The sequence below is a fragment of the Corylus avellana genome, chromosome 11 (genome assembly GCF_965113065.1).
Source record: "Corylus avellana chromosome 11, dhCorAvel1.hap1.2, whole genome shotgun sequence".
Lineage (NCBI taxonomy): Eukaryota > Viridiplantae > Streptophyta > Magnoliopsida > Fagales > Betulaceae > Corylus > Corylus avellana.
Genome location: NC_142500.1, coordinates 7828319 through 7900407, shown reverse-complemented (window position 1 = coordinate 7900407; position 72089 = coordinate 7828319). Strand labels below are relative to the sequence as shown.

At 37.0% G+C, this 72089-nt stretch overlaps 2 protein-coding genes and 3 pseudogenes across 2 annotated transcripts; 1 reads left to right on the top strand and 4 right to left on the bottom strand.

Moving 5' to 3' along the window:
* The first annotated feature begins 15529 nt into the window (after positions 1-15529).
* Positions 15530-24106, top strand: LOC132166165 (aspartic proteinase nepenthesin-1). Its single transcript, XM_088511521.1, is given in 4 exon segments — positions 15530-15803; positions 22283-22380; positions 22382-22430; positions 22659-24106. Coding segments are annotated over 4 exon segments (1698 nt in total). The 3' UTR covers positions 23936-24106.
* A 24700-nt stretch (positions 24107-48806) lies between these two features.
* LOC148583056 (uncharacterized) lies at positions 48807-51135 on the bottom strand (annotated as a pseudogene).
* A 7588-nt stretch (positions 51136-58723) lies between these two features.
* Positions 58724-61076, bottom strand: LOC132166422 (L-type lectin-domain containing receptor kinase S.4 pseudogene; annotated as a pseudogene).
* A 3475-nt stretch (positions 61077-64551) lies between these two features.
* Positions 64552-64956, bottom strand: LOC148583055 (L-type lectin-domain containing receptor kinase S.4 pseudogene; annotated as a pseudogene).
* A 10-nt stretch (positions 64957-64966) lies between these two features.
* Positions 64967-65560, bottom strand: LOC148583054 (L-type lectin-domain containing receptor kinase V.9-like). The gene has a single exon (XM_088511520.1). The coding sequence runs from the start codon at positions 65558-65560 to the stop codon at positions 64967-64969; it is 594 nt and encodes a 197-aa protein (XP_088367646.1).
* Positions 65561-72089: the final 6529 nt, after the last annotated feature.

Here is a 72089-nt window from a genome sequence, read left to right as displayed (position 1 = left end):
TTTTTTTTTAAATGTAGGTGTGCTCGGTGGTTGCACAGTCTATTTGCTAGTATGAACATGATTGAAATCAGTTAGAGAGATGCATGACAGGATCGTATCCATTGTGTGCGGGTGGGAGATGTAGAAAGAATTTGGGCGCACATCAATTTGCAAGCCCAACCGTTGCATTTGGTAACGTTTGGCATGTAACTGTCAATAGTTACATGCTGGAAAAGTGTGTGCATATAAACACACAACACCAATGCTGCAAAAGGATGGAGAAAAATATAGAAAATGTTTGTGTGGGAAAACCATTTTCGCAACGTCTGTGTCTGCAACCTATATCTCTCACTTCTTGTTTTCTGGACAATGTGAGGCTCTTACACTGTGGAAGACGTGTGTTTTGCTCTTGTAGTAAGAACACCACGAGTAAGAAATGGTTTGAACGTGAAAGAGCAAAAGAATGGAGACCAACATAAAACAACCAGTAAAAAGATCTTTAGAAGTATGTTTCTAAGTTTTTCTAACAATTTATTTATTTATTTTTTAAGGCAATGTCCAGTAGACGATGACTGTTGTGCAAAAATCTACCTAAATTAATATGTAAATAATTGTACGTTTTACCTGCAAGTGCACAAGGTCAACATGGTAGCATAAGGTGCAAGTACAGGATCATTCCCATGAGGATTGCTGAATTTATGTTTAAAAATAGATTCCTTAAGCAAAAGCAAAATAAAATTGATTGTTGATGTGATGATAACAAAGGGTAGGGCTTCGATATCCACCACTAATTATATTAAACTAGTATATCAATATGTCAATGCTTTGATCAAGTTATGCATATTTAATGTTTGCCAACCTAAGGGCATGGGTGTATACTCCTTAAGCTATTGATTTCCCTAAGCAACGAGTTAGGCATGGGTGTATACTCTAACTCTTTTATTTTCTAAAGGATTTAGCATGGTATATACTAAGTTGTTTTTTAGAAAATCATATGTTCTATGGAAATCGACAAACACACATGGCCTAGGGCATAGGTGTATACTCCCGGTTCCCCATGTTGATTAACCCAAGAATCGCGGTGTGGATTCTTTTGTTAGTTAAATTAAACCCAGGACTCGGTCATCCAAATTGATTTAACTAACAAGTCCATACCACATGCACATGTTGACCAGGCATAGACATATGAGGAATTCATGCAAGCAGATATTAATCAAGTTAAATAGCACAACATGATCATCATAAGGTGCCAATATTGAAATATTAATTTAAGATAACTAGGGCTTCAATTTAGCCCTACTAAGTAAATTAGCTACACATAGAGTTGATGTTAAACATCTTCATAAAATAAAAGAAAAGAAAGGAAAGAATAAACCCGAGACTTGACTTGAGAGCTCCTATTCTTTTCCCTTCTCCAAGCCTGCTTATTCTAAAGGCTTAGGAGTCTATTTATAGGCTTTAGAAGTCCTTGGAAAAGTAGTAAACCCTAGGGATTTCGAAGGGTTTCAATCCTATTACAATTTGGAGTTTGAAAAACCCTAATATGGAAATAGGGACATTATAGCCGCCACTTGGAATGCCTCCTGCGCACGGGTGCGCTCGATCGCAGCCTGTGTGCGCTTGATCGTAGGTCTGCGATCGATCCTTCTTGGCCTGGGCTCGATAGGTCTGCGATCGATCCTTTCTAGCCTGCGCTCGATCGCTTCTGGCCTGGCTCGTGCAGCATCTTCTTTGGTATTGTGCTCGATCGCAGGTACCCTGCGATTGATTGCAGTACTAGGGAGCTCCAATTTTTCCATCTTTTCTTTTTGAGCCTAAATCACTCAGTTTTACTTCACTTTCTTCCAAAAGCTTGTAAAAACATCAAAAACACAAAAAGGAATTAAAATGGCCTAATTAACTACAACCAAGGGATTAAAACATGTAAGATAAGGGTTAAAAATATGAATATTTTAGCGCTTATCACACCCCCAAACTTACATATTGCTAGTCCCTTAGCAATACAAAATTAAAAACTAAATGGAAACTGAAAACAAAAAGATAAATCCATCTTTCGTGGGATGTACAATTGCATTTAGCGTATGCAACAAGCCTTTTAAACCTCTAGGAATTCCCTAGTGGACGAGTGAAGTCTCGTGAGGGTTTTCCAGAAATGTTACCCACAAACATCATGCAAGAGTTTATGCTATCCGAAAATTAAAGCATCACTCAGAACCATGATTCTTATTCATTAGCAAGCTTAAAAAGATAAACTCCATCTTGACAATGAATTGGAATTTTAAAATTTAATTACTTACAAAAGACATGCTAAGACATCACAACTTTGAAAATAGGGTAAAGTGAACCAGCACATAAATATGAAGCTTCCAATTGTTTCTAATGTGCAATGTCTCAATATCTCAAAGTTTACTAAAATCCCTATTAGAATGAACAACAATGACATATTTTTCTCTCTCTTCTTCTTTTTTCTTTTTTCTTTTTTATTTTTCCCCCCGTCAGGTTGTGCAGTGCTTGATTCCCTTAAGATTTCTAATTGACCCATGTAACGAGTGTTAAGTCAATGACTCTCAAACTAGATGGTTTTAGGGCATTAGGTGTAGAGACACCCATAGGACTTACTAACTTGAGTCAAAAAGGCTACGAAACCAAACTAACCATGACATTAACCAAATCAAAATTCTTCACCTTTTGATGTGAACATTCAATGCTTTAAGGCAAGAAGTCTAGTTACTCAGTGAAAAGTTTATCAATGATCATATTTTTTTTGTTTTTTTTGTTTTTTTCATATGTATATATATGCCAAGGTATCCATCTAATAAATCATCCAGTTTCACTTAAGACATAGAAACACACACATTAAACTTTCATGTCATACCCCACAAATTATGTGCTAATGTGCTTGTGTAAGATTAGATCAAACATGTGAATTCTCAACTGTCCTAAGCAAATAACCAAACTAAAAAACTCAATTATCAGATCATGTGTTCAAAGTTTTAAGCTCATCAATGAAATCAAATCACAATTTTTAAGATCAACCAAAATTTTAAGACAAACATGAACATGCATATATATATATATATATATATATATATATATATATATATATATATATATATATATTTCTTTTTGATTTTTTTTTTTCAAATAAAATAAAACTGGGACAAAGAACTGGGACAAAGTGTGTGTAAAGTGTCTTCCATACCCCCAAACTTAAATGACACATTGTCCCCAATGTGTCTAAATAAAGGAAAGAGTGTACCCGGGATATGGTGGATATAGCCTTGGAAAGCATGGCTCGTAGCACACCCCCAAACTTGAATTGAAGTACACTTGTCCCTGCAAAATAATAAAACACATAAACAAGTAAAAAGGAACAAAACTAAAACGAATTAATTTTTTTTTTTTTTTTTTTTTAACAAAAGAAAAGTAAAGGTCAAAACATCAGAGATAATCAAGACATGTTTGAAGGAAAGAAAGTAAGATGAAAAGACAAGATAGAAATGTTACCGTCCTCTTAGTGGCATCAGTACCACTATTGTGAGTAGATGCGCTTGAGGTTCTTGCCTACTCAACGCATCTACTGGTGACTATAGGACTCCTAGTGTGAAGAGCTGCACTTGAGCTCTTCAGAATTAGGCTCAAGTGCTCTTGTAGGAGTGAGACCTCTTTGAACTGTGACTGCCTTCAGCTGCTGGTGATTGCTTGGGTTAGGTACTATTTGAGCTGGGAATTCCCTCTACTTCCTCTCACTCAGCTCCTTTGCCATCTGACCCATTTGCACTTCCAGCTTTTGTATGGCTTGCTCAATCTTTGTATTGACATGTTTTTGATCAGCCATGAATTGTTGTTGGGAAGTCACCAGGTTATGTATCATATTCTCCAGTTGGTTCATCTTTGGCTCTTGAGCTGGTTGACTTTCTTGTTGGGGCCCTTTCTGCTGTCCTTGATTATTACTCCAAGAGAAATTGGGATGGTTATGCCATCCTGGATTGTAAGTATTGGAGTATGGGTTGTTCTTGTGGGGATAATTGTTTTGTCCCACAAAGTTCACCTCTTCTTGTTCTGCAAAAGGACACTTCTCAATGGTGTAATCTACATGGGAACAAATAGCACATACCTGGAATTGTGTGTCCTGTTGCAGAGGTGAAGTTTTCTGAACAGTCATGGCCTTGACAAGCATATCCAATTTCTTCTCTACTGCAGCCAACTAATTAGTTGATCCTCCACTGAGATTCACCTCATACATGCCCTTGCTCTTGACTTCTCTCCTTCCTCTTGAACAGAATTGTTGTGAGTGCTCACTTAATGTCTCAAAAATTTCCACAGCTTCCTCACTACTCCTTTCCGTAAGTGTTCCTCCGCAAGCTAAATCAACCATCCCTTTGTGAGTATTATCTAATCCTTCATAGAAAATTTGTACCTGCTCATCTTGAGGGATGTTGTGATGTGGACATTTTAGAAGTAAGGAATTGAAGTGATCCCATGCTTCAAAGAACAAATCTCCGACTCGTTGTTGGAACATTTGGAGTTCCCTTTTAAGTTGCTTTGTCTTTTGAGCAGGAAAAAACCTCTTTAGAAATTTGGTGGTCAATTCTTCCCAAGTATGAATGGACTCTGCAGGCAAGGAATTGTACCATAGTTTAACATTATCTTTCAAGGAAAAAGAAAAGAGAACTAACTTAAGTCTCTCTTGAGTTAGGCCTTGAACATTCTGCAACTTGCATAAGTCAAAGAATTCCTTAAGATGCAAGTTGGGATCCTCAATAGCTGTGCCTCTGAAGTGAGTCAATGCATTGAGGATTTGGGGAGAGATATAATAACTATCATCCACCTCTGGTTGATATGCTATGCATGAGGGTTGATGGAGGTTTGTTGGCACGTATGCTTGCTTCATTGGTCTCCTCACTCGTGGTGGATTTGCTTCTAGGGGTCTTGGCCCGATTGGATTTTCTTGCAAGTCTTCCATTTCAACTTCTTCTTCTCCTTCTTTGTCTCTAGGTCGTTGTCGAATTGTCCACTCAATTTCAGGATCGAGGGGAAAAACGGTTGCGGCTTGAGATCGACAACCTTGCATGAACTTGGCAGCTTCAGCACTGCCTGGTTCGGATGCTCTCTTGAACTATGCTCGATCGCAAGTTGGTGCGTTTGATCACAGTGTGCTCGATCGCACTTGGCTGACGATTGATTGCAATCATAGAATGCCAATCCGCAACCTGCAACAGAAAATAGAAAAGTGAAGGGAAACAAGAAATTCTTATTGATTTTTTGCTAATACTAAATTAAAAATTGAAAATAACAAAACTAAAGGAAGATAAATTTAAACAAAATTCGCCGCAATCCCCGGCAATGGCGCCAAAAACTTGTTGTGCAAAAATTTACCTAAATTAATAAGTAAATAATTGTACGTTTTACCTGGAAGTGCACAAGGTCAACATGGTAGTATAAGGTGTAAGTACAGGATCATTCCCACGAGGATTGCTGAATTTATGTTTAAAAATAGATTCCTTAAGCAAAAGCAAAATAAAATTGATTGTTGATGTGATGATAACAAAGGGTAGGGCTTCGATATCCACCACTAATTATATTAAACTAGTATATCAATATGCCAATGCTTTGATCAAGTTATGCATATTTAATGTTTGCCAACCTAAGAGCATGGGTGTATACTCCTTAAGCTATTGATTTCCCTAAGCAACGAGTTAGGCATGGGTGTATACTCTAACTCTTTTCTTTTCTAAAGGATTTAACATGGTATATACTAAGTTGTTCTTTAGAAAAGCATATGTTCTATGGAAATCGACAAACACACAGGGCCTAGGGCATGGGTGTATACTCCCGGTTCCCCATGTTGATTAACCCAAGAATCGCGGTGTGGATTCTTTTGTTACTTAAGTTAAACCTATGACTCAATCATCCAAATTGATTTAACTAACAAGTCCATACCACATGCACATGTTGATCAGGCATACACATATGAGGAATTTAGGCAAGCAGGTATTAATCAAGTTAAATAGCACAACATGATCATCACAAGGCGCCAATATTGAAATATTAATTTAACATAACTAGGGCTTCAATCTAGCCCTACTAAGTAAATTAGCTACATATAGAGTTGATGTTAAACATCTTCATAAAATAAAAGAAAAGAAAGGAAAGAATGAACCCGAGACTTGACTTGAGAGCTCCTATTCTTCTCCTTCTCCAAGCCTGCTTATTCTAAAGGCTTAGGAGTCTATTTATAGGCTTTAGAAGTCCTTGGAAAAGTAGTAAACCCTAAGGATTTCGAAGGGTTTCAATCCTATTACAATTTGGAGTTTGAAAAACCCTAATATGGAAATAGGGACATTATAGCCGCCACTTGGAATGCCTCCTGCGCACGGGTGCGCTTGATCGCAGGTCTGCGATCGATCCTTCCTGGCCTGCGCTCGATCGCTCCTGTCCTGGCTCGTGCAGCATCTTTTCTGGTATTGTGCTCGATCGCAGGTACCTTGCGATTGATCGCTGTACTAAGGAGCTCCAATTTTTCCATCTTCTCTTTTTGAGCCTAAATCACCTAGTTTTACTTCACTTTCTTCCAGAAGCCTAGAAAAACATAAAAAAACACAAAAATGAATTAAAATTGCCTAATTAACTACAACCAAGGGATTAAAACATATAAGATAAGGGTTGAAAATATGAATATTTTAGCGCTTATCAATGACTAGAGTCCTAGACCAAGAATACCAAATGAGCCAGATGCAAAATAACAACCGGCCGACAATCGATTACAAAACGGAAGGAAGAGGGGACGTTAAGGGTATGATGGGCCTTTCACCAAAAAATAAAAGGGAAGTGCTAGCTAGAGAGCCAAACAAATGAATCCAGAAAAAATAAAATTTTTTGGCTCCCTAACACTTCTCAAAATAAAATAAACACGAGAAAGAAAAACAATATATATATATATATATATATATATATATATATATTAGATTCCACATGACCCAATAAGGATGAACCATGAACAAAATAAGAATCAAATAAAATAAATGCAGTTCGGTCTATGAAATTAAAGAGATTTAAAGCATGTTTGAGATTGTATTTGTAAATAAAACTTTTAAAATCAAAACAAGCTTTTTAGTAAAAATTTTACTTTTAAACTTTTGTCGAAAGTGCGTTTTGACAATTTTAAGGTAAAAAGTCAAATAAGTATTTTTGAAATATTTTACCAAACATGCCAACTTTTTGTTTAAGCTCCCTAACCCAATCTCAAACAGGTTTTTAGTAATAATCAGTAATATTAGTGAAAACTTAAATTATTTTTATCATCTTATGTATATATTGTTCGTATGGAAAATGTACGAAACGCTGTTTGGCTCTTCGATCGATCTTTGGACTTGGAGTGTATGTAGACAACGACTAAACTGCACTAGTTTCTTTCCTCTAGAAGCCCTACACCTTCGCTCTTTCTTTTCTATGAAGAAATTTTGTATGAACAAATAAAATGAAGACAACCTTTTTTTTTTTTTTTTTTTTTTTTTTAACCAGCACGTAGCTAAAGAATTATATTATGGCCTTAAAACTTGAACCTTTCCCGTGTTGTGCCTGTAAACCAGGCCTAATTAAGGCAAAATATTAGGGCAATAGTTCGGACCAACCTCTAACGTGAAATAGGCACAAGAAAAGAGCAATTAATGGTTTGGACCATGCAATTACCTACATTTTAGGCAAAATAGGCACAAGAAAAGAGCAATGATTTAGACCATAAAATTACCTACAAATGAAAGTCAACCCCTTAGGCGAAATAGGCACAAGAAAGAGCCATAAAGCAATAGTTCGGTTACAAATGAAAATCAACCCCATAGGTGAAAAATAGGCACAATAAAAGAGCAATAGTTGGGATCAACCTACAAATGAAAACTACCCCTTAAACGAAATAGGCACAAGAAAAGAGCATTGGTTTCGGACCATGCAATTACCTACAAATGAAAACAAGGACCAGGCTTCCATGCGGTTCAAAAAAGAACCGCATATCTGCGGTAAAAACTTCAATGGTCCAGATTTAACAGCAATTTATTGAAACGTGAAACACAAAGACAACTGTTAGAAGGAAACACACGCTGTTTCATGGGAAGGAAAAAACACCTCCATCTCAATATTCCGTTCTTGATTGCATAACTATGAAGTTGCCTTCCATGGATCAAACTTCTAATAGCACAACACCCCTGCAACACGTAATCACTACATTGGGTTCAAACTCTACCCTCACTTCCTGGCGCAAATAATACTTCCAAGAAACCAAATCTTTGTGCGACATCTTATCAAACAGGTTACGGGCATAAGTTATAAACAACATTTCACAGAAACTTCAATCATCGTATAGCAAAAATGTACATCAAATCCAAAACCCATTCTTATTGAGACAGAACACTCGATCTCCCCAATTATTACATTCCTGATCCCTCTGAAGCATTGAAACAACTTGATTTACCATTGGAAAAGTAAAACTATCATGGGAAACACTCAATCCTCTCAAGATTGAACGACGCCTTGAAGATCGTTAAACTGTGTTAACATAGCTCATGAGCTTTCAAGCAACGGAGATGGGTCCTAACTCTTTTGATACTATGAGAGACGTATGGAGTTTAAGAAGTATGATGCTCCTTGCTGAATCCAATAGCCACGAAGAAAGAAGAAGAAGAAGATACGGGGAGGTGTTTTCCTCGTCGCTGAATCCAAAAACCATGAAGAAAGAAGAAGGAAGATACGGGGAGGTATTTTCCCCTTCCCCTTTAATGTTTCCTGGAATATTTTAATTCCCATTTATTCCTTAAAATGGGGGTGTTTAACGGCGTATGTTTCTTTCTAACGTTGTCTTTGGGTTTCACGTTTCAATAAATTGCTGTTAAATCTGGACCATTGAAGTTTTTACCGCAGATATGCGGTTCTTTTTTGAACCGCATGGAAGCCTGGTCCTGAAAACAAACCCTTTAGGCCAAATAGACACAAGAAAAGAGCAATACAGCAATACCTCGAACCAAGTTACAAATGAAAATCAACCCCTTAGGTGAAATAGGCACAAGGAAAAAAGAAAAAAGAAAAATAGTTAGGACCAACCTACACGTGAAAACTACTCATAGTTAACAAATCAAATAAAACTAGTTAGAAATTGATATATCAAGTCTAACATTCCAATTATCGATTAGGATTCCAAAACAACTCATCATTATTATTATTATTATTATTATTATTATTATTTAAGAGATCACTAACACTGGGAAAAAGAAACCTGTTTATGGAGTACGGATGTGCTTTATACAACATATCATTCAATGAATCTCAAGGAGTCGAAAAGTAATAAAAATAGGTAAGAAAAAAGATAATAAGACAAATAAAATCATATACACACAAAGCTTACGGAGAACTCGAAAATTAAGAACTTGAATTAGATAAAAATTTAAGATTATTTTAGTCTTTTTTCTAGTTTTAAGGAAGATATTGACAATTTTTTAGTAATTTGAAACAATACTTGGACTTTTCCCCAAAAAAACGACATGTACTTTTCTATATTTTTCAGGCAGCCATTTCAACTGCATATCAAGAAGCACAAGGTCGATATGAGATCGACCACTCAAACTTTAAATATTTCTACAGCGTGATCGAGGGTTGTCCTTTGGGCTGCTAAGAAATTTGTTTATGATGACGGCGGCAATAAAAAGTTGGTTGGAATTTGGAAGCTTACGTTTGCCTAGGCACTACGTCGTCGTCGTATGGCTTAAAAATTTTCACTTTAAATCTAAACCATTGTTATTTCATTTTCTTTTACGGTATAGAACCCGGATCGTTTTTCTAGAAGGAAACGCAAATGTAAACTTACAAATTAAATGCCAGTGGATGGACACCAAAATCACTAGCGGAACATCAAGAGAACAAGAATGCATAGGGACCTCTTATTGAATTATGAAATTAAATAGAACGAAGCTGCATTAACACAAAATATATAGGGAAACGTCTATATACCTCCCTCAACTTACTACTCAATTGATAATGTCTTCTCTAAATTACTAAAAAAATTGACAATGTTCCCCATAAGGCTAACAAAAAGACAAAAATGACCCTAAAAAAACAAATTTTTAAAAAATAAAATTTATACTCCCATTTTTAATTTTTCTTTTAAAAATTTTAGTTTTTGTTTTTGCTTTTTTTTTTTTTTTAAGGTATTTTGGTCATTAGGGGGGATATTGACAATTTTTTATAGGGACATTGTTATAATTGAAAGTTTAGGGGGACATTGTTAATTTTTTTTTTTTTTTTTTTTTTTTTTTTTTTTTTTGACATGTTCACACAAGGGAAGGGGGAGGGGGATTCGAACTAGTGACCTTTGCTTCATGAAGCATGATTCATAGCCAATTGAGCTACCCATTGGGAACATGAGGCATTGTTAATTGAGTGGTAGTTTGAAAGGAGTATGTAGACTTTCCTCTATATTTAATTCAGCCAGAATATCCAACCCCTCTGTTTGTTTGTTTTTTTTTTTTTGTTTTTTTTTTAAAAAAATATATTATTATTAACTTTTACTAATTATATTTAATTTTTATTATGAGTGACGCGTGTCACAATATGCCTTGGGGGTGGCCGAACCACCTCTATAGGCCTTGGGGGTGGTTGGCCACCCCCAAACTGGCCATGGAGATGGCTCCAGCTACCCCTTTTTTTTTTAGTCTTTACGTTATTAGTATTTTTTTATTTATCCCCCACCCCCCCCCCCCCCCCTCCCTCTCCTTTCTCCTCCCTTCTTCCTTCCTCCCCCTCCCCTTCTTGCCTCTTTGGAGGTCTTTCTATCCGCCTCTTTTTAGGCCCTACTTTGCGTCATCGGAAGCGTTATTCGCCTCTTTTGAGGCCCTATCCCACAAATCAAATCTCTCACCACAGTCAACACCGGTTTTCCACCATCTTTATTGTGTCTCTCGTCGAATCTGTCAAGTTTCGCAGCTTGAGATCTTTCAAAGATAGATCTATTTTCCTATGCCAGACACAACATGACACACGCCTCCCCACCAGCCACCACATGCCTTGCCGTCTGCCGATGTTTTCTATTCTGTGGGTTTTGTTTCTGTTTTATTTTCTCATGTATTTTTTTTTTCTCTTTCTTTGTGTTTCATTTTTTTGGTTTGTTTGACTTCTCTCTAGATTTGATTTCATTAGCGATCTATGCGGTGAAGGTTTAGTTATTTTCTACGGTTTTGTTTATACGAATCCTTAAGAGTAACGGTATTGGGTTTTTTATCTGTCTTTTGTTTTCTTCTAGTTCTTTTCTAGGAGTAAATCATTGATCAATGCGGAAGAGTTTTTAGGCATATAGAAGAATTGTCACTATGGTAGAGATAGTAAAGGGGATTGCATTTGGAAATGCACTTGAAGCGGAGATGAAAACGCCTAAAAATCAATGACCGGGCATCAATTAGAGACGTGATTCGCCGAAATTTGTTGCAGATCTAGAACTGATGGGGACAGATATTCAAAGATATTTTTTTCTTGTAATAGTTCGAGAGGCTATTGTGTGTCTCAGATAGTGTTTACATTGTGGAGGTTCCAAATTGTATCTTTGGCACTATACTGAGGGAGCATTTTTCCCTATTTGATTGTTATATCAATGAAGAGATATTGTTCAAAAAAGTTATTAATTCTTTTATATTTTTTAAATTTTTAATATTACTCATTGCCACATGCCAGTTTATTATTTGGTTGACGTGGACTTTTGTCAATTTTTTTAACAGAAGTTGGACGGGAGTACTAACTTTATTTTAATCAATAAGCAAAATACTATATGTGATATAAAATAAAACCTAGGTAGGAAAATATAAAGTAGTTAAACCACATGAGTTAAAGGGTGTTTAACCCTAAGTTAAATCACATTTTTTGAATAACTAGAGTAAGTCTAAGAAATTATAACATAGATAAATCTCCAAATGTCGAATTAAAAAACGAGTCATCAAAATAAATTACGAGATAACAAACCAAATCTTACTGTCTCAAAATATTATCAAAGCCTACCCTTAACAAGATAAAGTATGTAAATAATCTTAATCATGCCTTGGCAAGTAGCTTCGTCAGCATCCCACATGTACTTGATCCACATTGGGTCTAATTCCTAAAAAATGATTAGATCAAGTCCTTCAAAATAATCGAATGCTTTTCGGGATCAATCTTCAGCTACCTATAATCAATACATGTTCATAAGTGTAAGTCCACGACTTAGTGAGTATCAATGTAAATGAAGTACACGTTATTACTTGGTGAACTCAGTTATTTATAGATTACATGCAACAATATGAGGTTACAATTTTTTTTTTTTTTTTTTTTTGAGAAAATGAGATCACAATTTTTCATAATATTGTCATGAGTGCAAAATTGATATAATACATGTTGTAATAAGAGAATCATGTCATAGTTCAACTCTATATGGTTTATTCAAGCCCTTAACCCCTTCTTGGTAGGGTTGGCGTTGTTCCGAAGAACCTGTAATTTAATACCAGTGCCCCAAATACCATACGCATATCATCTACTCACGAGCAGCTCGACTGAGTACGACCTTGGTGGCCCATGCTACTAATGACGCCTGCATATAGTAACCACCACTCAAACATGGTTGCTCCGATTACAAAACAACTATTGGATCCAAGGCCAAACAAAAACAATAAACATATTTTGACCATAGGGCTAACTATTATAATTTTAGTAGGGTATAATGTTTTGCAAGTGCGAGGTCGAATCCACAGGGAATTGTGTTTTTGAAAAAGCAATTTATATCTAAACTAATTAAATCCCAACCTAGTTCTAAAAGGTTTTTGAATTTTGAGTTTTGAAAATTAAAAGATGAAACGTAAACTAATTCAAATAAACTAAGAGATAAAATACTAAGATTTGGGAATTCACACTCACCAAATCATAACAACATACTTCCATGTTTATCAATATTAATATGAAATTCTCACAATTAAAATCTTAGATATGTTTTACTATGCTTTAAATAATTAATCAAAACCATTCATGTATCCATTCATTGAACAAATCACAAGAGGAATTCAATATCAATTAAATCATCAAATGTATCAGTAAATCACAAAAGATATCCAAGAATTATTTCAAATCATCAAGTGTATCCTTAAAGCACAAAAGATATCCAAGAATCATTCAATCCAATTGAAAAGAAGTAAAACATTTGAAATATAAAACTCAATAAAATCGGATAAATAAAGACTTACATAAAAGTGATGTCGTTCTTCATCGGTGAGGCTTCATCCCCAACCTTCGTTGGGAATTTAGCGTTACATAAAAATAAAATCTAAACTAAAGAGAAAAACTGTAGAATTTTGCTCTCTTGACTTGTGTGTCTTTTCTTGAATGCAAAGAGGTCTATTTATAGGCTTAGGGAAGTCCTAGAAGCCCTATTAAGCATAGATAATTTGGAGCTCGGTCTCCCAGTCAAAATAGAAGTCTGAAATTGGAATAGGATTCGTCCAAATTTGTGTTCTTTTATTGCGGGGCGATTTTGGCATAGTAACTGTTCGAATTAAGAAAATTCTATTTCACAATGAACTGTATTATTTTGACTTAGCTTTCCAATGCTTCTTGAATCATTTCAATCCGATACTTTAGCAAAAAGTTATGATAAAAATACTGATATATGTGTAGAATTTGAAGTTGAATCAAATCCAAAATTTTATCAAATCTGAAATTTAATCCAATTTAACCTTTTCTTGGATTTGGTTAAACTTAACCACATCATCTAGGTCTTCTCAAAGTGTACTTTCTTCCAAACTTTGCATTTTTTTCCTTTAAAGATAGAGTTTTTCTTTAACAACCTACAAAACACTAAAAACACAAAACTAACACATTAAATAACGACACAGGTAAATGATTATCTAATGTAAATAAAGGAGGTCCAAATATGCAATATTTGACACTTATCATATATATCTTACAAATCCCTGAGTCAACGCGCCAAAACAGAAAACTCTGTGAACTTTTTTTTTTTTTTTCGAATTTTTACTTTCTGGTCAATCCAAGAGGCAAATTAACCCTAACGTTACATTTTTCCCCAAATGTTTAATGCCCGTTAGTCCCAACTAAACGCACCGTTTTGCCACGTTAGCATGTTAATTTTTTATTAATTTAATGTAAAAAATAAATGAAAAAAAGAAAAAGAAAAACCCCATAAGTGTTAGGGGTGACTTTCCGGCCACCCTTAACCCCATTGGGGCCGGCCGCAAGCCATAGGGGTGGCTTTTTTTTTTTTTTAGATTTAATTTTTAAATTAAATAATAAAAAGTTATTATGCTGACGTGGCAAAATGGTGCGTCCAGTTTGGGAATGATAGGTGTTAACCATATGGGGGAAAATCTAACTGTAGAGGTTAATTTGCCTTTTCGATTCATATAGGGAGTAAAAATTGAAAGAAAAAAAAAAATTGAGAGTTTTCTGCTTTGGCGCGTTGACTTAGTTATTTATAAGATATATACCCATTTTAGTATGCACATTGCCGTTATCCCGTATGTACTGATGTACCATGTCATATGATGCAATTTCATTCTTTCCGTGTTTTACATGGATGCTTTTACAAATCTCATAATTTCCATTAACTTGTTTAATTAGCATAAATTTTCACAATAATTGAAAATGTATTTCATGAGAGTTGTAAACATGCACGTTTGATATATAAAATAATCAATGCTATGTAGAAAGATAGTAATAACAAGCATCCATGTAAGTTTTTACTCCCTTTGGTCGTATGGGGCTTCCTGAAAATCCTCTTGAGGCTCCACAAACTCGAAATCTTAGAGAAAACCTATCATCAATTAATCCCAAGCTAAAACAATCCCTAAATCCTAATACGCTCAAAATAGACTATCTGCTTGACCTTCAAATGTTCGGACTAGGGGTATCGAGCATTCAGCCACGATATCAAACGTTCAATCAGGGAAGGTCAAACGTTTGGTGCTGGGCAAAAGACCCATTTCGAATCTACAACCAACAAAAAACCACTTCTAGCTAAGTCCTTAAGTCTTAACAAGATCACTAACAGAGTCCTAAGCCAAAATAACATTTATATGCAGAAAGGACTACTTCTAACATTATTAACATACTAAACTGTTAGGACGTATTTGGCCTTATCCAATGAGCAAAACCTGTGTTTGTAATTTCCATTCCTTTCCCATATGTCAAGGTAGAGATTGGAGGTGTTTTAAGTTTTGTCATTAAATGGTCAAAGGGGAAGATTGTTAGGTTTAGTTTGGCCTCATTGAATGATCAAAATATTTGTTTGTATTTTCCCATTTTTTCCCAAGTGTCGAGGTGAAGATTGGATGTTTGTTAAGAGTTCTTTGCCTTCCCCGTTGAATGGGGCATCAGAACGAGCTCGTGATAGCACTAAAGGACTGCTCTCTGGTTTCCCGTCAGGAACCCCGGCCAAACGGGATGTGTAATGGGAAGTTTCTGTTTTCTCTTCAGAAGTCATGTCAGAACAGGACACATTACGGGAGGCTATTGGTTCCTCGTCAGGAACCTCGTTAGAATGGGACAAGTGACGAGAGCATTTCTAGTCAGGAAGTTCATCAAAACGGGACAAGTGACGAGAGCATTTCTTGTCAGGAAGCTTGTTAGAATGGGACAAGTGACGAGAGCATTTCTCATCAAGAAGCTCGTCAGAACGGGACAAGTGACTACAGCAAAATTGAAGCCTCTTTTTTCTCTCGTCAGGAACCCCATTAGGACGGGACATGTAATGGGACCAAAGTTCGACTCCCTGGTTTCCCATCAGCTGATGCGTTATGACGAGCTCATGATGGGTATCTAGATATACTTTTTAACTCTTTGCGTCCTAACGAGGATTAACACCCATTATGACGGGAATGGCTCAAAATATTAGATTTTGGCCTTCCCGTCCTAACAGAAGAAAATCCCCGTTAAGATGGAAAGAAGTAAAGATGTAGATCTATAAATACCTATCTTAACTTGTAGCAAACTGGGGAACCGCCCCTCTAAGTATAATTAGAGTTAATGAATAAAAAGTGAAATAAATCTAAGAAATCTGATAATCATAAAAGAAGCATATATTATCCTCGAAACATAGACACGGAGCAACTAATAGAAAAAATAACCTCATCAAACCTGGTATCAACACAAAGTTTCTGTCTTAAACAAATCCATAGTGGCAACCTCGTCACTCTCCTCTTCCTAAAAGAGGTTTCCTACTAGATGCAATAATCGCGTAAGTCTAAAACTTAGTAAGTAAATCTCACAGTTGAGTACAACATGAACCAATTACTATTGAGTAAAAATAAACATTCAGTTTGATAAGGATGTGAAAGAAGTGTTATCTTTGTTAATACACCATGAAAATATCGTTTGGTAGAAAGAAATGGGTGTACTTCGAGCGGCAACCACCTTAGTGTTTTAATGCAAAAAAACTAATGCTTTAATACGTCAAAACTATCATATATATTCTACCAAAGATATTAACCCTTCTCAGCACGGTTTGTAACACCTCTAAAACTGGCCTTGACCAATCTGGCAAGGTTACTGGCAATTACCCCAGTTGAACCAATTGATGGCTAAATGGGAAACCGCCCATCTGAGGATTATAATAGTTAATGCATAGGAAGGTGAAATAAATCTAAGAAGTCTATTAATCATTACAGGGACAAGTATAATCCTCAAATTAAAGACACAGAGGAACTAACAATAATATAACCTAATAACAACATGAAGATCTTTCTTAAGCAAGGTCTATAGTGACAACCGTACCACTCTTGGGTTCTAGAAACAGGCTCCCTACGAGGTTCCATCTAACGAAAAGGGTTGCTAAAAACCTTCGTACAACATATTTGGGCTAAGGGGCATGTGTCTTGCTTTCTAGGTGAGCACTCGCTCCCTAGGGCAAGCGTTTGGCCAAAGAGTTAAGGCTCGGTCCAAAACTCGCAAAATGTGTTTTAGGCTTCTATCTAAAGCTATGGGTTGGTACATCTCTTTCTAAGCCCTAAATAGACACATCCAAGTGCAAAACATACTATCTTGCAACTTCGAAGGAATCAAGGGTGGGATGAAAGGTTTTCGAAATCATTCTTGATTTTGTAAGAAAATGGGTGCAAGAACTTGTCAAGGCATTTAAAACTTTTTATACTAGGAAAGCAGTAACAACAATAAAAAGGCATAAAGGAAGGGTCAAGAAATCATCTTAGGAGATAGCAAGGGCACCAAACTCTCTTCCTTCTTTCTCCAAGTCTCTCCTCACATTAGGGTTAGGTTTCCTAAGGTTGAAGGTGGTTGAGGGTCAAAGGGAAAGGCTTATATAGAGGGTGGAGGTGTAGTTTGGGTCTGAAAAGTGGAGAATGGGTTAAAATTGATTTTCATAAATGGCAGTGAGCGCTCAGGTACTGTTGAGCAAGCGCTTGGGTACTATTTACACAATAGGTAAAGAAGTTCAGGCGTACATTTGGGTTTTGCCCAATGGATTGAAGACTGGTCAGCGAGCACTCGTGTGGTTCCCGGGTAAGCACTCACACCTAGGCCAAGAGCGCTCATGTGGTCCCCTAGCATGCGCTCGGCCAGTGAGGTGGTTTTGGGGTTTTTGCTTCAAAAAATCTCAAGGGTTTGGTTTATTTGGAGAAGATTTAGGTCTCTTGGTTTAAGGCTCTGTTTTAAGGAAACATTAACCACTTAAGTAAGAAATCATTAACTTTGAAAACAGATGTTTTGTCGAGGTATTACAGGGTTGGCGTTGTCCCAAGGGACCTGTAATGCAATGCCGGTGCTTTGACCATTATATGTTACCATCCATAACACTAGCAGCCCGACCGAGTCCGACCTCGGGTGGCCCACGTTACTAATGATGTACGTTTTGTAATGACCCGCCAATTAAGGTCGTGTCGGTTATGAAATAACTATTGGATCTAAGGCCCTTATATCACATCCATACACACATTTGACCATTGAATCAAGTTTATATAGTATATGGCCATTATACCGCACGTACCAGTGTACCATGTTATACGATGTATCTTATGAACCAGTTATTAAAATAGTTACCAAGTTTATACAAAATAGGCATGCTCATATCATACACATACTCAATCAACTGACATATCTCACGTTTTTAAGAAAAGCATTGTAAGTGTTTACTTACCTCGTGAGCTCGCTTGAGTCTTCCGACATCACAAATCCCTGTTATAATGAAATACAACACAACTTTTTATGTAGCAGCAGAGAACTCCTCGAGTGACACAAAAAATTCTAACTAACGAAGGGACCATCGAAACCCTAAGCTCGCATATTCGGGTTTCTGGGCATACGTCCTATTCTCTAGGCGAACGCTCGGCCGTGTGGGAAACGTTCGGTCAGAGAGTAAAAACTCTCGGCCAGAAGCCCAAATATATCTCTATGCTTTGAGGCTGTGGTACATTGATGAGTGCCAAATATTGCATATCTAAGCTCCTTAATTTACATCTGTTAATCCTTTACCTGTGTCTTAATCTAATGTTTTGTATTTTTAGTGTTTTGTAGGTTGGTAAAGGAAAACTGCGGATTTAAAGGGAAAAATGCAAAGTTTGGAAAAAAGCTGGAAAAAGAGCCATCTGAGGAAGTGGGATCGAGCACATAATCCTGTGCTCGAGCACATTTACGCTCGAGCTTAGCAGGAGCGCAACCACACCCACAAGCAAGCATCAACGCATGAGCACTGTGCCATAGGAGTAACATCGCATGCACGAGTGCGATCGAGCGCACTGACCATGCGATCAAACGAACTCATCTGCCAGCTAAATAGACTACTAAGCCTCAAGGAATGAGGTTGGAGACCAAGTTCAAAATTTCACATCTTTTCTCCCTTTAGTTTAGTCTTTCTTTAGGTTTAGGATTTATTTTCCATAGTCATGTGTAACTAAATTCTCAACTAAGGTTGAGGATGAAGCCTCACCAATGAAGAGCAACATTGTTTTCATGTACGTTAATATTATCCGAGTTTATTGAGTTTTAATATTTCAATTGTTTTACTTCCAATCAATTATTGAGATGATTCTTGGATATCTTTTGTGATTCAAGAATACATTTGATGATTTGAGATAATTTCACGCAATTGATTGTTTAAGTTTTTATTTATAAAAAAATTGGATATCCCTTGTGATTTATTCTACGGATATAATTGATGTTTTGATTTAAATTGGATATCTTTTGTGATTTACGGATACACTTGATGATTTGATTTAAATTGGATTTCTTTTGTGATTTGTGTTAAGAATGGATACATGAGATGATTTTGATTAACTCTTTGAAGCAAAAGTAAAACATACCTAAGATTTTATTATGAGAACTTTAAATAATATTGATGAACATGGAATATGTTGCTATGATTTGGTGAGTGTGGATTCCAAAACCTTAGTATTCTATCTTTTGATTATTTTACTTTGTTTACTTTATATTTTCTTTTAATACAAAAATCAAATCTTTTTTGGAACTAGCTTAAGATTCAATTGATTTAGATATAATTGTTTTCAAAAACACAATTCCCTGTGGGTTCAACTTCGCACTTGCAACCTTTTATTTCAAACGATTTGTGCACTTGCGAGTAGATTAAAATTTTCACAAGTTTTTGGCGTCGTTGTCGAAGATATATTACACATTTTTAAGGAAAGTAGTCGTAAGTGTTTACGTACTTCGTGCGCTCGCTTGAGTGCTTCGACATCACAAATCCCTATTATAATGAAATAAGACACATCGTTATATGCAGCACTAGAGAACTCCTCGAGTGACACAATAAATTCTAACTAATGAAAGGGACCGTCGAAACCCTAAGCTCGCATATTCGGTTTTCTAGGCGTACGTCCTATTCTCGAGGCGAATGCTCAGCCTTATGGGCGAACGTTCGGCCAGAGAGTAAAAACTCTTGGCCAGAATCCCAAATATAGCTCCATGCTTTGAGGCTGTGGTACATCTCATCCTAAGCTCCTAATGGACACATGTAATGTAACAAAACATGCTAACATGCAAACTTAAAGAAATCAAATGAGAGTTTAAAGGTTTTCAAAAACATTCTTGGTCTTGTAAGAAAATAGGTACAAGAACTTGTCAAGGCATCTTTAGAACTTGTAATACTTAAGAAAACAACAAGAACAACATGAAGGCAGTGGGAATGGACAAGAAAATACCTTGATGATGGCAAAATCCACCAAGGCCTCCTCCTTCTCCTTCAAAATCACTACTCACTCTAGGGTTAGGGTTTTCTAGTGTGAGGAGGGGCTGAGGGTCGAAGGGAGGGGTTTATATAGGGGCTTGGGGCGTGCTCTTCCGTGGAAAGGTGGAGAATAAGTTAAAATTACTGTTCATAGTTGTCAGCAAACGTTCGGGTACTTTCGGGGGCGAAACTTCGAGTACTATTTACACATTGGATCAAAGAGTTCAGGTGTACGTTTGGGTATTACCCAATGGCTCAAAGATCGGTCAATGAATGCTCGTGATGGTCCCCCTAGCAATCGCTCATACCCAGGTTAATTAAGAGAAAACGTTCGGGTGGTCCCCCTAATGAACGTTTGTTTAGAGAGTATAGTCTTGGGCTTTTTGGAAAATGTCAAGGGATTTGGGGTCACTCATAAGGGGCTTAGGTTTTTGGTTTATAAAACCTTGTTTTATGAAAATGTTTGTCGCAGTTTGAGCAAATTGTTTATCTTTTAAAACCCGTGATTTCTCGGGGTATTACACCGAAGGTACATGGACGAGGGGTAGTGGTCAAACAACACTATTTCATTTTTTAGGGTAGCTATCAGCTTTGTCCCCTAGTAGGCCGATACAATGATGTGGCAAGGGCAAGGATCCCCTATTCCACATACCTGTTGGGCCTCTTCTGTCGGTCGTTGGACTTGAGGCGATTCTAGATCAGTTGGGGGCATTGGACCCCTTAAGGCCATTGAGCCCTCGGTAGAGGGGGATCCACGGATAAAGCTTTAGAGACTAATTAATTGATGTGCACTACTAGTGTCTTCTATAAAATATTCTAATTAAACCATTTCTAAATTTAATCAAAATCTATGAAATTATGTATTAGAATAATCGTTTCTACATGAAACTTACATTTTGTTAATTTAACGCAAAGGTTGTTGTAAAGTAATATACATAATTTATAAGTACGTACAAATTTATGGAATTATAAAAATCATAACCTTTTTGTAAGTGCAATGTCCAAAACCATGATGAAAGAAAGGACTAGACGACCCATATCTGTGTGTCTAAATTCACACCTAACTCTAATAAGACCACCCAACTGCCTTTAGTCCACCAATGCTTGAAAACCACAAAAATCCTGCAGCCGTCCCTTTCTTTTATCTTTATCTTTTTTATTTATTTTATTTCCAGTTAGACCACCAACCTATCTAATCGATTTCTAGGTCAAAAAAACCTTGTCTGTATATTAGTTTTGATGACAAAAAGGGGAAGAGAAAATGAAATAGTGATCTGTAATCATATTGACCAATACTTTACGTATATCCAATATGCATTCATATGCCCGTGTTTCCCAGGCTTTTACAAAAAGTGTGCCATTCATGAAACACATTATCACCATTCATGATGCGTAATTGTTCCCATATATATATATATATATATATATATATAATAAAATATCAAAGGAAAAAAAAAAAATTGAAAGTGAAAACAGAGATACATATGAGCTAGATCTTGTATATTCACGTTGATTAAAAAACTCTAAAGTAAAGCTATACTAATTTATAAGAAAGGGAATAAATTAGGACTAACAATTTTTGACATGAACCTAACATAAAATTAAAGGGTTATGGTTGATGAGTCTAATACGTTTAATCAAATGAGTCGGGCTATGGTTGATCTATATATATATATATAACCTTATATTCATGCTTCGACACAACCCAAACCTAACACGCGATATATATAATGGCAGAGAATTTTTGAAACGAGTCGCGAACTCGACACAATCCTAATACAAAATTAAAGGGCTAGTAGGATTAAGAGGTTTGACCCGTTTAATTAAATAGGTCGGGTTAAAGTTGACCTATTTAGTCTTATACACATGCCTTGATATAACACAAACTCAACACACAAATACGAATTGACATCCCTAGAATAAACCATACCATAAATTATAATAAAGCAAAATATAAATATTTTATCATAAAAAAAATACTTATTTAGAAAAATATGGATAATCCTAATTAAACAATATAAAATAATCTAACAATATGGTATTTTATTACTGAATTTTGTTGTCAAGCTAGCCCACGAAGGAAATGATAGCGTGTGATAGTCTCCCCACTCTCACAAAATATTTGCCTTCCTTTGCCCTCATTTTCCTCAACTACCACGCAACACCCGGCATTAGCTGCCACACTACGCTGCTATCTCAACCTCTTTTGATGATGATGATGAAGTTGAGACGTCACTGTGTTTTCAGTGTAACTAAAATAATATTTCCTCTCTCTCTCTCTCTAATCCCTCCGGCTTCTCTTCTTCAAATCGTTTCATCTTCTCCATCCTTTTTCAACGGAAAGTTGCATCATTTATCTTCTGTTTCTCATGATATAGTCCCATCGCTTTCTCTCCCCAGCTCGATCGGATACTCATGGCTTCCTCTTATTCTCTATCTTCGTTGATATTTCTACTCTTGTTTGTTGTTTTTCCGGCATGTTGTACGTCGAGGAGAGTTCATGAGCATCGGAAAGCGCAGACGGGATTCCACGTCACGCTCAAACATGTTGATTCCGGCAAAAATCTTACCAAGTTTGAACGTATCCAGCGGGGAGTCAAGCGCGGGCAACACAGGCTGCAGAGGCTTAGTGCACTGGCCTCACCGGATAATTCCCAGGTGGAAGCCCCAGTGCATCCGGGCACCGGCGAGTTTCTGATGAACTTAGCTATCGGGACTCCACCGGAGGCCTTCTCCGCCATCATCGACACCGGCAGCGATCTAATCTGGACCCAATGTAAGCCGTGTACGCAGTGCTACGACCAGCCCACGCCAATTTTCGACCCCACAAAATCCTCCTCTTTCTCTAAGATCCCATGCAAGAGCCAGCTGTGCGACGCGCTGCCCTCGTCGTCGTGCGGCTCTGATGGGTGCGAGTATTTCTATCAGTACGGCGACTACTCCATGACAGAAGGAATCCTGGCGACCGAAACGTTCACGTTCGGAGATTCCGATGACAAAAAGGTTTCGGTTCCAAAAATCGGGTTTGGTTGCGGAGACGACAACGAGGGAGACGGGTTCAACCAAGCCTCAGGCCTGGTCGGGCTCGGGCGAGGACCCTTGTCGCTGGTTTCCCAACTCAACGAACCAAAATTCTCTTATTGCTTGACATCTATTGAAAACTCCAAAACCAGCGCGCTTTTCTTGGGATCTCTAGCAAGCCAGAATAGCACCACCAAAGGCACCACCACCCCTTTGCTGAAAAACCCATCTCAGCCGTCCTTTTATTATCTTTCTCTTGAAGGGATCTCCGTCGGAGACACTCGCCTGCCGATCGAGAAATCCACCTTCGAGCTCGGAGACGACGGCAGTGGCGGCCTAATCATCGATTCCGGGACGACCATTTCTTACATCGATGGCAATGCGTTTGCTAAGCTCAAAAAAGAATTCATTTCTCAAGTAAAACTTGATGTCAACGACTCCGGTTCCTCCGGGCTTGATCTCTGTTTCACCTTGCCGTCCGACAAAGCAGACGTGGAGATTCCCAAGTTGGTTTTCCATTTTAACGGCGCCGATTTAGATTTGCCGGGAGAAAATTATATTGTGGCTGATTCGAGCAGCGGATTGCTATGCTTGGCTATGGGGAGCTCCGGGAACACGGGCATGTCGATCTTTGGTAATGTGCAGCAGCAGAACTTTTTGGTTATCCATGATCTTGTGAAGGAGACTTTATCATTTGTGCCTACGCAATGTGATCGGTTTTCACTCACTTGATGATCGCCATGTATTTGTGCGTTAGTTTGAATGTGTGCAAATCTCGTCATGATTGTTATAATGTATTTTCTTCTTACCCTGCTTTAATAAAAGGGAAAAATTACATTTAGCGTTTATCTTATTTGGATTTAGTTCTTCCGTTTTCAATTTCAAGAATAAATCCTTTAGGTTTTGTCCAAATTTTAAATTGGTCATTAGATCACTTTGGGGCCAAAGTTAACAATTTTTCATGTCTCATTTGACATGCTACAATTCATATCAGCACCCAATTATCAATGTCAAGTGTCAAGATTAATAGTTTTCCTTCTAATACTATATAAATCCAAAAGATTAGGATGATGAAAAATATGGATTTTATTTCTAGAATTGGGTTTTTTGTTTGTTTTTGACATGCCACAATTAATATAAGCACCCAATATCAATTTCAACGTCAAAATTAATAGTTTTTCCTCTAATACTATAAAATCCAAAAGATTAGGATGACGAAAAATATGGTTTTTATTTATAGAATTGGGTCTTTTGTTTATTTTTGTTTTATTTATATAGACGACCTCACCCATTGATATTAGGTTCTGATATAGATGTTGATGTGCCAATTGAGACACATGTGACATATATTAATTAACACCATTAATTTTGATGGAAAAGTGACAGAGAGAGCAATTTAAAAGTTGGGCAAAATTTAAAGACTATTTAATTGAAATTAGAAACCTAAGAACTAATTTCAAATTAGATAAAAATCTAGGGACTAAATATCATTTTTTTTCCTTAATAAAATAGGCATAAATTGGCTACAAATTAGTTTGTAGATAATTCTTATAAAATAGTTTAATAAAGTGACATGCACATGCTCATAAACATGTGAGCTTCTCACATGTTTTCCTATTAAAGATATTAAAAAGAAAATGTGAGAAGCACATACTATTAGAAAAACATATATGTTTCTCACATGCTAAGAGACGCATATCACTTTATTAGACTGGAAGCGGATGAAGGGTTTTTTTTTTTTTTTTGGTTAAAATTAATGGGAATAATGTAGCACATCGCAATAGAGATGGAAGCCACTTACCCTTCCTAATGATGAAATTATATGATTTGATTTCATTGCTTAATTTGTGGGAGAGGAAAGTGGTTATATCTGTGTGACTGCGTACGTCCTGAATTCTTGTAAAGAAGTGCCACGATTGCTTGACTTCATGAAAACAAAATGATCAGGAAAAGAAATGAAAAAGCTAAAGAGCTTTGAATCTCTTTCTTGATCACCTAAAATCTGATCAAGAAGCCTACAAGCAATCACATAAAATTGTTACAATTTTGCATCCCATTAATCCTCATTTCTCCAAATATATATATATATATATTTGAAGGTCTAAAGAACTTAAAATTTCTCATATGCTTTCCCATCTCAATATATATGATATTATACAAAATAAATCTAAAACATTTTCATTAGAAATTAATATAGGTCGTAATTAATTTGTGGGTTAGAAAATGACAATTTACCGAACTTAGTTTAACTTAATTCTATTATCCATCATACTTTCGCCATTAGGGATAAGTAATTACAGTATAATCAACCACCACAAACAATACAAGAAAATAACTCACAAATAAAAACACAAGCATTATGAAAAAATGTAAGTTCAAAACTCCACAAATTTTTTGAAATAACTCTCTTATTCACCCAAACAAAGGAAATCAGCATTGGTTTTTGTGGAATTATATAATTTTAAGTAAAATCTTAACCTAAAATCTATCATCCACACACAGCATTAGGGTGTATTTGGTATTACGATTTTATAGATAAAATGTGCGATTTTAAATCAAATCGTAGAAAATAAATTTTTGGGATTGCTTTTTTAAAAAAAGGGTTTTGAAAACGAAGTAAATTTGCGTTTTCAAATTGCAGGTAAAGGAGGTGCTTTTTTTGCAATTGCACAATTTTAGAGGATAAAATGTAATTTTGCCAAACACTTAAAAGCGTTTTAAAAAATCACGTTTTCAAATCGCATATTTTAAAATCGCTATTTTTAAATCGCAAACCCAAATGGACCCTAAGAAGAGTTTCTCTAGCTGTTTTCTTTGTTTCAACTGCTACTCAAAACTTGACTTTTCAGATTTGAAGCTTCACAAGCTAGCCTCTGCACCGGATAAAGACTATGGAATTTTGTCTCTCTTTATGTTTCTCTTGTGTTGCTTCAAAATTGATTTGGCATTAAAATTATAATTAGATTTGCGATATATTACTATTAAATTTTGATCCAATAATGATTTTAAAAGTCATGTTTGTTTTGGTGGAAGATAAGAAAGACATGATAATAACATTTAATTAGTATTACGCTATTTGCATTAATCCATCAATTAATGTCGAGAAATTTCTTTTCCGATACGTCGACATGATAAGTAACACTTACATATGGAGAGTCCCTTAATTCTAGGCCATTTGTTCTACATTCATTTTCATGCGTTTAAAGTTGAAAAACCAGAATATTATTTATGTACGCATAAGTAATCAAACAAAGAAAACTGTGCATTACAAAAAAAATAAAAAATAAATCAAATTAAACAACCAAAATATTAGTTAATGAATATTAATTATTTCATACTATTTTAACTGATTAGTTCTATTACACTTGGAAAAGGATCCTCTCCATTTCAAATCTCCTCAATTTCCTCTAGTTAGTGCATTTAGAATGGCAAAATTGTCAATTCACTTCCGTCTGTTTTAACTATTATCAAAGTCCATTCCACTTCATAGTTGCAGAAAATAAATAATTTGAATTAATATGATTTTATTTAATTGTTATTTAATTCACATGTAATAATGTCTCTATTTAAATGAACGGAGAAGTCTTCATTAATGTATGAAGTGTGAGAGAACTTCAATGTGGTCCATGCATAAAAGTGGACTTTTGTGCAAACCATTAAGTGGTTGCCACATCAACTGGAACATTTTAAGAAAAAATAAACACCCACACCTGATTATATCAAGTTTTATTATTTTTTAAAACAAAATAAATGGAGAGGGTGGCAGAGAGAAGTGGGGCTGTTCGCTGCCACCCCTAGTGGCTGGAGGTGGCCGCGAGCCACCCCTAGTGGCTGGGGTGGCCGCGAGCCAACCCAGTGGCCTGGGGGAGAGAGACTCCTAATACACACGAGTCATCCTCGACATAGATTGACACAGATTCACCAATACATTACGTTTAACTCAGACGAGCTCCTTCAACTGCGGACGTAACTCGTGTTAGTAGCATATGCATGTTCAAAATCATCTTGCACCCTTAGTTGTGAATTATGATAAAACTAATTTCGAATTGTAGGATGCACATGGATACACTTAGGTGATCATGCAATAGGGGTCGAACAACGAATGATCAGTTGGGAACCCAACATCATGAGCAGTTCTACGATTGGTACTCTGCTTTAATAAAAGGGAAAAATTACATTTAGCGTTTTAAGTTTTTATCTTATTTGGATTTAGTTCTTTGATTTTCAATTTCAAGAATAAACTCTTTAGGTTTTGTCCAAATTTTAAATTGGTCATTAGATCACTTTGTGGCCAAAGTTAACGATTTTTCATGTCCCATTTGACATGCTACAATTCATATCAGCACCCAATTATCGATGTCAAGTGTCAAAATTAATAGTTTTTCTTCTAATACTATAAATCCAAAAGATTAGGATGATGAAAAATATGTATTATATTTCTAGAATTGGGTTTTTTGTTTGTTTTTGACATGCCACAATTCATATAAGCACCCAATATCAATTTCAACGTCAAAATTAATAGTTTTTCCTCTAATACTATAAAATCCAAAAGATTAGGATGACGAAAAAAATGGTTTTTACTTATAGAATTGGGTCTTTTGTTTATTTTTGTTTTGTTTATATGGACGACCTCACCCGGCCCATTGATATTAGGTTCTGATATAGATGTTGATGTGTCAATTGAGACACATGTGACATATATTAATTAACACCATTAATTTTGACGGAAAAGTGATAAAGAGAGCAATTTAAAAGTTGGGCAATCGGCTGGAGACCATGCCTTATGAAGCGGAGGTCACTAGTTCGAATTCTCCCTCCCCCCCCCCCCCCTCTTGTGTGGACATGTAAAAAAATAATAAAAAAATAAAATAAAATAAAAAGTTGGGAAAAATTTAAAGACTATTTAATTGAAATTAGAAACCCAAGAACTAATTTCAAATTAGATAAAAATCTAGGGACTAAATATCTTTTTTTTTTTCCTTAATAAAATAGGCATAAATTAGCTACAAATTAGTTTGTAGCTAATTCTTATAAACTAGTTTAATAAAGTGACATGCATGTGCTCTTAAACTTGTGAGCTTCTCATATGTTTTCTTATTAAAGCTATTAAAAAGAAAATGTGAGAAGCACATGCAATTAAAAAAACATATGTTTATCACATGCTAAGAGACACGTATCACTTTATTAGACTGGAAGCGGATGAAGGGTTGTTTTTTTTTTTTTTTTTTCTTTTTTGGTTAAAATTAATGGGAATAATGTAGCACATTGCAATAGAGATGGAAGCCACTTGCCCTTTCAAATGATCAAATTATATGATTTGATTTCATTGCTTAATTTGTGGGAGAGGAAAGTGGTTATATATGTGTGACTGCGTCCTGAATTCTTGTAAACAAGTGCAACGATTGCTTGACTTCATGAAAACAAAATGATCAGGAAAAGAAAAGAAAAAGCTAAAGAGCTTTGAATCTCTTTCTTGATCACCTAAAATCTGATCCTACAAGCAATCACATAATTGTTACAATTTTGCATCCCATTTAATCACTACAAGAATCTAATTTTTTGGTAACGGACCATTAGTAACGTGTTATTTGTGTTAACACGTTACTGCCATGTTACCATGTTTGGTCACGTGGCATAATCCTGCCACGTTACCATGTTTGGGCACGTGGCAAACTATGGTAACGTGCATATTTTGCCACGTTACCAAATATGGTAACGTGGCAGCATCTGCCACGTTACAATGTGTGGTAACGTGGTAGATTATGCCACGTTACCAAATTTAACAGAGACAAATTTTTTTTTTTTTTTTTTTTCAATTTTCTCTGTTTAGATACAACAATTTTCTCCGCTCGTTATACCTGATATACGAGTTACAGATAATGACAATCCAATAATCTATCAATCCAATAATCTAAATCCAATAATCCAAAATCCAATAATCTATCAATCCAACATCAAATATATAATCACAATAATATATATAACCACAATCCAACTACCACAAATAATCCAAGTATCCAACACTAAATATATATACATCAACGTATGAAATAGTAAAATACAATACAACTAAGGTTATACACAAATACAAAAAACAAAAGCCTTAAACAAACACTACTCCGACCAAAGCCGAGTGAACATCATCATGACCATTATCTTCCGACTTCTCCGCACTAATTGCAAATAATAAAACAAACAATCAATCAGCTAATTGACATTTGTGATATAATATAATCAACTCCTAATAGATGAGCAATGTCCAAGTAGGTGAGAAAACAATCGAATAATTGTCACATAAACAACCTCGGCATACATTTTTGCACGACCTATGCATATACATTTTTTCACGAAATACATAAACACATATACATCTACATATACATTTATTCAATGAGGCGGCTTCAACAAATATGGTAAGATTAACTATATATGCAAACCTCCAATCAAAACCAAACCAACCAGGAACAACAAAGTAGATTATTTTGAGTTTATATATATATATACTTACGGGGTGCCTGAACGACGGGTATAATGTATTGACAAACGAGACTTCTGTCCAGCTGGCGTCTGGTGTTGGATTTCATTATGATCGTCGTCCTCAGCTTCTATTCTTACATCATCTACACATGCATATTACGTTGCAATTGTGTTAGATACAATTGTGTTAGATACGAACAAAGTTTATTTATCAAACAAAATTACTAGCCCTTAAAATGATATTCATCTCGTAAGATAATCGTATTACTCAAAAAGAAACAGTAAGAATATATTGTTACCTGATCGGCTATCAACTGAGGATTTCACAATCACTCGGGCTGGGGACTCTGCATCTTGCAGATTCCTGATAGTCGTCACCTCCGGCTCGGACCCCATACGTCTTGACCCCGCAAGGCTGCGAATCCGCGCCTCATACGCCGCCATCTGCTCAGCCATCTGAGCAGACATCGGCTCAGCCACCTGCTGAGTCACCCGTGCGGTCACCGCCACAGTAATCTCCTCACTCTGCTGCGCCAGCCTCATATCCATTTGCTCCCTGTGCTTCTCCCTCTCAACTTCAATGGCTCTTTCGAGTTCTTCACGCGAGACCATCCCCCCACTGTTCTGCGACCGTGCTTGGGACGGTGTATAGTATGAGTAGATGGTGCCACGTTTTGAGAGAATATTCTTACTGACTCCTCAAACATGACCCACATACTTAGGCTTATTGTCGTGCGCCTGAGCATAAGCGTCATTCGGTGTCCACCTAATCGTCCCCTGGGGCCCATCTTGTACCTGTTCCGCAGGGTCATTTTCCAATAACTCCTCCATCCGTGCCTGTACATAAGCGTTGAATATATAATTGTTAAGACTCAATAAGTTAATACATAAATAAAAAATCATGACAAGGTGTCTACCGCTTACAATTCTCGCTACGGCCACCAGATTTGGGTAGCTACCATCTTTCTTTGTATGAGTCTTGATATAAGTCTTCGCTCGCGTAGGACGTCTGCCCGAAGTAATTATCTACAATAAGTTCAAACCATCAATGAAACGTTCGTATATATACTATGCAATATATGACATATACATATAGTTATGGTAAGTTAGAGTAATACGTCCTCATGCGCCACCCTTGCATAGCTCTTCGAGCCGGTGTAGTGTGGCGTTTGATTCTGTGCTCGTATGTCTTTCATGTGCGCACAATAAGCCTACGAATACAACATGTAGATGTTATTAATAGCTAAGTCATTGAACAATTACAATTAACGAAACACAGATAGTTTGAAGTGACCTACTTGATAAGCGGGGTCACACCATTTCACCAATAATATTTCCACATCTATGGGGTTGTACTTTGAAATGGTGGCGCCCCATCCTTGCCCCCACTGTCGTAGGAGTGTCGTCGCTTTGAATCATGAGCTTTTGCCTTAACTTGTGCCGCAAACGCTTCTGCTTCTCGCCCATGTCTCTGAAAGCGTATTTTTTAATTTCCGTCATATCCGACCTAGACATAATGTAGAAGTAATGCTGCATCAATTAAAAAATAGGGTATTAAAGCTCATGTTGTATAAAATAAATTTAATATACAACTCCTATATATCATAAATTAAGAACATCTAATCTACACTTACCATCAATGACTCAAATAAATCCTCCTTGCATTGTTCTGGTACATCCTTCCAATTGTCAGATAGCCTAATAAAAGTCCCGGCCTTGCAAGTCTTGCCCCATCATCCGTCTAAATTTTTTGCCGCTTTGTCCTACAGGCTGCCACGCGCCATTATACTCCATGACGACCCTTTTCCCATCAGGAATGTCCCACAACTTGTGCGAGTCATTTACGGTCAACACTTCAAAGTTACTCTCGCTATCTGCAATGATGAAGTATATAGTAACACACAAATGGTTAAACATATATATTTTCAATTTATGTACTAATTAACTACATGTACCATCATGCGTAAATATGTACTTATTTGTGGTTCGTAATAGCATACATACATACCTATCGTGCGAACTTGGTCAATAGCCAATACTGGCCAAGCAGGGTCATCGTCTTGCTCATTGTGCGCGTCACCTGCCCCATCATCTATGTCTTCGGTGGCCTGTGTCTCACTATTATCCACAGGTGCGCCTTTGTGTGGCTGCCGATCGAAAAATTCGTGCGGCAATGTGGGTGGCGGGGATGGCAAATGTATGGAGGCCTCAGGGTCGTAAGGACTAGGCTCATATCGATACTCAAACTGAGTAAGGCCTGTCAGATGGGATTGCTCCGCGAGTATTTGGGCTATCTCAGCCGAAGTGCCGAGAATGTCAGGGACATAATCGTCTCTGGCATGTATCTGCCCTTCCACATGCTCCAGAAGTATGGGTCGATACCCTGATTGCTGCTGGAGTAGCATAGCAGCTTCCTGCGACTCACTGTCAGTGAGACCATAGTACGGTCTCGACCCAGAAGGATCTCCCCTCCGTCCTATTGACTTTCTCCGAGTACTCATATCAACCTGCGAAATACAACACGCACCCAATTAGTTATGTGTATAGTGTAAGAAATATGCACCGCTAATATGACGAAAAAAATCATATGGGAACCCTAAATAAAATTCATATAACTAGCTACCTCGGTAGTTTTTTTTTTTTTTTTTTTTTTTTTTTTTTTAGCATTATGTATTTTTTATTATTATTTTTGTAATCATTTATATAAATGATTTATATAAATCTATTTTCTATACTTTATTTATTATATAAATGATCATTTATATAATAGCTAGGTTTGTAAAACATACACAAAATAAAAAATTTTGCTAATTTCAAACTACTTACCTAAAGACGTGTCTATAAATATTTTGCATGCATGCTCAAATTGAACAATCCTACATTTCTACATACAAACATATATAGGACACTAAAAATAATATATAGCTCAACCAAATTAATAAGTAAATTAGCTATCAAAAAAAATTGAACATATACATATACAATATTACATAAACCCATACATTACAAGAATCAATTTAATTTTTATATATATATATACAAAATTAATTTGAACATATGCATTAATTACTGCAGAGAAAATTAAAAACTATCAATATATACTTCAAAAAAAAATTATATATATATACCTGATCGATGGCTGAAAAACACGTGAGATGTGAGTTGGTAGCCGTAGATGAGTTTGACGGAAGAGAGAGAAGATAGTGGTGATGACGTGGCGGCCTGCTACAAAATCCGAAGAAGAAGGTGGAAAATGTGAGAGAAATATTGAAGAGAAGGTGGCTGGAAAATGTGAGAAGGAGAAAAAATTTTGAATGCAGGGGGGATCAGGAAGCTACACTGCACGGGGGAGAAGAAAAGTATAGCCGGCCAGGGGAAAAAAAGAGAAAAGGAGAATAGTAACGTGCCATGCATGGCACGGTACTATATATATATATATATATATATATTGATATAAAGCTTTATATTAATATACTAGCAAATTATTAAGCTTAATAGTACTTAATTGATATATTATAAAGCATATAATACTTGCAATTATTATTAAGCTTTGTATTAAGCTTAGTAATTGATAATTAATTAATTATCAACTTATAACTTTTATATATATATTCTTTGTATTAAGCTTTGTATTAAGTTTTTTAAGATATTCTTCTTTTAACTCAGGGTTTTCAATTTTTGAAATCGAAGTGAGAAGTAAATCTTCTTGTTCTTTTGATTTGGTTAGAACCGAACAAGTTTTTGGATTGCAACAAGAATCAGCACAGCCAAATTTAACACAATTTTCAGAAATATCAGAAGTAGAATGATAATCAGAATCAGAAGAATAGTCAGAAAAATCATTGTTTTGGAAGATTCTAAAAATTTTTGCTTTATTATCGTCATGGATATTTAAAGCATTAATCTCTTTTTTAATCTTTTTGAGAGGTTTAGGGCACTTATCAGCATAATGTCCTGTTTCTCCACAATTGAAACATTTATTTTTTGAAAAATATTTTTCAAATTTAGAATCTTTATTCTTTTGAGGATTTTTTAAATATTTAGGCTTATTAAATTTTCTTTTCTTATGACTATTGTAATATGGAGGGGGTGATTTCATGAAAAGTTTGCCAGATTTCTTCCTATGCGTTCTGGAGGGAGCAATAGGAGGTAATCCGAACTGTTCACAGAAATTTCCCATTTCATACTTAGCTTTCTTGGCGTTCTTAAGCTATTGCCTGATCATTTTCTGATCAATACACATCTTAATACCAAGTTTCTTGACAGTAGAGAACAAATCTCCATAAGTCAAGTTTTCATAATCAATAAGACCAGTATCAGAATTAATCAATTCATCTTTAACTTTATGAGCAAATAATGAAGGCAATCCATCAATAAACTTTTCTTTCCAATAAGGTTTTTGACTGTCAGGTCTAACCATAACTTGAGAAAGAAAAACATCTTGATACCATCTATAGTCAGACATAGTAGGGCATCGAAGATTATTCAAATAATCAGAAATACGAGAAGTAATATTAGAAGGAGTACCAACAAAATGTTCAATAATAGTATAAATTAAAGTATTAACACCATCAGGTTCACCCATACCAATTTGTTCATTAAAAATTGGTATGCCTTCTTCATCACTCTTTACTACTTTCCTAATCTGGTTTCTTCTCAGTTCAGTGAGATAATTATCCCACCAATTTCTAAGAGTACCAGAAAAACCAGTAGCAAGTAAATCCACAATATCAGCTTGGCTTTTATTGTGATTAGTGAGATAGGCATTAGCAACCATAGACATATGATTCATCTTGTTGAGCAGTTCTTGCTCAGACAAACCATCGATATTCCATTCATATAGTTTATCAGCAGAGACAGAAAATTGAGATTGGAGAAATCTTTGTTCATATTGTAAATCAGGAGGAGTGGGTTTTTGATAAAAATTCTTTGTAAGATTGAAAGATCTGGATCCGTCAAAGATCCTTTGGAGTTTTGGCTCCAAATCAACCTTGCCAAAGTTTTCTACAAGAATTTTAATATAAAAATCAGTGGAATCATGAGAGGTTTCGGAGTCAGAAGAGGAAACTTTCTTAATACCAAAATTCTGACCAGAAGTACTGGTACGAGAAGTTTTTAACTCAGTTAATTCTGAAAGCAATTTGTTAACTTTCTCAAGGTTCATTTGAGAAGTAGTTTTCAAACCAGAAGATTTCTTTAAATCAGGAAGAGAATTCAAAGGTTTTTCAATTTTTGAAGGAGTGGAAGAAATTTTTAAATCAGTAGAGGGAGAGGGCATTTTCTCTTCAATCCGATCTAATTGTTGTCCTATGATATGAACAGAATGGCTAACAAAATTATTTTGCTCGATAATTTTCCTATCGTTATCAATAGGATCCTTATCATGGGTTTTGAAAGGAGAACATTTAACAACAATTTTATTGACATCAAGAAGAGTATTTTCAAGAGGAGGATGAGAAGATCTGATAACAGATTTATCTTCTTTAACAAAATTCTTTTTGACAACATTCAAAACATTATCGACAGGGAAATGTTTTTGAAGATAATCAAAAAATAAAATATGTTTTTGGGACTTAATCATCATCTGGGTCCATTTGACCTTAATGAGATTTCGTTCATTTTTAGAATATTTGGCACGGTAAGCATGCCGTAAATCACGATTTTCATTTGAATTAAAATCTTTATGCAAAGCTGGCCAATCAATGATAGAAAAGAAATCTTTAATCGGAGCAGTAAGAACATTACACTGATGAGGAGGAGCAGTGGGAAGAGGGGCATTAAAATCAGAGGCAGAAGGAGAAACAGATCCACCTTCGTCATCCGTTGGAGGATGATTTCTAGTAAAGTAAAAAGCAAAAGAAACTTGGAAATCGGTAGAAATTCCTGTGAGTTTCAAATCAGGGTTAACAGTAGGGAAAATAGGAGTGTTAAGAGACTCATCCACATCTTTATCACGATGTCGAAGTCCTTCTGTGGTGGTAGAACCAGCAAAAGAATTCCTTCGTTTGTTAATCAACAGAGGCCTTTCAATTCTGCTTGAAAGTCCTAGATTGATAAAATATCTTACAAAAGTAAGTGATAGAACTTACAGAAGTAAGTGGTAGAGGAGAAATCAAAATATGAGAGTAGGGGAATGGCTAGAAGTAATGGGTATTAGATTATCCCAAAAGAGCCTTTGCCATACAATGGGGGAGGGAAGCCCGTTATATAGGCAAATTACAATGAATAAAACAAAATACAATCACAAGGTAAATAGTAAAAGTAGAATCCGCGTTGATGCGGTCAAAAGTAAACAGTAGAAAGTATGCGCACTGTAGAGTCGGCGCCAACCAGTGAAAGTCTTCAATTTGAAATAGTAACTGTCGGCACTGTAGTGTCGGCAGACAAGACATCAATAGTAACAGTAATCCTGTACAGTGTGTCGGCAGCAGCAGTGAACAGTAAAAGCGTGAATAGTACTTTAGCATAGTACTCTTCAAATAGTGGTAAATAGTAATCTGAGAACCAGCCGTTATGAGCCAGTCCAAAATCTGAACATCAGGACCCGTCATGAGGCCATTCTGAAGTCTGGGGAGGAAAGGCTATTAAGAGTCAGCCGTTATGAGGCCAAATAATTACAAATAATTACAATTCTTCTATCTTCATGGTGGAGAGAAATCAATCTTCGTCATCAGAAATGGACTCAAGAAAGGCTTTAATCCATTGTTTCTTTTTAGAAATAGGGGAAGAGGAGGAAGCAGGAATTGGGGGTGAAATAGGAACCAAGGTTGGCATAGTAGCTACAACTATTTGAACTAATATTTCAACCTTTTTGACAATGGGGTCAATTTTGGGGGATTTTTCCCAAGTTTTGGCTTGAAACCAATGCCTTTCAATTTTTTCTTCATTCTTAGCATAATTCCATTTTAGAAACCATGGAACTCTGAATTTTTTGGCAAAATGAAGTATTTGTAGAAAAATTGGATTAAAACCATCACAACAACCGTCACAGGTGATATGGGCTGAAAATAGATGGTAAGCATGGACAAGCTGAGGAGGGAGAACTTCTAAAGTAAGACCAAATTGATTCCACCACAGGTGAAACCAAGCGGGGAGAAAACCATTAAATTCTTTATCAAAGCTGATAAAGCAAAAATGTTTGAAATCACTATTTTGGAAAAGCATAAATTGGAACCAGGCATCCACATAATCATAATAAGAATAGGGAATGTGAGAATTGGTGGAAGGTCTTAGGAAGAAGGGTGAGAACCCCAATCACTAACAGAGATGAAGTTGACAAAATATGCAATAGTACCAACAATCGTTTGTGGATTCTTGGGTTTAAAAATTGGTCTGAATCGGACAGAGTTGGTTTGGACCAAAATATCAGTATAAAATGACAAATCTTTTAAAGGATGTTCAGGAATCCAATGAATATTCGGGGGAAAGTAAGAATGAGCCAATTGCTCTGGGGTCTGAGAATGATCTTCAAAAGAAAATAAGTACTGAGAAATTTGAGAGTAGAAAGGGGAAAGACTTGAGAACTGATTAGCAATAGGAATATTAGGAGGAGGGGAACGAAGGAAAGTAGACTTTGGTTTCAAAATAGGATTAATCTTTTCCTTGCCCTTTTTGCTGGCCATTGTGGCACTGTAAAAATTCACGAGTAAGAAAATCAGGAATTGAATTATTAGAACCTTTAATATATTCAATATCAAAGTCAAAAACTCTTAAAATGGCTTGCCATCTGGCAAAAATCTGTTTTGATGCAATGTTTTCAACATCCTTTTTCAAAATATACTTAGCAAATTTACGATCAATGCGTAAAAGAAATTTTTGATTAAGCAAGTCAGACTGGAATTTAGTAATGCATAAAACAACAGAAAGAATTTCTTTCTTAATAGTACTATAATTAATTTGCGCTTTATTCCAAGATCCAGAATGAAAGCGAACGATTTGTTCGGGAGACTCTAGGGAAAATTTTGGGGAAACAACTTGTTTCAGAATACCTCCAAATCCAATTTCAGAGGCGTCAGTATCAACAATTTTGAAAGAATTATCAGAAGGGATACCTAAGCAAGGGAGAGTTTTAACATGAAGCTTAATCTCTTTGACAAGAGAACTATGAATATCAGACCAAGGGGGAGGATTATTTTGTAACCTGTCAAACAAAGGTTTGCAATGTTTTCGCAAATCTTTGTAGAAATCAGCAATATAATTCAGAGAACCAAGAAATCTTTGAAGTTGGGATTTCTCAGTGACAACATCAGGAAATTTGTCAGCAAATTGGATAGCCCTGTCAATAGGACGAATTTGACCCTTAGAAATGTCAAATCCAAGAAATCTGATTTTATCTTGGAAGAGTTTGAACTTTTTTGCTGAAACAACAAGCCCGTTATGTTTGATGGTTTCTAGAAACGATTTCAAATGTTTCCAGTGTTCATCGATGGACTTTGAGAAGACAAGAACATCATCAATATAAACAATAGTGAAATGGCTAAAAGGATTGAAAATATCATTCATGATATTCTGAAATTCACTAGGAGCATTCTTTAAACCGAAGGGCATGACATTCCATTCATAACGTCCAAAGGGGGTAGTAAAGGCAGTTTTATACCTATCACTATCCTTAATCTGGACTTGCCAAAATCCTGACTTCATGTCAAACTTAGAGAAAACAACAGCGTCGTTAAGACGACTGACCAAATCTTTCCTATTGGGAATAGGATACCTAATCCATTCTAAAACATCATTGAGGGGCTTGTAGTTGATAACCAACCTAGGAGCACCTCGCTCTAACTCTGCATTTTTCATAACATAAAAAGCAGCACATGACCAGGGAGACTTACTCTTACGAATAATTCCCTTAGTAAGCAAATCAGCAATTTCTTTTTGGCAAAATTCTAAAGTTTCGGCATTCATTTGAATAGGCCTAGCTTTAGTTGGAATTTTGTTTTCAAAAAAATCTTTAACATAAGGTAAAGAAACAATGTGTTTTTTTCTATGCCAAAAAGCATTTGGGAGTTCAGAGCAAACATAATCAATAATCAGGGTATTGAAAGCAGAGATCTTTGATTGCAAAAGCTTGTCAGAAAGCTGTTCAGCAATCTTTTTGTATCTCAATTCTTGTTGGAGAAAATTGAGCTGTTTATGCTTGGCAGAAATCAAATTCAATTGATTATCATCAATATCAAACTTGGAAGCAAAATGAAATTTTACTTTAAATCTCATCTTAACAGTTGTAACACCAGTATCATCAACAGAGAGGGGATAAAGCATGGCAATAAAAGGAAGACCAAGAATTACTTTATCAGTCATATTCTTGACAAGAACAGCAGGAATATGGAAACAGACATTATTTTGGCAAACATGAACATTATTCAACTCATATTTAATATGTAATTTGTTTCCACGAGCTGAATTCAGCCGTTCAGTGGATTTTTCAAAATATTTGCTGGGAACAAGTCCGTCTTGAATGCAATTTAAATCAGCGCCAGAATCAATCAATGCAATAACATCAAGAGTAAATCAAGGAAAAAAATAATATGTACTTTATAATACCATTTGGGAGGAACAACCTTGTTAACTAAATTGACAAAATTGACATTATCAGAAACATGTATAGGCTTGTTCTTTTTTAAATCAACAATATCTTTCTTGATGTTACCAATCTCATGTTGCAAATCGGAGACTGTAACTACTTTGGATTTCTGTTTTGAAACTTTTTCCAAAGTATTTGCAAGAGAGATATCTTGTCCTTCTGGTTTAGTTAGAACAGAACAAGTACTAAATCTTTCATTTTTCAAGTCAAGAGGAGTTGGTTTTGGATGAAATTTCTTTGTAAGATTAAAAGATCTGGATCCGTCAAAGATCCTTTGGAGTTTTGGCTCCAAATCAACCTTGCCAAAGTTTTCTTCAAGAATTTTAATATTAGAATTAGTGGAATCATGAGAAGTTTCAGAAGAGGAAGAGGAAACTTTTTTAATACCAAAATTCTGACCAGAAGTACTGGTACGATAGGTTTTTAACTCAGTCAATTCAGAAAGTAATTGATTCACTTTCTCAAGGTTCATTTCAGAAGTAGTTTTCAAACCAGAAGATTTCTTTAAATCAGGAAGAGAAATCAGGGGTTTTTCAATCTTAGAAGGAGTGGAAGAAATTTTTAAATCAGTAGAAGGAGAAAGGATTTTCTCTTCAATCCGATCTAATTGTTGTCCTATGATATGAAGAAACTGGCTAACAAAATTATTTTGCTCGATAATTTCCTATCGTTACTAATAGGATCCTTATCATGGGTTTTGAAAGGGGAACATTTAACCACAATTTTATTGACATCAAGAAGAGTATTTTCAAGAGGATGAGAAGATCTGACAACATATTTATCTTCTTTAACAAAATTCTTTTTGACAACATTCAAAACATTATCGACAGGAAAATGCTTTTGAAGATAATCAAAAAGTAAAATATGTTTTTGGGACTTAATCATCATCTGGGTCCATTTGACTTTAATGAGATTTCGTTCATTTTCAAAATATTTGGCACGGTAAGCATGCCGTAAATCACGATTTTCAGAAGAATTAAAATCTTTATGCAAAGCTGGCCAATCAATGATAGAAAAGAAATCTTTAATCGGAGCAGTAAGAACATTACACTGATGAGGAGGAGCAGTGGGAAGAGGAGCATTAAAATCAGAAGCAAAAGGAGAAACAGATCCACCTTCATCATCCATTGGAGGATGATTTCTAGTAGAGTAAAAAGCAGAAGAAACTTTAGAATCGGTAGAAATTCCTTTGAGTTTCAAATCAGGGTTAACAGTAGGATAAAGAGGAGGAGGATTCAGAGATTCGTCCACATCCTTATCACGACGTCGGAGTCCTTCTGTGGTGGTTGAACCAGCAAAAGAATTCCTTTGTTCGTTAATCAAAAGAGGCCTTTCAATTCTACTTGAAAGTCCTAAATCAGAAAAATTAATTTTAACAGATCCATCCATGTATTGTTGGATGTAATTAAGATTAGAGGCATCATTCACTACTCGAGAAGGTTTTGTAACACCTTCCAAAAGCCACTCGTTGGGGAGGTCAATCTCATCCCAGCGAATCATTTTTGGAGTTTTAATATTAGCATTCTGAGTAGAACTTTGAATTGACAAAGTAGATTCACCTGGATTCTTGATCACAGCTTGTGGATCTAGATTTGTTTTCATCAATTTATAATAAATACAGTAGATGATAGCAAGAGGTCTACTACCTTCTTCCATATTATAACCAGAAGTAAGAATATTCAGCATTAAAGCTTTAAGAATATGAATATCATCCGAAGCAAGAGAAATATTAGGGAAAACATCAAAATGAACAGGACCATTAAACAGAGAAGATTGAATCATACCAAGAATACTAGTACAAAAATCAACAAATCTTGCATCACGCAAACATAACAAAACAGAAGCATTGATACCAAGTCGAGTCAATGGCTTGACTGCAACTTGAACAGAACCAATATGTAAAAATTTGTAACCTTTAGCAAGAGAATTATTAACAAATTTTTTATTAAACAAGGTAATGGTTTAATCTTTACCAGAAATGGCAAAGGTTTGTTCAACCGTTTTAACAACATATTCATTCTTAAAAGAAGATTTAAACCATGAAGTAGTGTAAACATCCTTAGCGTTAAGCTTAGGGATATTCCACTTATCAAATTTAAAATCATTATCACTTTCAATAGAAAATTGTTCAAAATTAACCACGTTAGATGGTAAATTGGAATTAGAGCTAATAGAAGAATTAGATCTCCACATTATGACACACAAACTACACACAAAATCGCTCACTGGGTACCGACTTACAGAATCTCATCCTAGGTACTCACTCACAAGGCAAACTTCCTAAGCATGTCCCTCCTAGACACAAAACTATCCACACATACCCTTGCATATATATATATATATATATATATATATATATATATATATATTTGAAGGTCTAAAGAACTAAAAATTTTCATATGCTTTCCCATCTCAATATATATGATATTATACAAAATAAATATAAAACATTTTCATTAGAAATTAATATAAGTCGTAATTAATCCGTGGGTTAGAAAATGACAATTTACCCAACTTAGTTTAACTTAATTTCTATTATCCATCATACTTTTGCCATTAGGGATAAGTAATTACAATATAATCAACCATTACAAACAATACAAGAAAATAACTCACAAATAAAAACACAAGCATTATGAAAAAAAATGTAAGTTCAAAACTCCACAATTTTTTTGAAATAACTCTCTTATTCACCCAAACAAAGGAAATCAGCATTGGTTTTTGTGGAATTATATAATATTAAGTAAAATCTTAACCTAAAATCTATCATCCAAACACAGCATTAGGGTGTGTTTGGCATTACGATTTTACATATAAAATGTGCAATTTTAAATCAAATCGTAGAAAATAAATTGTTTGGGATTGCTTTTTTTTAAAAAAAAAAAATACGATTTGGAAACGAAGAAAAATTGCATTTTTAAATTGTTGGAAAGGGAGGTGTTTTTTTTTTTTTTGAAAATGCACAACTTTAAAGGCTATAATGTAATTTTGCCAAACACTTAAAAGCGTTTTAAAAAATCACGTTTTCAAATCGCATATTTTAAAATCGCTAATTTTAAATCGCAAACTCAAACGGACCTTAAGAAGAGCTTCTCTAGCTGTTTTCTTATTTTAAATGCTACTCAAAACTTGACTTTTCATATTTGAAGCTTCATAAGCAAGCCTCTGCACCGGACAAAGACTATGGAAATTTGTGCCTCTCTTTATGTTTCTCTTGTGTCGCTTCAAAATTGATTTGGCATTAAAATTATAATTAGATTTGTGATATATTACTATTGAATTTTGATCCAATGATAATTTTAAAAGTTATGTTAGTTTTGGTGGGAGATAAGAAAGACATGATAATAACATTTAGGGAAAAATATAAAATGGCCTCCCAAACTACCAGCCATTTGTAATTTAGCCCCCCATTGTTCAAATGTAATAAAGTAGCCCCTCAAACTACCAATTAGTTGCAATGTGGCCACTCCGTTAGTTAACACCGTCAAAATGGATGGAAAATGCAAAACGACGTCGTTTTGTTGAGGTTAAGTTACTAAAATACCATTTTTTTTTAAATAAAATTAAAAACAAATCCAACTAAACGTTGTCGTTTTGCTTAAAAAAAATCTATTGCACGACAACATATCATACTTCCGTCCACACTATTTCTCACTTCGTTTTCTTCGTCTTCTTCATTCCAGTTCGTCACTTCTAGCTTAAAACCTTCTCCTCTCCGGCTTACAGCTCGTCAACGATGGTTTTAAAAATTAGGGGTTTTACGAAATAAGTTTCTTAGGGTTTGTTTGTGAATCGCGGCCGTTCAGTCTCTCGATTCTAGGTATCTCTCTATCCATCTCTTCTATCTCTCATCTCTCTGTTTCTGTTTTCGTTTTTCCCTCTTTGTATTTCTATCTCTCATCTCTCGGTTTGTTTTGGAAGAAGATAGGGTTTCATTTGATGTGTTTTGTGATTTGGTACTTATTTCTTTGTAGGTCTTATATTCACATGTATTGTGATTTAGATTTGTTATTTCGGTCTCTGTTTCATATTGATTTCGGGTGATTGTGGTTGATGAAGCTCAAATCAATTTGGGTATTTGATTCGGTGATTGAAGGGTTGATTAGGTGTTCTTGTTCAGTTGTAGTTGATTAATTGATTGCAAATTTTGGGGTTTGATTTTGGAGGTTTTGTGGTTGAATTGAAATGTTCTGGGCTGTCAAACCAATTGGGTTTCAAGAGGAGTTTTGATTTGGTGATTTTTGGGGGATGTCCGAAAACCTCAAATCTTCAGCCATAATGCTATGGGAGAGATTGGAGAGGATATTGATATGGGAATAGAACTCTGAGTTCGTACACTCCAATCAAGAAGATAAATGATTTCAGCATCTGATGGTACACTCCAATCAGTTGATCAAATACTTACAAAAATAAAAAAACAAAAAACAAAAGTAGATTAAAAAGATAAGTCAAAGAAGAAGGATTAAAAGTCCAATTAGTTGACAAAAAATTCGAAGAAGTAGAAAAATGGTTTCAGTAACTGATGGAACACTCCAATCAGTTGATCAAATTCTTACCAAAAAAAAAAAAAAAAAGGTTTATCAAAAAGATAAGTCATTATTATTATTATTATTTTGGGTACTCAGTTGTGACTCGTGTGCTAAGAGTCCCATTGCATAAAAGAATAGTCATTTGTCAAATCCAAATCTTCTCAGAACCCCAACAAGATGAAAAAGAAGGAAGAAGTTACTATTTTGTTCATGTATTTATTTATTTATTCTTCATGTGTAATGTAGGAACAATTTTGCAATGCCTACATTAAATTTGAAGTTTATTCCACCTCACTTGCAACAATTTTGTTGTCCAGAATGATAGAAGATAGAAGTGAAATTGCATTCATGAGCATTGCCATTTTGTTCTGTTTTCACATTTCTTAAAGAGTTTTTTGTACTCTCTCTTTTAAATGAGATTGTGAACATTCAATTAGTGTATTTTTTAGGGGATTTTTTTTTTAGTAGGTTTGTTGTCAATTTTGACCGTATAAAGTTTGATTTTGTCAATTTAGTTCATAGACTTTTAGATTACATTTATTGTGATCCCTCCCTCCTCTTCAATGTCAATATTCAACACTAAAAGCAAATATTTTCATTTTTTTTCCAGTTTATATTTTTAACCAAAAAAAGGGAGAGTGATAAAGCATAGAAGTGAAATTGGATTTTCTCAGGACCATATCATGTTTCACATGTGCTTTTCTTATTTTATCCAACAGTACATCAAAATTAAGAAAAATATTCAATGGCGGCTGCGAGGGAGTGGCAATGGGGGCTTTATGCTTAAATTCTTAACAGGTCAACATTTATTCAGTTTCTGTCACCCACTGTATCTTATGAAGTTTTTTCATTGGTGAGTGATTGTCCTTAACCGAGTTCATCCTTATCCCTGTTTACTTGAAACTTTAACTTTAAGTTCTTGTGGTGCATGGAAGGATAGTATATGAGGAGCAAAATGTAAATTTGTTGTTTACATCTTAGAATAGGGGAACCTTTATTCTTTCCATAAAGATTATAGATAGGTACTGTCCTAGTTTTTGAGTTTAGAAGCTAGATGTTTTATTCAGGTTCTTTAAATATATAGAACGAACAATTGGTGACTAATTCTCATTTATGAAATATGCAGAACGAAGGTGATCATGGTTGTGTGATTATTTTATTTGGGTTGACGAAGAAGGTATGCTCCCTGATAGTTCAATGCCCAAATAGCTGACACTACAAAAAAAACCATATTTACTAACGCTTGATATAGGGGCATTTTAATTAAACGCCTTCATATGGGGGTGTCCCAAAAAAAAATTAGAGACGCTTGCCCAATAAAACGCTTCCAATAATAATAGGCGTTCCAGCAAAGCATGCCCCAATTTAATATATTAGGGGCGCTTGCGAGACAAGCGCCCCAATTTAATATATTATGGGCGCTTTCTAGCCAAGCACCCCCAAATTATAGGGGCTCTTTCAGCCAAGGGCCCCAAATTAGGGGCACTTTGCATCCAAGCTCCCCAAATTATAGGGTCCTTGCAGCCAAAAGCCCCAAATTAGGGGCGCTTTCCAGCCAACGCCCCAAAAAAATTAAGTAATTGACTATTATTTACCCAATCCACATAAGCCATTCTTCATCGCCTCCACTGAGCCTGAGATGGGTTTCCCAGTCCTTTGAGGAGTGCCCCCTCCATCTCCTCCCTTGCCTTGATACCAGGTGCCCTATTTTTTCTTCTTAAATTGTCGCGTACTCTCTCTCGCTCTCTAGCTTTCTGATCTGGCATTCGTTCTTGCCGATTTTTAAGTTTTTTTTTTTTTTTTGTTAATTTGTCTAATTTTAATTTTTGCTTGCAGATCTGCAAATTAATTTTCACTTAGCTCTCTCTCTCTCTCTCTCTCTCTCTCTCTCTCTCACACTCAGTTTTCTCTCCCGCAGTACTCCGGCATGCAGCTCTCGATCTCTCTCTCACACCTCCGGTGGCTTCGCTCCTCCGATCTGGCGAATATAAACAATATTCCCCCCACGGGCGGCGGACAAGAAGACTTGTAATTTGTTGAACAAATTATAAGAAGAAGGTCTTGTATTTTTAGGTTTGGTTTTAGAGTGAGAGAACCCGAGAGAGTCTAGAAGAAGAAGAAGAATAGGGGTTTTGGCCAAGTGTTGTAGTGAGGTATATCTCTAACATTTTCTTATGATTTTCGTTATATCCATCAGATTGAAGCTCAAAATTGTGATGATTTGTGGGATTTTTGATTTGCTATAGAATTAGGGTTTCTGTTTGGAAATCTGGGCCTTTTGTTATTTTGTTGTGTTGGTGGCCGATTGGGACTTTGGGGTGATTGTTGTCATATTGTTGTTAAGGTGTGTTAGTGTCTTTACTTGTGATTTTCAGAACATGATTGGTTAAGCATTCTAAGCCAAGGCCCATTTCTTCATACTTTGTTGCCTTAATAACACAATACATGTAGCAGCGAACAAGAAAAAGGAAATGCAATGCCATTTTGTGTTTGGCTCAACTTATGGAATATGAAAAGAGTACCAAACTTCTGAACAAACGATTTATGCCTATACTAATTTAGTTTCTTGTTCTTTGTCTTGACTCAAGGGGTGAAGAGGTGCTTGAATGAAGGATGATGGCTCCAAGATATCACCCAGCAATGAAGACTGTTAGCCCCGTGAGGAAAAAGCTGAAAGTGAAAACTGTGTTCAATATCTACCTACCCAATGTTGAATCTAGCAAGAGTACCCTGTTATTTGTTTCTGCAAGTTCCATTAGGAATAAAACTCTTCGTGGCTGCATGGGTGATCGTATGCATGATTAATAATCCAAGCTTTATGGCTTTGGTTGTAAACTATTTCCTTAGATTCTTGGGTCTAGGAAAATTGCTTTGATCCTTTTGGTTTGATGATGGCAGAAATCAAAAAAAGATGCAGCAATTAAAAGGCATATGAGGTTTGGTTTTATAGTGAGAGTGGCTTGTATTTTGAGGTTTGGTTTTAGAGTGAGAGTTTTGAATGTAATTATAAGACTTGTATTTTGTGAGGAATTGTAATTTATTAGGAGCAATTGAGATTGTATTTCAATAAATTTTTTATTCAAAATATATATTATGGGATTGTATGGTATTGAATTTGGACTTGTTATCTATTTTTCAAACAGGGAAAAAAAAAAAAACACAATGAAGAGGCATATGAGAAAAAAAATAAATATATGTTATGGGATTGCAGTGAAAACTACCCTATATATGCTGTTAAGATTTTGGTCGGCTCAGATTTAATCTATGCTTTTTTAACTCAAAAACTCACGCCGTTTGACCAAACAACAAACGTCTCTTTTTTTCCGTGATATTTTCTTCCATCAAACAAAGCAAACCTATATTTGCTACTGGAAACGTCTCTTTTGATTTGCAATGGGAATTGTTGGCATTCTGTGGTTTCCAATAAGAGATAGAGCAAAACATGTCTTATTCTTCTAGTCTCTCCCTCCCTTATATTTGTGAGATTTTTATTATGCGAAGATATATATATAAAGACTGTTCTTTACTGCCTTTTAGCACATCCAAAATAACCGATTGTTGCTTTCACAAGGTAAATGTGTCTACCATTAACCATATATATTACACATCGAACATGACAAATTATTGCTCTCACAATCCCTTTCTTTGGATCTAATATTTTTGCCAATCCGGCTTCTTCCTTTTTTTTTTTGTTAGCCTCCATTACTGCAATTGCCTTATCCATAGTTGGTACAATAGGTTTACCTCTTCTAGTAGCCGTTGATGTACATGTAGTAGTTAGCCCCAATTGTGGTTGAGGAGGCTGAGAAGATCCAATTGGTTAAGCAGACCCTTCTGGTTGCAATGTCTCATATTCCTGCGTCAACAAGTGTGTGCTCACATTAACCAATCATCAAATTCAAAAGAAAATAAAATAAACACTTAGTGTATGAAGTACTCACAGTAGCACTAGCATTGTTCTAAGACTGTGTGGACTGTGTTTGAGGAGGTCCATACAACCGTACTGTGTTGATAGTACCCTGAAACTATATAAAATTAAAATACTAACTTTCATTCAAAAGTAAAATGCACATTAAATTAAATGGACCACAATGAAATAAATCAATAATATTATCAATAGCTTGCTCACACTAGCATTGTTTTGAGACTGCGGTGTTTGATATTGAGGAGGCCCATACAATCTGACTGTGTGGACTATACCCTGAAATTGACCTCTACCTCCACCCCTAGTCCTTGGTCCATCTCTATGCAGTCTAGTAGGCCCTCCCCTAGTCCTTGGTCCACCTCTATGCAGTCCAGTAGACCCTCCCTTAGTCCTTGATCCACCTCTTTGCAATCCAGTAGACCCTTCTGGCGTAGGTTGACGACGCATACCCCTATTACTCCCTCTACCTCTAGAAGATGCATTAGTAGCTTGCGAAATCTGCAAAGATGATGTAAACTTGGTAAATCGAATGTAATGAAGTTATGGCAAAGAGTAATGACATATTAACAGTTTGGAACTTACTATTTCAGTATCAGTGGTTGGCTGGGGAGTTGGGGTTTGACCATGTAAACTTGGACCATTACCATCTTGTACCTATGATAACAAAATTGTTACACATTAACATATTATAACCAAAAAAAAAAAAAAAAAAAAACATAACAAAGCTCCAGTAGTAGCTCACCTCAAGTTGTCTTGCACTACTGCTTTCTCCCCTGTAATTCACTACCTCTCTTCTGTTCTGTGGACAAGTTCTGCTATTGTGTCCAATCTCTCTGCATTTGGAGCATCTCATCCTAACTCCACCCTTCCTCATATGGTATTGATTAACAGGCTCTTCTGGACCCCTTATCCTTAATTTTCTGGGGCCTCCTGGGTTGTATTCTACATAAGGGGGGGTCCACATGATCGTAGTTTGTCTTCACCCATTGGTCCTCTCCAGGCATTGGATAAAACAATTTCATTATAGGCTTTTTTATACATCTCAACAGTATACCAATCATCTACATAATCTTCGAAGTCTGCATTAAAAAATCAAATTGCAGACATTGCATGTGCACATAGGATTCCTGTCAAGTCCCATTGTCTACAGCCACAAGTTTTCCTTAACAAATTTACAACATACTGCTTGTTATTGTGTGTCACTTCATATAACCCATCCCCAGCATATGTGTTGTACCAATGCCCAGCAACCTGTCCAATTTCGTCCAATTTTGCAACAACCCTTGGACAAAGCCTACCAGCCATAGTGCAAATGCCATCCCTCTTTGTTTGATATCTCTTCATCAACTTCTTCCTTATCATTTCCAGCATAGATATGATTGGCAGGTCACGCGCCTTCAGAATGTAAGCATTGAAGCACTCGCACAGATTGTTCACAAGTAGATCACACTTGGGAAATGTATTGAACCAAGCCCTAGACTGTGAGCTTGGGTCAATCTTTGACAAATAGTTGTATGCTTCTTGACTTATAAGCTTCAATTCATCCATTTCCTTATGGAAATCAGTTTCAGTGTATGTTGCTGCTGCAGCCCATAACTTGTCCTTCAATGCAAGACCACGATGACCTATATCTCTGTAGTTCGCATACAAATGCCTTACACAAAACCGGTGGTCACCTCTAGGAAGCACCACATCAAAAGCTGGTTGCAGCCCCTACAATTGGTCACAATAATAAATAAAAATTGGTTACCTTTTGATGAAAACAACGAAAATTAAAAACAAAGAAACATAATGAACTTAAAATATAGTTACCTTTTGACGATCAGAAATAAATGTCCATCCTTATGCAGGGGGTGCCAAGATCTGATTGCAAAGTCTCAAGAAACCATATCCAACTGTCTTTGGTTTCTGCCTCAACAACGGCAAGTGCCACTGGGTACATGTTATTATTGCCATCCCTCGTAATGGCAGACAAAAGCTGTCCCTTATAAGTCCCCTTCAAAAAACATCCATCTAACCCAATAATAGGCCTACAACCAGCTCGAAAACCTTTCTTCAGGGTAGCCAAAGAGAAATACAACCTATGGAAACATGCTGGGTGGTCAGGTAAATGTCTATCAATCTTCATCATCACACAACTACCCTGATTCGTTTGTCTAATTGTTTCACAATAATCCCAAAGCTTATTGTATTAAAGCTTTACTTTGCCCTGAATCATTTCCTTTGCAATTCTTCTAGCCCTATACATCTGCCAATTATTAACATCAACACCCCACTTATCTTTAACTTCCCCAAGAATTGCCTTCAACAGCATGTTAGGTTGTGCTCTAAACTTGTCAATCACTTTATCAGCAATCCAGGATGATTTCACAGTCGAATTCCTATGCTTCCTTGTACAAGTGTGTTTGGCCTGTATTGACCTAATTTCAAATGACTCCTCATCCTTAGATTTACAACCGTAGACCCGATACCTACAACCTAGATCCCTGCATACCACAATACATTTGGATAGGTAATTCTTTTTAAACCTTATACCCTTCCCATTTCTTAAATTGTTCTCTCTAATAGCTTCTCTAAAGACTTTGATTGAAGGAAATCTCTGCCCATTACTCAACTGTGGATTGTACATGTCAGTTTGCTGAAATTCTATTTGCCTAGTTACACATGTGGCAAGAGATGAAACCTCATTCTCCTCATCACTTCTGGGAGGGGATACAAGAATGTCACTTTGTGCCATGTCTGAGTTTGCATCATCATCATCAACCTCATCACCATAGCATTGACCCCTTCCACTAACTTGTATTATTGCTCTCTCTGCATTTGCATTTTGATTATCACCCTCCGCCTCCTCATCACTCTCCTCCTCATCATCATTATCCTCCTCCCCATCCTCACACTCATTACCATCCCCATCACCCTCAACACCACGCTCCTCAACATTGCCCCCTTCCATGGATGGCACAGGAAGGTTGTTATCTTCATCAAACATGTCCGGTTCTAACATTTCTTCCCAATCAGGATCATCTCGATCAATCCTACTAATTTCACCATATTCACAATCATTATCATCATTATCATCTTCATATTCATCATCATTAATTGTAGGCTCATCAAATGAAACACGGTACAACGTAATGACTAGTACCCCTACATGTGCAGCAACCATTTCCAACACAATATAGTCTGATGAAATTAATTTCAGATCACTTTGGATACTACAACCTGGCTGTACGTAATACACTAGATCCCCTGACTTGTATCCATACCTTTTTACTATACCCTCAATCTCAAAAAATGACAACTTGTCCTCTTCAAACTTCTCATCATACACATCTACCTCACCCCCCACATATGCGCACGTAAACCTCCTATTAATCTTACCACCGTAATGCACCTCAAATACAAACTCTCTTGTAGTCATCCTAAACAATAGAAGAAATAAAGAAAATTAACAAATCTATAAAATATTAAACAAATCAAGCTTAAGTAAATATTAAGTACATATTAATTAATTAATTAAAGTTAATCAATAATTACTATTTCACATGTATGATAAGATATGTTGTTTTTAGTATAGCATGCACATGTAGCCAATAGATTCAATAATTAAATGGTCAAATGCACATGAGATTCATTATTAACAGTTCAAGTCTTACATGTAGAGAAATCCCCACCATCCATCATGGTCATCAGTTAGCCCCATGCATGTTGTTATATGTGCGCGATTGATGGTACTACCTAGCTTGCTTTTTATCCTTCAAACAAATGGTCGCCTCTCATGCTCTCATTACCACTTTCTTTGGTTTTCTTGCATCCACATTTTTCTTTTCAGTTTGGTTCCGCAGAAAAATATCTCTTCTCTACACATGCATTAAATAATTTGGGTTTGTAGTTTACAATGTTAAGTCACATACATGTGATGGAAAGGCCAAAAAAGATTGTCTCAAAACATTTCTCCTTTACACTTGTTCAACATCTTCTTAAGGTCAAATCCTGTTGGGATTATTCTAGATCGAATACAAATGGGCACGGGACACACACACACACATCTAGATTCGAGAAATACATCATATGTATTATAATTGGCAAAGAGGGACATCTATCTTCATTGTCTGCTCTTTATGAAGTCACTAAATTTGGATGGTGTCTGATGACATGCACAAAGGGAGTTTTAGTAAATGAATTAATGGGTTTTAATGAAATAAAGTAGTATTTAATTCTTTTAAAACAAACATAACCAAAATTTTATAAAGCTAATTCATCTAATTAAATTCAAGAAAACCAATGAAAGTGGATTGACAAGAAAACTAATTCATCTAATTACCTTGATTGAAAAGTTCACAACAATATCATTTAATTTATTATGTCGTCTTAAGAATGGACAGATCACAAGCATCATATATATATATAAATTCTTTTTAACAAAAGAATTAATGGCACCAAACACGTCTCATCATTAAACTTTTAAGATCTAATTTTGTTTCCAACATATATAGGTGAGGCCAAACACGCGATATAGGGACCACCCAGACGACATTTATATATTATGTTGAAGAGGTAGTGATGAGAAAAGAAATATTTCTTTAATTAATGTTTCCCAGCCATGGAAGTAGTAGAAGCCTAGAAGAAACCTATTGTTGATGATGCAGATATAATTAGCCGATGAGGTAGAATATTATAGCTGTGGGCTCTCATAATGCTTTTGAGAAAATTTGACACATTTATTGTCTCAACAACCAAGCATGTGCATCGTTTTCATCGTTATTGAGAAGCAATGTTATAGAAACCATTTACTCTGAATGTCAATATCATACTTTACGTAGGGGACCACAAAAAAAAAAAAACTATACCCATAGCATATAAAATCCACAGAACCCATCAACCCCTATGCGTAAAACCCATCAAACAATAAGCAGACAATAAACCCATAAACCATAAACTACAAATATTATTCAATGAAACCAAAATCTCCAATAAGCAGACAAGCAAAAAAATATACAAAAAAAAAAAAAAAAAAAAAAACAAACAAACAAACAAACAAACTAAGGGATCCATATCATTTTCCTTTCACCATAAAATCAATTTCCCTTCGCCCAAATCAAAACATCAATAAAGAAAACCTAAACCCATCGTGAAAGAGAACTCTACAAACCCTAAAAATAGGAAAACTCAATTAAATTTAGTGTTAAACCTTTAGTGGCCGAAATCTTGAAAGGAAGACGTCTTTTGCCCCACGATCTATATGTTTTTTGTGAATTTAATGGGTTGGTTAAACAAATTGCAGGTGAGGCGAAGTGAAGTGACGAACTAAAAACGGCGTGACAAACTGAAAACTGCTGGAAGGGGCTCTTTTGTTTGCTGAAATCTGCTGAAATCTGATGGAGTGATGAACTGAAATCTTGAAAGGAACAAATCGAACGTAAAAGACTGATCTTTTTCAAGCCAACACCCAAGGAAACTGATCTTTTTCTCATGTGAAAAACTGTTGGACGAAGGTTAACGTTGTAGCTGTTGGACGTGGTTGTAACTGTTGGATGTGGGTTGTCTAGTTGCTTTCAAACTGTTGTTGTCATGTTGTAGTGTTGCAAGGAGTTTTTTTTTTGAAACCCTAAACGACAAGTTAAGTTGGATTTGTTTTTAATTTGATTTTTTTTTTTAAAAAAAAAAAAGGGTATTTTAGTAACTTAACCTCAACAAAACGACGTCGTTTTGCATTTTTTATCCATTTTGACGGTGTTAACTAACGGAGTGGCCAAATTGCAAGTAGTAGTAGGGGTGCAAAGGCGGTTACGGTTAGCGGTTAGTGGCAATAACCGCTAACCGTAACCGCCTTAGTGGTTAGTAGATTTTACTAACCGCAACCGCTATTAGCGGTTAGCGGTTAGCGAAATAGATAACCGCCCGCTAACCGCTTTTTTAAAATTGGGCTTTTTTTTTGGGCTTTTTGGGCTTATTTTTTTACCCTCATTTTTTTTTCTTGTATTTTTAATATCTTCTTGGGCCCAATTGCTATAAAAAGAGCCCATATTGAAAGATCAAAAATATTTGACCCAAAATTTAGGATCACCAATCCTAAATTTGTACATTTGTTCTTGTTTTTGTTTTGACTACAAATTCATATGCAAATATTTGACCCAAATATTTGGGTCAAACAGAAAAATCAAAAATATTTTACCCAAATATTTGGGCTTATTATATAATCATATGATTTAATGATCAAGTCATCATGTGATATAATCATATCAATTATAGTGATAATATATAAATTACTAAAATTATAATGATAATACATTAATACTTAAATTGTGTTTATAAGTAACACATTGGTCATTGTTTAATCCAATGTCAATTACTTAATTTGATATTATACGAATCATATGATCATTGTATAATAATAATATGATTCACTTGAAGTCTTGAATAAAGTATTTGAATTGTCATTGAATCATATGATTAAATATTGATATTATACATTTATATTATTCATATACATATGCAGACTTATATAGACTTATAACATATATAGACTTATAAGTTTATAACATACATTGGAAATAAGTCTCTAGATATTTAATTGTTGTATTAGTATGAATTGGTATACTTATGAGTTATGTCATATTATATATGGATAATTTGTTATTATATAATCAAATGATTTAATGATCAATCTTATGTGATATAATCATATAAATTATAGTGATAATATATTAATACTCAAATTGTGATTTAATTATTTTTAAAAAAAATTGTGATTTAATGATCAAGTGATTATGTTATATGTATAAATATTTTTATAATTATAATTATAAAAATATATTATATAAAAAGGCGGTTAGCAGTTAGCGGTTACGGTTAGTAAACCCAATAACCGCTAACCGCTAACCACTAGGCGATTATAACGGTTAGGCGGTTAGCGGTTAGCGGTTAATACGGTTAAGCGGTTAGAACGGTTAGCGGTTAGAGCGGTTAACTGGCGGTTTTTAACCGCCCACCTTTGCACCACTAAGTAGTAGGTAGTTTGGGGGCTACTTTATTACATTTTAAACATTGTGGGGCTAAATTGCAAATGACTGGTAGTTTGAGGGGCCATTTTATATTTTCCCCTAACATTTAAAAGGCTCTGTTTACTTCGATGTAAAATTGTTTCCATAAGAAAATATTTTTAGGAATGCTATTTTCCCTGAAAATGTTTTCTGTCGAAAGCATTTTACGGCGTTTACTGTGCACACGGAAAATAATTTTTTTTTTAATATTTTTTTTCCAATAAGGTCCCCACCGGGACCTGCACAGGACTTGTTCGAAACCCTGCAGGGACCTGCCCAGGACCCCTCCGAGACTTGACCGGGACTTGTCCGGGACCTCGCCAAGACCTACCCAGGACTTGCCCGGGACCCGCCCAAGACTTGACCGGGACCTGACTAGGACTTGACCGGGACCCCGCCGAGACCTACCCCGACCCACCCTGGACTTGCCCGGGACCCTCCCAGAACTTACCCAGGACACCGCCGGGACTTGACTGAGACCGGCTCGGGACTTGCTCGGGACCCCGCCAGGACCAGCCAGGGACTTGACTGGGACCCGCCGGGACCTGACCGGGCAAGTCCCAGACGGGTCTTGGGTAGGTCCGGTCAAGTCTCGAGCAGGTCCCAACGGGGTCCCAGGCAAGTCCCGAACGGGTCTCGGGCAGGTCCGATCAAGTTCCGAGCGGGTCTCGGTCAAGTCCAGGGCAAGTCCTAGGCGGGTCCCGATCAAGTTTCGGGCAAGTCCTGGTCAAGTCCCGGCCAAGTCCCAGCGGGGTCTCGGGCGGGTCCCGGTCAAGTCCCGGCGAGGTCTCGAGTGGTATCTGGTCAAGTCCCGGGTGAGTTCCAGTCAAGTCTTAGGCGGGTCCCGGTCAGGTCCTGGGTGGGTCCTGGGCAAGTCCTGGTCAAGTCTCGAGCAGGTCCCGGTCAAGTCTCGACGAGGTTCTAGACGGGTCTTGGCAAGGTCTATCGATTTAAAAAATGAGATGCTCATAGTCGGAAAATGGTTTCGGTCAAAAGGAAAATATTTTCTATTGACCACTATTTTACGTCGAAGTAAACACCGTAAAATATAAAAATCATTTTCTAAAAACCATTTTACGTCGAAATAAATGGAAGTATTACTCTATTTTCATTAATCCATCAATTAATGTCGAGAAATTTCTTTTTCGATACGACATGATAAGTAACACTTATATATGAAGAGTCCCTTAATTCTAGGCCATTTGTTCTACATTCATTTTCATCCGTTTAAAATTGAAAAACCAGAATATTATGTACGCATAAGTAATCAAACAAAGAAAACTGTGTATTACAAAAAAATAAAATTATATAAAATTAAACAACCAAAATATTAGTTAATGAATATTAATTATTTCATACTATTTTAACTGATTAGTCATAAGTCTATTACACTAGGAAAATGATGCTCTCCATTTCAAATCCCCTCAATTTTTTCTAATTAGTGCATTTAGAATGGCAAAATTGTCCATTCACTTCTATATGTTTCAACTATTATCAAAGTCAATTCCACTTCACAGTTGCAGAAAATAAATAATCTGAATTAATTGAGTAATGCTATAAGTCCTAAGTTTTCCTAGAGTCATTCCAAATGTGATGTGGCTTTTAAAATTACCGTTTGATTTGAGATGTGATTTATTGACTTTTGATCTATTGGTGATTTTAAAGCCACATCATATTTGGGTTGACTCTAGGAGGACTCCTTCATTAATGTATGAAGTGTAAGAGACAACTATAATCAAGAGTTTCTTATTAGTTATAGTATGGTACATATCAGATAAATAAGCTAGCGCCATCCAATCCTGTGGTTTTTATCTTTAGAGATAGCATTGCCCGTGTGGGTTGCAGTGCCTTGGCAAGTTCTCCCACAAGATTGTTGTGTTTTTTTTTTTTTTTACTCCATTTTTATCCTTAGAGCATTCACAATGGTTTATGTATATTTTTATGCACAATGACTAATCAAAACCCACTTTATCAAGTTTAGTTAATGAGTTTTAAAATACACCATATATCTGATTATATATATATATATATATATCATTTAAATTTTATTTGTTTTTATTTTTTTATAAGGATTCCGAAAGATCATATTTTTCAACTTTTTGGAAAAAAGGGATGTGAAGAGAGAAATAGTAGGAGAAAATCTTGGGAAAAGAGAGATGTGGAAGAAAAATAGTAGGAGAAAATAAAATGGCTCCCCTGAATAGTGCCGCTATATATACTGTTTGAGAATAACTTCTTTAAGGTCTGGGCACAAACCAAGGTCTTTGTGCCCTCCAATAAGAGGGCGACACATCAGTGTAGAACACTAGAAACAAAAATACGGAAATTCTTCGAGAGCCACCCCAGCCACCAACCTGCAGCCGGAGATGACGCCAGCCGGTACAGAAAACGCCGGAGAATGGAGATGACACCATCCGGTACAGAGAATGCCGGGTAAGAGAATGGTGTTCCCCCTCCTTCTCTCTGGTGCCCCCTCTCTCTCTCTCACTGGCGGCAACAAAAAAACAGACAAATTTTTAATTTGAGAAGAAGGGAGAGAGAGGGAGCACCTGCAGTAGATTTTTTTTTTTTTCCTGCTGTCGGTGTGTGTGTGTGAGAGAGAGAGGGGGGAGCACCGGTGTGTGTGTGCGAGAGAGAGACGGAGAGGGAGCACCTGTGTTTGTGTGAGAGAGGGAGCATAGCAAAATAGAGAAAAAATTTCTCTGTTGCTGCCGGTGAGAGGGAGGGCACTGGAGAGAGGGAGGGGGAGCACCGTTCTCTTACTCGGTGTTCTCTATACCGGACGGCGTCATCTTTTGCTTTCTCTGTACCGGCCGACGTCATCTCTGGTGGCGTCTCCGGCGTCGTATCCGGCGGTAGGTTGGTAGCTGGGGTGGGTCTTAGAGAAAAATATGAAAAGTTTATTCTAGAAGGTGTTTTGTTTTAGGTATTCTAGAAAAAAGATTAGGTGGAACACCATATTTTTGTTATAGTATTCCACATTGATGTGTCGCCTTCTTATTGGAGGGTACAAAGACATTGATTTGTGCCAAGACCTTATAGAAGTTATTCTCATACTGTTTTATTTTGGCTAATCCAATAAAATATCCATTTTGCTTTTTTTTTTTTTTTTTGCTAATCCAATGTGGGGGTTTTTTTTACAAATCTGATTAACTATTTTAGATAAAAGTACTATTTGGCTCCTTCATTGTAAATGCTAATTCCTATAAAATCAACAACCATATTTGATTAATGCTAGAAGAAGAAAACATTACACATCTAATACATCTAACTCAAGGACGACTCATGAAGTTTTCCAAGATATGAATTAATCTGCAAATTGTTTTTATTTTTTATTTTTTATTTTTTTAATTATTTTTAGGGGTAACTTCATTTTAAACCCCTGAATTACCATGTGATTTAACAATTCCCCAAACTTCAAAACTTCTCAATTTGAACCCCTGAACTTTCAATTGCAGTTAATTTGAACATCTCCGTCAGATTTTAAACGTTAAAAGTAAAATAATGACGTTTATACCACTGACTTTTTTTATAAAATTTCAAATTTACCCTTGATTCCAAATTAAAAAACTTATTCTCAACAGTTTTAAAATTGCTATTTTTTAAAATTGTAGTTATTAAAATCGCGCTTTAATAAACTTAAGACCTGTTTGGGTGTGCGTTTGATGGGCCTAAAAGTGCATTTAAGATTCAAAAAGTTCATTTGAAGGAAAAAAAAAATATTTGTTTGGTAAAAAAAATTGAAAACACTTTTAACAGTCTAAAAAGCTTAAAAACGCCCAAAACGCACACATGCTTTTAAAAATGAAGCTTTTACCAAAAAACGCTTTTTAACTTAAAAGTTGTACTTCTCAAACACAATTTCAAATATAGTCTTAAATACATTAATTTCTTTTATTATTATTATTATTATTTTCTCAATGTGAAATACAATACTTAAATTACACTTCAACATCATACCGCGGAACCGGCACGGGCACCTCCTATAGCAGCTCCGACCCGCCTTCTAGTCTACGATGGAACCACCTTTATGGGTGGAAGCGGGCTTCAGCTTTCCCAAATATTTTAAAACCCCCCAAAATGATTTGTTTTTATGAGTATTCTCCTTGAAAAATTTATTTTTCATTTCCCCAAAAAGTTTTCTTTTTAAGTTTTCTCCCCCACACACGTCAAGATCTTGTTCCGCCCCTGTTTCCAGGTACCTCCTGACCTGGATTATCGTCGGGCGTCCCTCAGGTGACTGGTTTGAACAAATCAAGCCCAGTTCGAGCACCAAACAAGCCTCAACCGGATCAAACGTGCCCTCCAGCCTTGGGTCAACCACATCAAGAATTTTTCCTAGGCTCCATTTCTCCCACACCCAGCTCACCAGCGCGACCTCCTCGAGGGATGCTTTTGGATCAATGGGTCTTCTACCACATACCACTTCCAGCAACAAAGCACCAAAGGCAAACACATCGGAGCTGCTTGTAGGCATGCCGGTGAGTATGAGCTCTGGAGCCAAATAACCCATCGTGCCCACCAACCTGGTGGTGCTTGCGTTGTAGCCGTGCAGCCCGTGCTCGTATAGCTTAGCAAGACCAAAATCGCCCAGCTTTCCATTAAACTCCGAATCCAATAACACATTTCCTGCCTTGATGTCTCTGTGAAGTATCTTTCGGTGACTCTCCTCATGTAAATATGAAAGCCCTGAAGCAACATTTTTGAGGATCCTGAGCCTTTGCTCCCAGCTCAGGATTGTTTTAGGCTCATCAAAGAGGTGCTTGTCCAAGCTTCCATTCGGCATGAATTCATACACAAGTAGTAGATCATTTCGCCGACTACACCAACCCAACAATTGAATCAAATATCTATGACGAAGACAGCCAATACTAGCAACCTCCGACACGAATTCTCGCATACCTTGTTTCGAACCATGGGAAGTACGCTTGACAGCAACTTGGGTGTCTGAGTTCGCAAGAGTTCCTCTGTAAACTCGACCAAAACCACCAACCCCAATTATCTGTGTGTCATTGAAACCCCCTGTTGCTTTCTTGAGCTCATTGTAAGAAAATCTACGCGGTCTATCAATTAGATCATCCACCCATGGCTCAGGCAGAAAATTCCTATGGATCCACCTCACGATGTATAACATCCAGTCAAACAGAAAAAGCCGCAACGGCTCCCTGATCCTCCTGAAGATGTAATACGTCAAAGCAATAAGCAAAATCACAGCCAAAGCACCTAAAACAGAGACACCAACAATTAGGCCTGTGTGATTCTTTTTGGCCCCAGTGGGGAGCTGATGGAGTTTATCCAAATAAAGATTGTTAGCATCTCCTCCATTCATGTTGAAGCTCCACCCCAGGATATAATGCGAGCTCGCGTGTGAACCGGTTGAAGCAGAAAACCCGATGTACATGGATTCTTGAAGAATATCCGACAGATTCACTGTATAGGACAAAAGTATAGACCTGGGTCTACCTGAGTCCTGCGCAACCTTTACATCTAATTGATTCACCTGCGAATTATATTCGATCCAAGCCTGAATTACTTGACCACTCTTCAAGTCAAGCTCTCTCATGTTCGTATCACTTCCCTTAAACTCCATAGCCGGAACAGATTTCTTCGATACGATGCTATTGATGTCGAGGCCAACATGGTTGTCGTTGAGGTCATGTAGCTCCGGGTCCTTGAAAGTGTAGAATTCGACCGCAAATACGTGGTTTGAGAAGTTCCCATCTTTGCTGGCGTTGAAGAGACCAAGATAAGGGCCTGGAGCAGCCCTCGGAAGCTCTTTTGTGGGAGAGATTGTGAAAGCAAGGCCATCCCCGCCTGTCTGATCATGCGCTGTGATTACAGCAAAAGCGAACGCGGTGGAGAAGGACATGACTTCGCCGCTGGAGTTTTTGAACTGGATTGGATATGAATAAAATGCGTGGCCGACGACTTGGAGCGAGTCATTTGTTAGCCGAAGCATGCCATTGTTCTCAAACGCTGCAAAGCCATTTAAGCTCATGTTGTTTCTTGCAGCACTAGTACTAAACCCATTGCTGAATCCGCTCAGCAAGAGTCCACCATTGGCTAGATCAGATTTTACTGGGTATAGAAAAAGAAGGAAGACCCAGATAGAGACGAGATTTTCGGCAGCCATGCGAGAGAAAAGAACTTAGCTTTCTGAAGCAGAGGAAAAGTTCAACTTCAAACGAATCTGCCCAGCTATCCCTGACAGCCCGATTCCCTCACGATTTTTTAATCTTCTCAACAAAGAATCTCTGCAGAGATTTCACTTCCACAGAGCCACCCTATGCATAGCCATTGAGCTCTGTAAACAGCTTTACAACGTTTTTTTTCCTGAAAATCCCCAAAGATCAATCAAATAGGAAACAGACACCGCAATTCTTGCACCAAGCAATCTTCACACTTAAAGCTTGCATTGAAAGCCTTTACATCTAATGCCACTTAATTCATTTTCATATAGCGGACCAAAAATATCCACGATCCTAATTGAACATTCACATAAACCATAGAACCCATTTTCTATCCCTTAACCCCAACTTACCAACACAAACGGATAAAAATAAAAGATATAAATCTGAAATGGGTACTGTCTTTTTCTTACCTTTGGCTCTAAAGTCAACCGAATTGTCTACAATCTGTGGCTCTAAGCGAAGATTTGCAAACGACCTAGTTCGTAATTCGAGCTTGTGTTAGAGAGTTCACACTGTGAACTGCTTGTAGACAGAGGAATATAAAGAAACAGTACAAAAATCCATTACACTCAGAATTTCAGGTGAGTGTGCCGAGAAAAAGGAAAATAAAAAGAATGAGAAATATACTAACCAAGAAAAAAGGTAATTGAGAAATAGGAAGAGGATTTGGAAGGGAAATGGCGTGGGGGGCTCGCAGAGGATGAAGGAGAGATGGTGGGTAGAAGGTTTGAAGAATGGAAAATAGTATATCTCGGGGACCAGGGGTTGTCTCGGAAGCTCCATCTACGGCAATTGCCAACGTCTGCCTGGAATTTTCTTGAATACATTATTGGACTTCTTTTTAGTCATCCCACACGTTTTCACAAATTTATTGCAAACCGTGTGCATGCACTTCTTTTGTCAAGCTTCCTCGAGAAGCTTTGACAAAAGAGGGCACTTTATTTGAAAAAGTGCCCTCTTTGTTGCTTATTAAAGAACTTCGAAAAACAAAAAAAAAACAAAAAAAAAAGACATTCCGTCATTTTGAGGGTGTTTGGCAAACCCTGGTTTTACACGGCATTGTACATCTCTGAGTTGGTGCCTCTCCAGGTACAGTTTGGGGTTCAACAGACTGACCCAGCCGGTTTGAAAAATAAAAGTATAGATAATTTCTATTTTGCCCTTTCAAAACACTTTAACAAATAATTGTCTAATCTTTCATAAGGGCATAATTATCTTTTAACAAAAGATGGCTTATCACATACACAATTAACCGTGTGGTCAGAAGGCACTGATCGAGGAACAGTACCATGAGAAGTGGGGAATGTGCTGCAGCTTAACAAACAAGGCCTTTTAGTAAGAAGCCGAGAGAGAGAGAGAGAGAGAGGGAGCAACTTTAGTTGAGCTCGTAGAAAACTGAGCAAGTGCAGAAATAGAGCATTGTGTAGGAGCAAGATATATTGTGAGTTGAGAGAGATATATTTGGTTGTATTTGGGTGTATGAGTGTTTTAACATTCTTTTATATTCTTCCTCTTTTTGAATTAGTGAAATCTTTCTTTACTATTGCACTGTAAATGTAGGTAAATTGTCAAATCAAGTAAATATTGTGTTCTTGTATGTCTTTTGTCTATTTTTCTTTTAAACACTATCTTACATTTGTTCCGCTTGAATGATTTTGGGAGAGATTGGGACCTTTCGTACAACATGTTGATGCGGGCCTATGCCCACTTAGTCTTTTGTTTCTTTACAATTTTTGTTACGAACTTAAGTTCGTAACAAGATAAATTAAGTTTTAAGGAGACCTAAACCTTTCAAATACAAAGTTTGTGATTAATTATTTTCATGCATTTATTCATAGCATAACCTCTTTAAATAGACGATTAATTACATATTACATAAAAGAACTAGAGATGAGTTATCATGAGACTCTTATTAAAATAATATTATAACTCTAATATGGATAGGATTAGCCGACTTATGCTATAGATAATATAAATTTAATACATAAAAGTCTAATATGGAAATGCCGTAACAATTTCCAACAAAATTTAGAGGAATTTCTACTGCACTATTTGCTCCTGACCTTTAGTTCCTCACTCCCGTCCATTAGTTTTCTTTTTTCTTTCTTTTTGTTTGTGATTTTCTTCAAAAATAAATTGTGGAAGACATGCACCAATAAATCGTGGGTTGGTTTCTGTGAAATTTTCACCAACTAAACAACCCATTGGGTTTATTTTTTTAGTATAATGCATTATGAGATTTTAGTCGTTGGGCGCTGCTGTCAAGTGTTTGACCAAATGCAAGAAAGAAACACTTATGAAAGATCCAAGCTGACGGGGTCGTTTCGGAAGCTGTTTCTACGAAAGATCCAGCAAAAAAAAAAAAAAAAACTTTCAAGACAATTGATCTGCGTGGAATTTTAAGGGAAAAAGGGTGCTGGCCTGATGCCTATATAGTCCTTCACATCTTTCCAATTTCCAACAAAATTAATAGGAAGTTCTATGCACTATTTGCTCCAGACCTTGGCTCCTGCCCATTAATTTTCTTTCTTAATTTCTATCTTTTTGTTTGTGACTTTCATCAAAAATAAATTGTGGAAGGCATGTAACAATAAATCATGGAGTTAGCAACTGAGTTTGCTGTGAAATTTTCACCAAGAAAGTAGACAATTGATAAGAGAAAATTGATAAAAATGTTATTTTAATTATACATGCATGTGTATTTTAATTTTTCCTTTTAATAGGGATTATGTTTTCTCTTTTCCATTAGGATTATGATTCCCCTTTTCTATTAGGATTAGGTCTTCATTTTTCAATTAGTATTTGTTTTCGTGTTCATTGTTAAATTAGGAGTTGCCTAGCCTATATAAAGACATCTAGTCTTTGTTATTTTTTAATTCAGTTTGAACTATCAATTAAATTGAAGTCTTTCAGAGTTATTTATTCGTTTGCTTATTTAGGGCAATTAGGGTCTTTCTCTTCCCTTATTTGTTATTTCTTTTTGGAAGCTTTGAGTTTGTATTGATGGATAATTAATGACAATTGAAGATAATTATAGTTTGCGTCAAATTATTCTTTTATGCTCTCGTATATGGTTTACTCTCATAATTAGTGTTTGTGTGGTGGATCTAGCTTGTGGCTTACTCCAACTAATTACAAATTAATTAGTGTGGAGGCATTACGAGTAACATTTTTAAGTTAGTTAATTTGAGTTGTTATAATAGTTGTCCTGTAGGCTGTAGTGACCCAAATAATTAATTAAGCTTAGGTAGCTTAGTTAAGGGGTTAATTTGGGTTTTGGGTCACTAAGGACACTAGAAGGATAACTTGAACTTTCGGACCGGACATACGCTCATATTTGTAGTGCGGACATACATGGGGGGATCACCGTACGTACGCTCCTCAAATAGTACACGGACGTATGCTACTTTTTGGAATACCCCTTGGATAATACCTCGACGTACAAGGCTGTCTTTAGACTGCTGTGTAAATAGTACCGGATGTACGCTAGGGTTGGCAGACGTCCACTGCTCTTCTGGAGAGTTGGTAGAGCCACTCAGCTATAAATACCCCCTACCCCTCATGAATTCTCACATTCTCTCAAACCCCCATGCTGCGAAAATCTCATTGTGTGTGTTGTGAGGTTTTGTAATACGTCAAAGCAATAAGCAAACTCACAGCCAAAGCACCTAAAACAGAGACACCAACAATTAGGCCTGTGTGATTCTTTTTGGCCCCAGTGGGGAGCTGAGGGAGTTTATCCAAATAAAGATTGTTAGCATCTCCTCCATTCATGTTGAAGCTCCACCCCAGGATATAATGCGAGCTCGCGTGTGAACTGGTTGAAGCAGAAAACCCGATGTACATGGATTCTTGAAGAATATCCGATAGATTCACTGTATAGGACAAAAGTATAGACCTGGGTCTACCTGAGTCCTGCGCAACCTTTACATCTAATTGATTCACCTGCGAATTATATTCGATCCAAGCCTGAATTATTTGACCACTCTTCAAGTCAAGCTCTGTCATGTTCATATGGTCATGTAGCTCCAGGTCCTTGAAAGTGTCGAATTCGACCGCAAATACGTGGTTTGAGAAGTTCCCATCGTTGCTGGCGTTGAAGAGGCCAAGATAAGACATGGTTGTCGTCGAGGTCATGTAGCTCCAGGTCCTTGAAAGTGTCGAATTCGACCTCAAATACGTGGTTTGAGAAGTTCCCATCGTTGTTGGCGTTGAAGAGGCCAAGATAAGGGCCTGGAGCAGCCCTCAGAAGCTCTTTTGTGGGAGAGATTGTGAAAGCAAGGCCATCCCCGCCTGTCTGATCATGCACGGTGATTACAGCAAAAGTGAATGCGGTGGAGAAGGACATGACTTCGCCGCTGGAGTTTTTGAACTGGATTGGATATGCATAAGACGCGTGGCCGACGACTTGGTGCGAGTCATTTGTTAGCCGAAGCATGCCATTGTTATCAAACACTGCAAAGCAGTTTAAGCTCATGTTGTTTCTTGCAGCACTAGTACTAAACCCATTGCTGAATCCGCTCAGCAAGAGTCCACCATTGGCTAGATCAGATTTTACTGGGTATAGAAAAAGAAGGAAGACCCAGATAGAGACGAGATTTGCGGCAACCATGCGAGAGAAAAGAACTTAGCTTTCTGAAGCAGAGGAAAGTTCTGCGTATTATATGCTAGTAAACTCGTTGATTGGAAATGGTAGGGGTTGTTTCGGAAGCTCTATCTACGACAATTGTCAGTATCTGCCTAGAATTTTCTTGACTACATTATTGGACTTCTATTAAAAAAAAAAAAAAAAATAGGCCAAATCGGGGTACGTGGCTCCAGCCACCCCTTGGCCAAAATGGGGTGGCCGGACCACCCCATTTTTGGCCCCAGCCACCCCCTGGCCGATCTGGGGGTGGTCGTGTCACATGCTAATTAATTGAAGTATGTAATAAAGAGATTGAATAAAGCACTAGATTAATAAGATACGAATACAAGGAAATAACAAGACTTGATTACAAGGAAATAAGATGAAAATATAGGAAAATAACCAGACATGAATATAGATAAATAAGTTGGCTATTCGAGGTGCCAGCCTCCAAGTACACACAAGATAATTCTTCTTCAGTAGTCAAACCCCACTCCACTTCCTTGTTAAATAGAATAAGAGATATATGGTGAGAATAACTGCCACATCTCTCCCCACATCTCTTTCACGTCTCCCAACAGATCACCCACCAACTTCTCTTAGCATAACTTCCCACTAAGGCTCAACAATATTAGACGTGCAACCTTATCTCTTCATTATAGTGGAGTGGCAGGGGCTCCTGACAATTCCCCCCTTCTTCGAGAACTTTGTCCACAAGGTGAGGAAACAAATTTCTGAGCTGCTGTAGCTCCTCCCAAGTCGCACTATCGGCATCCATGGCTGTCCAACGCACCAATACTTCAGTCACTGCCTGATTTCCCTTCCGTTTTAGACGACGTTGGAGGATTTGCTCGGGCTCTGGATGAGGAATTCCACTTGAACTTATGGGAGGAAGAGATGTCTAAACTGATGTAGTTCCGCCCAGCTTCTTCTTCAGACATGAGATATGGAACACGGGATGGAGCTTGGCGTCAGGCGGAAGAGCAAGGCGATAAGCAACTTTCTCAATCCTGTTTGTAATTTCAAAGGGTCCATAGTAATGGGATGCCATCTTGAGATTCTTCTTGTTGACAAGGGAGTGTTGTCGATAGGGCTGGAGGCGAAGGTAAACCCAGTCACCCACTACGAATTCTCGTTCAGTACGATGCCGATCCGCATAAAATTTCATACGATTATGGGCTGTGGTAATATTTTCTCTGAGAAGAGAGATGATTTGGTCCCTAGTACAGAGGCTATCCTCAACAGTTGGAACTTGGGTGGTTCCTGGCGTGAAGTGAGCGAGGCGTGGGGGAGGACACCCATAGACCACTTCATATGGACTGGTACGGGTGGAGCTATGTTGGCTGCTATTGTACCACCATTCAACAAGTGGTAGCCATTTCGCCCATTCCTTCGGTTGTTGATTGCAGAAACATCTGAGGTAATTCTCCAAGCATTTGTTGACCACTTCTGATTGGCCATCCGTTTGGGGATGGTAGGCAGAGCTGAATTTGAGTTGTGTTCCTTGCAACCGAAAAAGCTCATTCCAGAAGTGACTGGTGAAGATGGGATCCCTACCTGTAACAATTGAGGATGGCATTCTGTGCAATTTAAAAATGTCGTTGAAAAATTCCTGAGCGACAGTGGCGGCTGAATAGGGGTGCACCAGGGGCAGAAAATGGGCTTATTTGGAGAGTCGGTCAACCACTGTCATGATGGCATGCTTGCCGTGGGATGTAAGAAGGCCCTCAATGAAATCCATGCTAATATCGTCCCAAATCCGATGGGGAATTGGTAAAGGTTGCAATAATCCTGCAGGTGAGATATTTTCCCCTTTGTTCCTTTGACATGTATCACAGTCTCGCACGAACTTCTTCACATCTTGTTTAAGCCCTGACCAAAAAAAATCTCGCTTCATTCTATGCAAGGTCTTGTGAAACCCCGAGTGTCCTGCTACTGGGCTGCAGTGGAGATGTTGTAGAATTTGCCCTTTGATTGCGAGCTGGTCTCCAATAAAAATCCTTCCCCTCTAAAACAAGACTCCATTGCACAAAGTATATTTGTCTGATTGAACTCCGTGGTTGAGTTGTGTCAAGATTTTCTAGGTTTTGATATCAAATGCATAGCTGGACTTCAATTCATCTACCCAAGTTGCTATAGGAGTAGAGATAGTAGTAATGCTTCCCTGGTCTGTGAAATTGTCAGTGAGCTCGACTTCTCGTCTAGAGAGGGCATCGGCTACCTTGTTCTCTCATCCCTTTTTGTATTCCACCAGCATGTCATACCCTAGAAGTTTGGAAATCCACCGTTGCTGCATTGGAGTCCCTATTCTTTGCTCCAGGAGATGTTCAAGGCTCTGTTGGTCTGTCTTTACTTTAAAGGCTTGGCCAAGTATATATGGTCTCCACTTCTTGACTGCATACACCAAGGCCAGTAGTTCCTTCTCATATGTTGATAGGTACAGCGTCCTTTCCTTCAAGGCTTGACTCATGTAGGCTATCGGTCTCCCTTCTTGCATAAGAACAGCCCCAATCCCAGTTCCAGAGGCATCACATTCAATAACAAATTGTTTAGAGAAGTCAGAAAGGGCTAGGACAGGGGGTTGAGTGACTGCCCATTTAAGTTCGTCAAAGGCTATTTGTCCTGCTTCACTCCACTGGAAGCAGTTTTTCTTAAGCAGGGCAGTGAGTGGGGAAGCAATTTGGTCATATCCTTTGATAAATTTTCTGTAGTACCCCGTTAAACCCAAGAATCCTCTAAGAGATCTTATAGTCTTAGGTATGGGCCAATTAACCATTGATTCTAGTTTGGCTGGCTCAGCTCGTACTCCTTCCCAAGATATGATATGCCCCAAGTAATCTACCTCCGTACACCCAAACTTACACTTTGAGGCTTTAGCATAGAACTCATGTTTCTTTAGGGTTTCCAAAGTAGTCCTAAGATGTTCTAAATGATCAACCCAGTTTTTACTGTAAACTAAGATGTCATCGAAGAAAACTAGGATGAATTTTCTCAGAAAAGGTCGAAATATATCATTCATACAACTTTGGAAAGTGGCTGGGGCATTTGTGAGTCCAAAGGGCATCACTAGGAAAGTGACCTTGGTGAGTTCTAAATGCTGTTTTGGGAATATCTGGGGGGTAGACTCTAATTTGGTGATATCCTGCCCTTAAATCTAGCTTAGAGTAGATTGCATTCCCTTGTAATTCATCTAACAGCTCATCCACCACTGGGATGGGGTATTTAGCCTTCACAATATCCTGATTCAAAGCCCGATAATCAACACAGAACCGCCAACTTCCATCAGTCTTTCGTACTAGGAGTACGGGGGAGGAAAAAGGACTTTGGCTGGGTCGGATCACTCTAGTTTCTAACATCTCTTCCACCAATTTCTCTATTTCTTGCTTTTGAAAATAGAGGTACCTATAGGGTCGAACTGAAATAGGTTTCCCTTCTTCTTTAAGGACAATTATGTGGTCATGGTTCCTAGAGGGTGGTAAGCCTTTAGGTTCCGCAAAAATATTGCCATATTGGTGAGTAACCTCTGCAGTTGAGGAGGTGACGGACCAGGGGAAGGGGTGGTCGGAGCTTTAGCAGTCAATAATTGGAGAATGACTCCCCAGGCTCTAGAAGTGGTTAATTTAGGGGCCTTTTTATCCGTTACTATGGAGTTTCCAGAAGGAGACATCCCTACCAACTCCCTTTCTTTCCCATCTATTGTAAATTTCATATTGAGCAACCCAAAATCCCAAAGAACCGGCCCCAAAGTTCTCAACCATTCTACACCTAACACCACATCACACCCTCCCAATGGTAATACTAGAAAATCAGTTACATACCTTTGACTTTGCATGTAGAGTGTCACGGTAGAACAATATCCTGTACTTCGCAATTTCTCCCCATTTGCCACCATAACCGTAAAAGGCATTCCAATTTTTACTGTTAATTGACCCCTTTGAAGCACCCTAGGGTCTAGGAAGTTGTGGGTAGACCCTGAGTCAATTAAAATCACCACCCAATGTCTGCTCACACGTCCCTGCAACTTCATTCTTTTTGGAGATGGTGTGCCAGTAATTGCACTCAAGGAAATTTGGGCTTGTTCCCCTTTAATTGTTGTTGGCTCCTCTTCCTTAGTTGTTCTCAGATGCTGCATTTCCTATCGGTCTAAGGGCTGTCCAGCTGCCTCCTCCTCTTGGATCTTCCCTTGTCCCGGGTCCCATAATGTATTATCTTCCCCCTCCATTAAATATAGTTGCTTTCGACCTCTGCATCGATGGGATGGATTCCACTTCTCATCACAATAGTAGCACAATCCCTTAGTTACTCGTTCCTTCATTTGGGTGGGAGTGATTCGTTAAATAGGTAGGTTTCCCTTAGTAAGTTCAGGTGCGGGTTTAGCTAAAGGAAAATTTTCGTTTCCCTGGTCAGCCCCCATGCCCTTAACTATTCTTGGACCCTTTCTAGTCGTCATGTACTCCTCTTGTAGCTTTGTCACATACTCCTCTTGTAGGTTTGCCAACCCAAAAGCCATAATTAAAGTATTAGGCCTTAATAAACGGACTGGGTATCTTATGTCATCCCTAAGCCCACTGAGGAAACAATTGAGTTTATAGGACTCAGCTAAGCCCCTAAGCCGATTGGAAAGTGCCTCAAACTGAGACTTATAGGCAGTCACGGTGGAAGTTTGCCTGAGGCGACTAAGGGACTCCATCAGATCATCATAGGCAGTTGGCCCAAATCGGGTGTTTAAGGCCTGTGTGAAGGCCTCCCAACTTGTCATTCCTCCTGATGCTTCAAAATCTTGAAACCATGTCAATGCATCGCCGTCCATATGGTAAGAGGCAATTAAAATCCGTTGTAAGGGATTAGTATTGTTGAAGGAAAAATACTGATTTGCCTTGTAGATCCAAGTGTTAGGATCCTCCCCCTCAAACCTAGGAAAATCAAAACGTTTGAACTTGGTTTGACTTCCATTGTATGGTTCCCCGTTGTTGTCTTCTTCGTGTCCTCCACTAGTTTCCGCTTCAGGTTGTTTCCCTTGAGTACGAAGAAGTGTCTCCATGCCAGTTGTGATTGACTCCAATCTCTGGAACAACTGATCATTAACCTTCTGTTGGTCTTCTATCTGACGTTGCTGCCTGTCTTGGTGAGCTTGTTGTCTTTCTTGAACTTGTTGAAGATTAGCCATTGTCTCATTCAACTGTGCGTAGCGCGTGCCCTCCACCATGCCAAGAACGCTGCTCTGATACCAATTGTCACGTGTTAATTAATTGAAGTATGTAATAAAGAGATTGAATAAAGCACTGGATTAATAAGATACGAATACAAGAAAATAACAAGACTTGATTACAAGGAAAGAAGATGAAAATACAGGAAAATAACAAGACATGAATACAGATAAATAAGTTGGCTATTCGAGGTGCCAGCCTCCCAGTATACTTTGGCTATTCGAGGTGCCAGCCTCCAAGTACACACAAGATAATTCTTCTTCAGCAGTCAAACCCCACTCCACTTCCTTGTTAAATAGAATAAGAGATATATGGTGAGAATAACTGTCACATCTCTCCCAACATCTCTTCAATGTCTCCCAACAGATCACCCACCAACTTCTCTTAGCATAACTTCCCACTAAGGCTCAACAATAGACATGCAACCTTATCTCTTCATTATAATGGAGTGGCACTCGCAGGGGCTCCTGACAGGTTGAACCACTCCCATGGCCAAGGGGGTGGTCCGGCCACCCCCAAAAGGCAAAAAAAAAAAATAATAATAAAAAAAGGGATCGGGTGTTTTGGGGGTGGCCGGACCACCCCCAAGGGGCTGGGGGTGGTTTCGGCCACCCCGTATAGGCCGTATGGGGTGGCCAAAACCACCCCCAGGCCCTTGGGGGTGGTCCGGCCACCCCCAAAAGCACCCGATCCCCCCCCCCCCCACCTTTTTTTTTTTGGCCTTTTGGGGGTGGTTCGACCACCCCCAGATCGGCTAGGGGGTGGCTCTAGCCACCTCGATTTGGCCTTTTTCCCTTTTTTTTTTTCTTTTCTTTTTTTTTTTTTCTTTTTTATTTTAAAAATATGATGCTCAAAACGACGTCGTTTTGGGTTGGGTGGTGATGTAGTTTTGGTTGAAGGTAAAATAGGCATAAAAAGTCAAACTGTGTGACTTTAACGTTGAAAACTAACAGAAGGGTCCAAAGTGAGAGCAAACCAAAATTCAGGAAGCTTAAGTGAGAGTTTTGGTAATTCAGGGAGTGCTTATCAAATCGGCTGGAAGTTTGGGGGGGCTTACTGAAGTTTCCCCAATTTATTGCAAACCGTGTGCACGCCTCTTCTTTTGTTTGAAAAAGTGCCCTCTTTGTTGCCTATTAAAGACATTCGAAAAAAAATAAAAAAGACATTCGGTCATTTTTAGTAAGAAGCCAAGAGAGAGAGAGAGAGAGAGAGAGAGAAAGCAACTTGAGTTGAGCTCTGTAGAAAACTGAGCAAGTGCAGAAATAGAGCATTGTGTAGGAGCAAGATATTGTGAGTTGAAAGAGATA

Bases quoted from the DNA above. Each gene is read 5' to 3' on its own strand.
- LOC148583054 (XM_088511520.1), bottom strand. From the start codon at position 65,560: ATGGTTGCCGCAAATCTCGTCTCTATCTGGGTCTTCCTTCTTTTTCTA.